This window comes from Nicotiana tomentosiformis, chromosome 1 (assembly GCF_000390325.3).
Source record: "Nicotiana tomentosiformis chromosome 1, ASM39032v3, whole genome shotgun sequence".
Lineage (NCBI taxonomy): Eukaryota > Viridiplantae > Streptophyta > Magnoliopsida > Solanales > Solanaceae > Nicotiana > Nicotiana tomentosiformis.
In genome coordinates, this window is record NC_090812.1 from 40,147,163 (window position 1) to 40,219,251 (window position 72,089).

Here is a 72,089-nt window from a genome sequence, read left to right on the forward strand (position 1 = left end):
CGAAGGCGACGTCGCGACTCCCAGTGAAGATTAGGCCACTTAGGATCTTTTTAAACGTTTTGTCTTTGCCGTTTTGTCCATTGTAAATTTCTCTAATGGCCCTTGTAAAAAGAATTTGGGTAAATATTTATAAGGCTTTCTTTCCCTTTCAGCTTTCGGAATTTTACTTTGTTTTATCATTTATGTTCACAAAGATCGAAATGCCTTAGCATGAAGTAACTTAGGTTATGTTCGAAGGTTCAAACAAACCTCGCCTTTACATTATTCCATTTTAAGGCGTCTTGGGGGGTCGATGTTACCGGAAACTTTTTTCCAAAGTAAGTAATTCGGATTATAGTTTGCTGAGGGTAGCCTCTAGAACCGGTTATGAAAAAATTTTCTTTTTCGAAGGCCTAGTTTTTGTTACGGGTCTCGGACGTCTCCGAGCCTTGTTAATATGGCCGTAGCCTTTTAGTTCGGTAGTCGCCCAGTGGACTTGCTTTCCCGAGTTATCCGGGTTTGCCCAAGATAACAGTCTTCGAGCGGAGGTGGCCGTGGCCTTTAAAATTTGGGGGTTGCCTAATATGTCTTATGCCCCCGAGGTCTAGTAGCTTAGGTCGTCCGAGTTTGTTTCGTACGGCAGTCCCCGAGTGAGAAAGTGATCATTTGAACTCCGGTTATAAGCGGCCCTTGGGCTCGTTACCTTTAAGGGGTCGGAAGTAGGAAATTCTTTAAGGAATGTAAAGAAGAAATTTTAAAATATAAGATGATTGCAGGGAAGAGACTTCTCTTTATTCTTGTGCATAATAAGGATGTATGTGTACATGCTTTATGTCAGGGTTAGAACAGTCTATGTGGGCACAATCCATTTGACCGTTTGGCCCTTACATTGAATCTTATCGATCGAAACCCTTCAATACCGAAATCTCTTTCCATTTTGAGTTGATATCGGAGGGTAATGCCTCCCAGTGTTCGAGGTTGATCTAAGTGAGGCCTCGAATACTGCTCGGTAGCTGTTCCCCGTTCATCGTCGATCACCTGCAAGAGTTAGTCCGAAATATAAATGAAAGAATATGAATGAGGCCGTACATTAGCAGTAATATCGTTTTAGGTAAGTTACGTTCCAATTGCTCGGTAACTGTTCACCGTTCATCATCCCGAGCTTGTAATATCCTTTTCCGGTGATTTCGATGATATGATACGGCCCTTCCCAGTTCAGCCCCAACTTTCCCTCGTTCGGGTTTCGGGTGCTCAACGTGACCTTCCTTAGCACTAAGTCCCCGATATTGAAGTTATCACGACCCAAAATCACATGACCGACACCCGCACACTACCCGACTCGAGCGAACCAAACCACGTGATGTACCCATATCATATGTATGAAAATCAATTTAACTGCGGAAGCTCCTTGAAAATCATATACATTTTCAAGTTAAATGATAAAATATTTTCCAATTCAAAACCACACATGACGTCTTTCATGATAATAACAATGAGACTAAGTAAAATAAATATACTTTCATGTATGTCGTGTACATCCCCGTTATTACAACCTTTCACAACTATCTATGGAGCCTCTATACCAAGAATAGAACCAACGGTTGGAGTAATTCCAACAAAATAAAATAAAAAAGAACATGATAGCTACCACGAAATAAAAGTGGTGCTTCATAATACCTCGGAAAAAGAGTCATCCTAGCCTGACCATGCCACGTATTATACATCATCCTGATACATGTAAAGTAAGTAGGGCCTTGGAGGGCCCCCCTAAGGGCTGAGTACACCACATCGGTACTCAATAAATGTCATAGACTCTCTCTAACTCAAGTTCTTGGGATAAACTTTATAAAAAAACAATACACAATAAGAAATTTTATCAATTCATGACCCTTGTTATTTTAAATTACAACCAAGTGAAATATAACCCACAGTATAAACTTTTTAAAACATTTACGCCAATCCAAGATTTTGGATAAAATCATACAAAATCATTCCATTTGCTTTAAGTCATCGAAATCACTTTCGGCTCCTTAGGCATAAACATAAGAAACTCATCCTTACCTTTCAGTGGGAGTACTATACCATCACCGACATAAGAAGGTCAACTAGGTTAAGTACCTAGCGGCAAGTATCATATACCCTACTTGCTCAGGTCGTCTCATCGTAGTGCCGTACGAATCGACTCAGCCATGCTAATAATAACACAAAATAGTACTCTCTCGAGGGAGAGCACTCTGCCGTAGTCTATACCATAAAGTGACCATTTACGCCTACACAAGCACGTGTAGTTTCATGACAACGAACACACTATATCCGAAGTCAATCTCGGTGAACACAAGTAACTCCCAAAACATTTGATACTTCAAAAATAGATTCATATCATAGTAGCTTCAAATGATCTATTTTTATCAACTCATTGCATTTATAGAAAATCTAAATCATTTGAACAAAAGTTAAATAAACAACCTTTTACATGCTTAAGCCTTTAGCAATTTAACATTAATCTTTAAAAGATACCACACGTACTATTTTGTTCGTCAATTTCCAAAAAAAATACTTCCTACGTAAACTTATCTTTAGCACTCAAATATGTATACTCTTGTCAATACGTAAGTTTTGATTAAAACTCATAACATTTACCTTGAGTGTAATTCTGCCAACAAGCTTTAAAAGTAAAATTTTATAAAATGGCATGACACTACATATGCAACATAATATTCTAGTACATGGAGACATCCGTACTTGTTTTTCCTCACAAGCACGAAAGACATTTGCAAACAACTTAAGTATTAACTTGAAACATGCTTTTAGAGAAAGTCCCTCAAGAAGAATAAGTTTTAATCAACTTACCTCGCTTTCGCTTTATTAATATTCACATGCTTTCAATCCTCCTCCATCATTCGAATGTTGATTAAAATACTCAACATCACCAACAAGTCGATATCTATAATTAGATATCCTAATTACATAAGAATATGACCTAAGATATTGATCTACCTCCATATATGGCTCATAAGTTGGCTACAAGCCTCCAACAACTTAAATCGCCAAATAGTTTTACATGCTAGACCATTCAACTTCATTCTTATGTTTTAATGCCCATTCGAAGTTATTAATGATACTACATCAATTTTCCATTGCCTCCAAGTTATTATTCTTCGTCTTCCATAATCAACATATGCAAAATATACAATTCGGGTGATTACTTAGCTGATCACTTCCATCTTTTGCTAATAAATAATTCCATAGGTTCATTGTATTCATATATTTCATCGCCAAGATTACCATTCATCTTCTCTCTTATTTTCTCAAAAGTACTATTCATGCGATGAACTAGAGTTTTATAATCCAATATTTCAACCATTCAAACTTGTAACAAATGCTTCAAATATTTCTAACTACTCATAATAAACGAGTTTGAAGTATTGAAATTACCTCTAGTAGATAAATCTTGAAAAATCACAACTTTGGTTATTTTAGTGTTCTTGAGGATTTGATGATGAAATCTAGCATTTGGATGCAAGAATGATGTTAGAACTCATGTATATTGAGTAAGAAGCAACCCAAAACATCATTAACAATTTACCTTAGTTGGTTGGACTTGATTTGAGCTCAAAATCGTCCCTTCACTTCAAGAACCCTAACCCCCAAATACTCTCCACCCCCGACATTGTATTTATAGGCCCAGATTTATGGGTTTCGGATGCGGCCCTGGATGCTTCGCATCCGCACTTCACTCCTGTTTGAAGCTCGGATGCGGACCTGGATGCTATGGCAGCACTTCACTGCCAACCTTTCTTTTGGACGCAGCCTCGGATGCTTCACATCCGCAGACTCCTCCGCCAGCCTTTGGTAATTTGGTCATAACTTCTTGTAGGAATGTCCAAATGACAAACAGTTTAAAGCGTTAGAAACTAGACTCGATGATATTTCATTTGATAGGTTTTACATCACATAAATCCTTATATATGTGTAGATATTCTCGTCGAATTTTTGGTCTTGTGCGTACTCATTTGGAACTTTAGTCTGTCATGTAATTTCCAACTTGACTTGGACTTAGGGTTATCCTTAGACCCCACATCACTTATAATATTCCTTGTATACTTATTATCATATCCAATTGATATCCATCATATTAATAGTCCTCGTCTGAATACAAAATAATATAATTAGAGCACATCATCTTCCTTAATAGCGCTTAAGTACTTCAAAAATTTTCGGGGTGCTACATTCTCCCCCACTTAAGAACATTCGCCTTCGAATGTTTTACAAGTAACTTCTAAGAATAGAGTTTCCATCCTTTTACCTCCAACCATTATGCATATGCACTTATGACTACATGGGTCTTATACTTCCTTTCCAAAATCTCAACTTACTTATGGTACTCTAAATTTGGCTATTTTTACAAATTTTTAAAAATTTCGGCAGAGCTTCCCCTATAACTAGGACTATCCAAAAACTTTAACCTGTCCAGAAAAAGCCCCTACATGGGCACCAATAACAATATCGCTCAACAACCAACAATACACAATATAATATACCATCTTGACCCCACTCGGCTGTACATATACCATAAGTGCATCAAATGTAAATCTTTAAAACTTTTAACTTGTAACATATATGAATACCATTCAATATCAATAATTGCTACTATACATAGCTCCCATATCACTATTATACATGCATGCATTTTCTTTAGTCATGCATACGTCAAGTTGTACCTGAAAAGTATCTTCAAATAAATCAAAAATCTCTTTATGATTGGACTTCCTTAATAAACAATAATTTATTTTCATGCCCCTTAATTTCTTAGCTTGCTCAAGGCAATATCTCATAGTTTATGAGTTCAAAGTTATATTTCCCACTTGGTATCTGCAAAACTTGTTTATTCCGACTCGTAGTCTCAAAATTTCCTTATAACGAATACTTTCAAATTAGTCTGTTGTCCTTTATGAATCCTGTTTCAGGAAAAGTCTTCCCACTTAAAACTTTTAATATTCACTAATCATCAAAACTATTTTGGAATGTTCTTTTATTCCTTACAAAGATTAATAAGATATTCGTCTCAGATTTATCCATCATATGATAATGTCATACCCCCACTTTCGCTCATACCTTTAGAGCTCATTTTAGATCCATAACTTGATAACTATTGTTACCAACAAGTTTGCTCTAAAAATAATTCAACTCACTTCATTTGAGTTCATGACACTAGTTTGCCACCTACTCGCGGACATCCGTGTTCTAATTTTATTTCTTAACTTTTACCAATTCCTTGACACCATTGAGTATCTTGTGATATTTTTCTCTTCCAAAAATTTGGGATTGAATTTATTTTCATGATCACCATAGACATGCTACCGTAGCCCGTAAACTTTCAACAGTCAAGAGTCATCATTACCACGATGGTACTTGCACCCTTTTAATATTAGTGCTCTTCTTTGAACCCGTGCTTTTTACTGACATATTTTATTTTTGTATAGAAGTCTCTTTTTATTTAAGAATAAGCATTGCATTAGCTCTTTCTATTTTATTCCACGCAAAGTGTGCACATATTAAAAGGACTCCCTTATTCCATGCAATTCCACGTATAATTCAAAGTACTCCCTCGTTCTCCGCAATACTTGAATTTAATTCAAATCGCACATGCCCCCAAGTTGTAGGAATACATTCAAGTTTCCTATTAAATCCTTGACTATCAGACATAACTTTCAACATCCCTGATGCAGAACATCGTAACTATTGCTCGTAATGAGTTTGTAATTATTGTACAAGCACTTCATGAAAATTATACCCTTCTGATCATAAATGCTATTAATAATACCTAATTCGTCTTGTTTTTAGTAACTATAACCTTTCCTTTTTTTTAATAAACCATCACTTTAAAGGTGACATCTGCTTACTCAGACGCTCCCCCACTTAGGAGCAAATAAAATTTGAAACTCTTACCTACCACTCAAAGAGTTAACTGAAATTTCAGATAAATTTTCTCGAACCATTTACATGCTCACCTGCTTTTACGGGCTATTTATCTCCCAATTAGAAATCTCTATTTTACCGCCTCAATCTTTCATTGTACATTGTCTTTGGTTTTATCATTATACCGATATGCTCATTATTCTGAAAATATGATATATTAGTTATATTTGTAGGAATTTTCTTTGTTCATTTTCATATCCAAGTATCACGTCGCTACTAGCTACAACATATATTGCTAAGGGTCATTATTTTCCGCCCTTGCGACATCTTTATAGTTAGCATTTCACTCTACCGTTGAAATCTCTTCTAATATTTCACCCTTCAATCCATGCTCTAATACAATTCTAGCAAGCACGACTACCTTGCGCCTCTCATCTCATGCTTAAATATGTTGAACAAGTGTGACTCCCTTAGGCTAAATCCACATATTATTATATAACTTTTCACAATATATACCATCTTCACAATGCTACATGTAAGAATTACACATCCTGTCTTTATGCCACCATCATGTTCTCAAGCCACGTGTGTGTGTGTGTGTATATATATATATATATATATATATATATATATATATATATGAGATTCCCTAGTATATATCTCTGAAATTATATTCCTTGCTATTAAGTCCTTTCATAAAACTTTATTTTGATGGTATCCCACTGAGTAGGCTAATACTTATGATAAAGATGTCATGCATGTAGGGTCTTATTACCTCATGTCTTCATCACAATGTGAACTCTTTTGGTCATAGCTAATACCACATATTTATATCAACATGTTTCATACGATAAATATATGCTTGCATATTTTCCCATTATTCATGGTATTCTTGACCTCGTCCATACACATTCATGTAGGGATTTATGACACATTATCATGTAGTCTTAGAATTCTTGTAATTTCTCAATCTCCAAATCAGTACCATAACTATTTTCAATAATTGTTTTGAGCCTTACGTCGTGCACCTTATATGTATAACTTTCCAACAACTTTAACTTAGCCCATGAGCCATTTCTATATTTATTCTTTTTGAATCATAAGGATCCGTTCACTCATAAGTTAACTGCTCTTTCAATATCGGGCACATATAGAGTTGCTTTTAGATCATTCTTGGAAGTTCTCAATTTTTTTTCATCATTTCAACAAAATAAAATAAGACATACCTCGACTAGAAAAATTCAAGATTATCATTCCATGTCATTTTCTTTTTCTTCTCTAACAACCTATATTGTTTCTTATAACCTCCAAGAATATGCCTTTTGTGCATCTCATGCCTTAATATTTTCACGCTTACCCATTTAAGTTCACATACTTTATCCTCGCATACCTTGGTATGCATAATTAGAGATTGACTTTTATTTATATCACATTCATCATCTGGAGGAACTTAAGGTTGTCATGCCCATCTTTTACATATGGCATGCTTCGTCTATCCTCAACTCGTACTTACACGTGATACTTTATTTCTTGTGCGACACTTCTATTACATATGCTACCATCACGACGATAACCTATCATGTTTAGGGGAAACCCGATGCCAAGTACAATTAAGGGTCATCTCTCTCGTCTTGCAACATTCCCTTTTCGAATGATCAAGAAGTCCCTTTTTTTTGGGAAGGTATCTTTGGTAATTATTCACACTGTCTTAACTATGCCAAACTTCTTATGAGTCATACTATGTTTACCACAAACTTGACTAATTCACATTCACTTATCAATTAGATCCATATCACCTCTCTATATCTTGTCATGATAATTTAAGATGCAAGATCTTCATTTACAATATTCTTATTTTTGTACCTTTGATAAACTCGTTAATGGTGATTACCATAGTAAACAGTCCCTCCAACATATTGACCAACGATCTTGAATTGAAATCTAGGGCCTAACATATGTGCCCTTATTCACATCCTATAGTAAAATTCTTTATAAGTGAGGACATCATCCAGACAATACTAGCTGACATCATCACCTTAATTTCTTCCATGATTTCTCAGTATTCGACTGATAATTTTTATTTACCAAAGTCATACGTGTTGATTGTATCAGTCACAATCTATTCTCAACTTATCCTTCCATTTTGAACAAATCTGACACTTTCTGGCTATTAACCCAAACATCTCGTATTATAACTTGAACATTGAGCTTCATTCTCGTCACTTCAATATCTTCCTCAACAGGAAATCAATACGATCAAGAATCCATACTCTCACTTCAGGCACAAACGCACGATATAGAGTATGAAAAATAAAATTCCCTAGATGTCATTGTAGCCTCCCCGATATAAGTGTGGCTGGCAACACACAAAGAGGGACTCTACTTGACACGGCTCCATAGAATTCTTAGGACTCGACTTAGAACCTAGTGCTCTGATACCAAGTTTGTCATGACCGAAAATCACATGACCGACACCCGCACACTACCCGACTCGAGCGAACCAAACCACGTGATGTACCCATATCATATGTATGAAAACCAATTTAACTGCGGAAGCTCCTTGAAAATCATATACATTTTCAAGTTAAATGATAAAATATTTTCCAATTCAAAACCACACATGACGTCTTTCATGATAATAACAATGAGACTAAGTAAAATAAATATACTTTCATGTATGTCATGTACAACCCCGTTATTACAACCTTTCACAACTATCTATGGAGCCTCTATACCAAGAATAGGAGCAACGATTGGAGTAATTCTAACAAAATAAAATAATAAAGAACATGATAGCTACCCCGAGATAAAAGTGGTGCTTCATAATACCTCGGAAAGTGAGTCATCCTAGCCTAACCGCATGCCACGTATTATACATCATCATGAAACATGTAAAGTAAGCAGGGCCTTGGAGGGCCCCCCCTAAGGGCTGAGTACACCACAGCGGTACTCAATAAGTGTCATAAACTCTCTATAACTCAAGTTCTTAGGACAAACTTTATAAAAAAAATAATGCACCAATATTTGATATAAAACAATAAGAAATTTTGTCAATTCATGACCCTTGTTATTTTAAATAACAACCAAGTGAAATATAACCCACAATATAAACTTTTAAAATATTTACGTCAATCCAAGATTTTGGATAAAATCATACAAAATTATTCCATTTGCTTTAAGTCATCGAAATCACTTTCGGCTCCTTAGGCCTAAACATAAGAAAATCATTCTTACCTTTCAGTGTGAGTACTATACCATCACCGACATAAGAAGGTCAACTAGGTTATGTACCTAGCAGTAAGTATCATATACCCTACTTGCTCAGGTCGTCTTATCGTAGTGTCGTACGAATCGACTCAGCCATGCTAATAATAGCACAAAATAGTACTCTCTCGAGGGAGAGCACTCTGCCGTAGTCTATACCACAAAGTGGCCATCTACGCCTACACCGGCACATGTAGTTTCATGACAACGAACACAATATATCCGAAGTCAATCTCGGTGAACACAAGTAACTCCCAAAATATTTGATACTTCAAAAATAGATTCATAGCATAGTAGCTTCAAATGATCTATTTTTATCAACTCGTTGCATTTATAGAAAATCTAAATCATTTGAACAAAAGTTAAATAAACAACCTTTTACATGCTAAAGCCTTTAGCAATTTAACATCAATCTTTAAAAGATACCACATGTGCTATTTTGTTCGTCAATTTCCAAAAGAAATACTTCCCATGAAAACTTATCTTTAGCACTCAAATATGTATACTCTTGTCAATACGTAAGTTTTGATAAAAACTCATAACATTTACCTTGGGTATCATTCTGCCAACAAGCTTTAAAATAAAATTTTATAAAATGGCATGACACTACATATGCAACATAATATTCTAGTACGTGGAGACATCCGTACTTGTTTGTCCCCAGTAGCACGAAAGCACATTTGCAAACAACTTAAGTATTAAATTGAAACATGCTTTTAGAGAAAGTCCCTCAAGAAGAGTAAGTTTTAATCAACCTACCTCGCTTTCGCTTTATTAACATTCACAAACTTTCAATCCTGCTCCATCATTCGAATGTTGATTAAAATGCTCAACATCACCAACAAGTCGATATCTACAATTAGATATCCTAATTATATCAGAATATGACCTAAGATATTGATCAACCTTTATATATGGCTCATAAGTTGGCTACAACCCTCCAATAACTCAAATCGCCAAATAGTTTTACATGCTAGATCATTCAACTTCATTCTTATGTTTTAATACCCATTCGAAGTCATTAATAATACTACATCAATTGTCCATTTCCTCCAAGTTACTATTCATCGTCTTCCATAATCAACACTTGTAAAATATACAATTCGGGTGATTACTTAGTTGATCACTTCTATCTTGTGCTAACAAATAATTCCATAGGTTTATTGTATTTATAAATTTTATCGCCAAGATTACCATTCATCTTCTCTCTTATTTACTCAAAAATACTATTCATGCGATGAACTAGAGTTCAATAATCCAATCTTTCAACCATTAAAACTTGTAAGAAATGCTTCAAATACTTCTAACTACTCATAATAAACGAGTTTGAAGCATTGGAATTACCTCTAGTAGATAAATCTTGAAAAATCACAACTTTGGTGATTTTAGTGTCTTGAGGATTTGATGATGAAATCTAGCATTTGGATGCAAGAATGATGTTAGAACTCATGTATATTGAGTAAGAATCAACCCAAAATATCATTAACATCTTACCTTAGTTGGTTGGACTTGATTTGAGCTCAAAATCGCCGCTTTACCTTAAGAACCCTAACCCCGACCTTGTATTTATAGGCCCAGATTTATGGGTTTCGGATGCGTCCCTGGATGCTTTGCATCCCCACTTTACTCCTCTTTGAAGCTCGGATGCGGACCTGGATGCTATGGCAGCACTTCACTGCCAGCCTTTCTTTCGAGCGCGGCCTCGGATGCTTTGCATCCGCAGACTCCTCCGCCAGCCTTTGGTAATTTGGTCATAACTTCTTGTAGGAATGTCCAAATGACAAACGGTTTGAAGCGTTAGAAACTAGACTCGATGATATTTCATTTTATTGATTTTACATCACATAACGCCTTATATATATATATATATGCAGATATACTCGTTGAAAATTTGGTCTTGTGCGTACTCATTTGGAACTTTAGTCTATCATGTAATTTCCAATTTGACTTGGACTTAGGGCTATCCTCAGACCCAAAATCACTTATAATATGCCTATCACTCTTATTATTATATCCAATTGATATCCATCATATTAATATTCCTCGTCTGCACACAAAATAATATAATTAGCGAACATCAACTTCCTTAATAGCGCTTAAGTACTTCGAAATTTTTCGGAGTGCTACAGAAGTATCGAAGGTTGGCCCTCCCGTTGTAATATCTCTCAATCTGCTGCTTTTGGGCAGCCATCCGAACAAGGGCGGCTTTACACTTTTCATCTAATAGCTCCAGGCTCGTATTCATGGCCTCGTCATTTGATTCCTTTGTTGCATATCGAAATCTGATGCTTGGCTCTCCGACTTCGACCGGTATTAGATCTTCGGCGTCGTAAACCAATGAGAATGTAGTGGCCCCGGTACTGGACTTCGAGATCATACGATATGCCCAAAGAACTTCGGATATGAGTTCCTTCTATTTCCCTTTGGCATTGGTCAACCTCTTTTTAAGGTTCCAGAGTATGGTTTTGTTTGTTGATTCGGCTTGTACGTTCCCACTAGGGTGGTAGGGTGTCAATAGGATCCTTTTGATCTTGTGGTCTTGGAGAAATTTGGTTACCTTTCTACTGATGAATTTCTTCCTGTTATCACACACGATCTCGATCGGTATTCCGAACCGACATATGATATGGTCCCAAATGAAATTGATGATATCCTTCTCCCTGACCTTTTAGTATTCCTGGGCTTCCACTCACTTGGAAAATATTCAGTCATAAATAAAATAAATTGGGCCTTACCCGGTGCCCATGGAAGGGGGCCGACGATGTCCATTCCCCACTTCATGAACAGCCATGGCGATAAACCGAATATAGTAGCTCTCCAGGTTGATATATCATCGGATCATGTCGTCGTCATCCATCACATTTTCGTATGAACTCCTTCGCATCCTTTTCCATGTCGATCTAGTAGTAACCTGCTGAGATCACCTTTCGAACCAATGATTCAGCGCCCAAATGATTTCCACAGGTGCCCTCGTGAATTTCCCTCAGAACGTAATTGGTATCTCCTGGTCCTAGACATATTGCCAGCGGGCCATCGAACATTCTTTTGAATAAGGTTCCATCCTCAGACAAACAAAACTGGGTTGCCTTTGTACGAAGGGCCCTCGATTCTTTTGAATCTGAGGGCAATTTGCCGGTCTTCAGATATTCTACGTATTTGTTTCTCTAATAACAAGTCAGGCTTGTAGAGTTTATCTCGGTATGACATTCATCTACCACCGATCTCATGAGTTGCACCACTGCTCCCGAATTAAGCTCGTTGTCTTCGACCGATGATCCTAAGTAAGCAAGGGCATCGACCTCACTGTTTTGATCCCGAAGGACGTGTTGTAAGGTCCACTCCTTGAACCAGTGTAATGCTACCTGTAACTTATACATGTATCTTTTCATTCGTTCTTCTCTGACCTCGAATGATCCATTAACTTGGTTTACCACGAGGAGGGAGTCACACTTAGCTTTGATCACCTCAGCTACAAGCTTTTGGCTAGTTCGAGACCTGCAATCATGGCCTCATATTCGGCCTCATTGTTAGTCAATTTTACAGTCCTAATAGATTGTCTAACTACATTGCCTGTTGGTGGCTTTAAAATGATGCCGAGTCCGGACCCTTTTGCGTTCGAGGCACCGTCCGTAAAGAGGGTCCAGATTCCCGAGGATGTCCCTGAGTTCGCCAACAACTCTCGTTCGACCTCGAGTATTAGGGCCGGCATAAAGTCGGCCGCGAAATCTGCCAAAATTTGAGATTTGATGGTTGCTTGGTGTCGATACTCAATATTATACCCACTGATTTCAACGGCCCACTTGGCCAATCGTCCCGAAAGCTCTGGTTTGTGCATAATATTTCGCAAAGAGTAAGTTGTTACAACACATATGGGGTGATACTGAAAATAAGGTTTTAGTTTCCTAGAGGCGCTTAGTAAAGCGAGTGCCAGTTTTTCTAGGTGAGGGTGCCTAGTATCGGCCTCTCCTAGGGTCCTGCTAACATAATAAATTGGAAATTGTGTACCTTGCTCTTCTCGAACCAGGACTCCACTTACCGCTATTTCCGATACTGCCAAGTACAAGTACTGTTATTCATATATTTTTGGTGTATGAAGCAATGGTGGGCTCGATAAATATCGTTTAAGCTCCTCCAAGGCTCGTTGACATTCTGGGGTCCATGAAAAGTTGTTCTTCTTTTTGAGCACCGAGAAGAATCAGTGACTCTTAATAGATGACCTTGAGATGAATCGCCCTAGGGCAATTATGCATCCGGTTAATCTTTGCACGACCTTCACGTTGTCCACGACCGTGATATCTTTGATGGCTTTGATTTTGTTGGGGTTGATCTTGATTCTTCGGTTGGATACCATGAACCCAAGGAACTTACCTAATCCGACTCCAAAACGCACACTTCTTCGGGTTCAGCTTCATATTGTACTTCTTCAAAATGCTGAAAGTTTCTTGCAAATGTTTTAAATGGTCCTCTGCTCGCAGGGACTTAACCAACATGTCGTCAATATAAACCTCTATCGATTTTCCTATTTTTCCCTCAAACATCCTGTTTACCAAGCGTTGATAAGTGACATCGACATTTTTTAGTCTGAATGGAATCACGTTATAACAGTACGTGCCATACTTGGTAATGAAGGAGGTTTTCTCCTGATCATCCGGGTCCATCAGTATTTGGTTGTACCCAGAATAAGCATCGAGAAAGCTACGGATCTCGTGGCCAGCCGTGGCATCGATCATGCGATCGATGTTGGGCAGAGGGAAGGAGTCCTTCGGGCAGACTTTGTTCAAATCTTTATAGTCTACACACATTCTTAGTTTGTTCCCCTCTTTAGGGACTACCACTACATTTGCTAACAAATCTGGGTACTTAACCTCCCGAATGGATCCTATTTTAAGGAGTTTAGATACCTCGTCCTTGATGAAAACGTGTTTAACCTCGGACTGAGGCCTCATTTTATGCTTGACCGGAGGGAATTTTGGGTCCAGGCTTAGTTTGTAGGTGGTTACCTCCGGGGGAATCCCTGTCATGTCAAGATGGGACAACGCGAAACAATCCATGTTAGCTATAAGAAATTGAATGAGTTTTTTTCTGAGCTCGGGAGTTAGCCCCGTGCCCAGGTATACCTTTCGATCGGGTAGATGTTCGATCAATACGACCTGCTCCAGCTCTTCGACAATTGATTTGGTAGCGTCAGAATCATCGGGGACTATAAAGGATCAGGGAACCCCGTAATTATCGTCTTCGTCAGTCCCCTACTTGTCTGGTTGGGTCGAGGCTGGCATCGGTGATTGCTATTTGGCCTCTTGTTTTGCTTCCGACCTTGGCTCCTTTGATGTTGCAACTGTTGATATCAGAATTACTTCATCGACTGCAAACATCTCTTTTGTGGTTGGTTGCTCTCCGTAGGTTGTCTTTATCCCTCTGGGCGTCGGGAATTTTAACACCTGGTGAAGGGTCGAAGGCACTGCCCTCATGTTGTGGATCCATGGCCTCCCGAACAGGGTGTTGTATCTCATGTCACATTCGATCACATAAAACATGGCCTCCTGGATGGTCCCGACGACATTGACTGGTAATGTTATTTTCCCTTTAGTGGTTTCACATGCCATGTTGAATCCATTTAGGACTCAGACTGCGGGTACGATTTGATCTTGTAGACCGAGCTGCTCCACGACCCTTGATCGAATGATGTTGGCCGAGCTACCTAGATCAATTAACACACATTTAATCAGAATTTTATTCACGAGTACAAATATTACCAGTGCATCATTATGGGGATGTACGATCCCTTCTGCGTCCTCGTCGTTAAAAGATAAAGTTCCTTCTGGTACGTAGTCTCGTGTTCGTTTTTCCCTAGTGATGGATACTTTGGTGCGTTTCAACATCGGCCCTTGTGGGATATCAACCCCGCTGATGATCATGTTGATGACGTGCTGAGGTTCTTCTTGTTCTGCATGTTTGTTAGAATCCTTGTTCCTGAAGTGATTCTTGGCTCGGTCGCTCAAGAATTCTCGAAGGTGTCCATTGTTGAATAGACGAGCTACTTCCTCTCTCAGTTGTCGACAATATTTAATTCTGTGACCGCGAGTGCCATGATATTTGCACATCTTGTTAGGATCCCTTTGGGTTGGATCGGTCTGTAGAGGTTGAGGCCATTTGGTATCTTTGATGTGCCCGATAGCTGATACAATGGCGGAAGCATCGACATTAAAGTTGTATTCCGATAGCCTTGGTGCGTCTTTGGGCCCGATGGACCTGTCGAAGCCATTTTTGGTCATAAGTCCCCTGTTGCTCTGACCTCGGTCATTTCTCCTTCCATTTCTCATGGAGTTTCGCCCGGACCCGTTGCCTTTACGATCCCGGTTATATGACTGATACCGATCTTTGTTCGACCTCGGTTCCTGGTCAATATCTCTCTTGATTCTGTCGAAGGATCTGATAGGATAAACGGACCTGGAAGGAGCCCTAAGCTGATTGTCTCGACCCTGATTTTTGATTGGTACTGATTATGCACATCGACCCAAGTAACAGCTAAGTACTCTATCAGATTCCGTTTTAACTGTTGTGAAGCCACCGAGCTTCGAACATTGAGCCCTTGGGTAAAGGCTTGAACGGCCCAATCATCAGCGACCGATGGTAGGTCCATCCGTTCCATTTGGAATCGAGACATGAATTCTCTGGGCATTTCATTGTCCTTCTGCCTTACCTTGAAGAGGTCTGACTTCCTGGTCTCGACCTTGATGGCCCCGACGTGTGCCTTTATGAAAGAATTTGCAAGCATAGTAAAATAGTCAATAGAATTAGGTGGTAAATTGTGATACCATATCATGGCTCCCTTTGACAGGGTCTCTCCGAATTTGTTTAATAAGATGGATTCAATTTCATCATCCTCTAGATCATTCCCTTTGATGGCACATGTGTAAGAGGTGACATGCTCGTTCGGGTCGGTCGTTCCATTGTACTTAGGAATCTCAGGCATGCGGAACTTCTTGGGGATTGGCTTAGGAGCCGCGCTCGGGGGAAAAGGTTTTTGCACGAACTTCTTGGAATCCAGGCCTTTCAATATCGGCGGTGCTCCTGGTATTTGATCTACCCTGGAATTGTAGGTTTCCACCTTTTTGTCGTTGGCCTCGATCTTATTCTCCCCTGATTCTATATGTTTCGTCAATTCCTCGAGCTTCTTTATAATCTCGGGGTTAGCCCCCGATTCATTTTCGTTCGATCTTTCTATGACCGGTTGATCCCTGCGGGTGACTTCCCGGGGAGGATCAGGCTCAACCTTGCTCGGTGCATGATATTGGTTTTGTAACTGAGCTATTGTTGCCTGTTGTGCCTGTAACATTTCGAAGATCACTCGTAGACTGATCCCGTCCCCTTCAACATTTTGTGTGTTTCGAGTTGCCGGTCGGGCTCTACCACGAATGCTATTTTCGGGGTCAGTAGGCAAGTTTGCATCGATAGCCATATGTGAAATAGCATCAATCAGATATGCGATCGGAATTTCATCGGGATCAGCAGGTGGTATCTCGTTACCGGGTGCTATGTTGTTATTTTCATCTTGGTGATCGGACTCGTTGTCAACGTGCAAAGGCGCTAATTTAGAATTGACATTTTTTATTTTAGCCTGGAATCAAAGACACTTTAAAGAGCAAGAGTAAAGCAGTGTATGTTATGGAGATTTGTATCAAATAATCACTATTATCCTTAGCCTCATGGTGGGCGCCAAACGTTTACCCTAAAATCGGATAATAATTGAATTTATGCGCGGTTTTAAGGATACGTGATATAACTTGATACAAATTGAAAGAACAAATAAATATTGAAATTAATGATAAGAAAATAAATGCAAACAATACAAATTGAACAGCCTTAGCCTTGAAGGTTGGTCACCCTCGAGTCAAGAAGTGCCTCAATCGATGTCGGAATAGAATGACAAGATAATAAGAACTAGAAATAACAGTGTATTGCTTTGGATGCGTTTCTTGATGGCTGTTACAAATGATCAGACCCCCTTTATATAGTAGGAGAGTCCTACTCTTGATACAGTTCTATAAAAGGTAAAAAAAAACCCTCATAATTTTCTAATTAATCGGCCTCTCCTTGTTACATACGATTTTCGCCGTGATATCTAACCAATTGCGGATATTTTGACCTTTCGTTATTTGGCCCGATAAAGTTTCCTCGATCTGGTTCGGTTCCGGAGTCACGAGCTCGATGATTTAACTTCGCGCCTTAGTTCGATATAATTCGGGGTCGAGCTTCAACCTGTCACGTTTCAGTCCCGACTTGTCATACAATAGACGAGCCCGATTTCGACCGTATACACCCTACTTAAACCCAAAAGTTTGTGTGGGATAACTCTTACCCCGTGTAATGAAGGTGTTGTTTTACTCCTTCCTCTTTCTCTCAAGCTACCACATGCCTTACAACTAGGTTTTTTAACAAGTAGAATTTTCATTTGGAAGTCTTAAATAAATATATTTTGAAATTGTCTCATGCATGCTTGTTAAATTTTTTGATGTAGTAATTTATCTTAATTAATCGTTACTTAGCCATTGAAGTTGGGAATAAATGTTTATCCCAATTTATTTCGGGTAAAATCAAATATATTGAACCCCATATGTTCTATTTTTATTTCAGTAAACCATACTAATAAAAATATATTCATTAAATTAAGTTTCCCAACCAAATAACCAGTCTATAAACAAAGCCATCAATAATTCCGTGTCATACTTCTCTTCTACGGGGGTCCAGAGATATACCTTTTGTACTTGTTGGAGCTGTTGTCTCAATTGCTTTTGTTTGCTTTGTTATAGGAGTAATTATTTTTTATTCATTGAAGGCGACCCGCACCTACCTTGTGGCCGCAAAACCAAGTTTTCTAGCAGTCGCTATGAGTGATTGCCAAGCTTTGAATTTTTAGTTCATGTACCAAAGTTGTTTATAAAATCTTGAAATAAGTCCAAAATAAGTATCATTCTTTTAATAAACTAAACAAGCGTTTGCAATTTTTTTACAAGTTAACCATTCCTCTAATAATTGATTGGTACAATTTTCTAAATAGTTCAATAATCATTTTAAGGGTATACAAATATTTCTTTTAACGAATATATCAAAACGAAGTTAATTTTAGCATTTAAATATTAAAGTAAAATTAAATACATATCAATTAACCATTATTAAGTGATAAATTTGTATGTGTAACACATGTTTTGCATTTATTGTTATGGTATAAATATTTGGTGCGGATAAGTAATTTTAAATATAATTAAAATGAATTGGAAGTAGCATACTTGCAAAATATAAAGGTGGCTATATATATAGTGGTGCATGAGAGACGAAGAAAATAACTTTGCTTCTTCAAATGGCGGGCGAATTAGAGGGAGTTAAGGAGAAGCTGGTGAATAAGAAAGAGTACTACGAGAATTGCCCGGGTTGTAAAGTGGATCTGCACAAAGCAGGGCAACGTGGCTTGCCCATTAAGGAGCTTTTCACTATATGGATTGTGATCCTTGGCACAGGTACGTAATTAATGGATCCATTAGTTTTAGCGGATAGTATATGTTACAAATATTGAAAAAGATCAAAAGAAATAACCTACCTTCCCTTACCATGTTTTGCGGTGAACGGAAAAGGAAGAAAATGATACTATATTTTAATATTTATAATAAACCAATAAATACAAGATAATGTAGTTTGCATACCTATATTTTGAGTGAGAGTCATGAGTGATATTTCTCACTTTACTCTTTAAATGTTAAGCATAAATTATTTGATTTGAAATACATACAGGAGTAAGGTTTTATCGTATGGTATTGGGTGCTTTATGTTTTCCCATTCTTTGTTTTGCTGGGAATTTGGGTTTTGTGTGGTCGAGAACGAGAAAGCAAGCAAAAGTTTACCATTTCAAAGTGTACTTCGTTTTCATGCGGACAAAAAAATTATTCCTTACGTACTACTCCATTATCTAGTTAATAAAACTTTTATTATATGCCCTAAATGCTTCTATAATGTTTTCCTATCATCACTTTTCATCTTATTTTTAATCTCTGTTTTAACTCATTATTAAAACGGAAAATGGCCAAATATATCCCCTACTTTTGTTTATTGTTCAATCATATCCTTCCTTATACTTTTCGTTCATATATACCCATGCCATCCAACAAAGTTCTATAACGGACATGACATGTGGCACCGTCTAAGTGAAGGAACCAATCCCAAAACAAAACAAAAATCCCAAACCGGTCTAAAATATGACCCATCCGACCCGGATCCCCTTTTTAAAACGGCAAAAGGCCAAATATTCTTCTCCTTTCGAAAATGATCTAAGAATACCCCTCGTTATACTATTGGGTTATCTATACCCCTGCAGTCATACTTTATGTTCAAATATACTCCTCATTTAAACGGAGGGACACGTGTCATCGTCTTGTTGGCCAATTCTAAATATCTCATAATTAATTAGAAAGATCCATTACCCATACCTTAAAAGTAATTTTCTAAAGCAATTTTTTTTTTTGTAAAAACTGAAAAAAACTGAATTTCTTTTTTACTAAAAATTGAAAAAAACAAAAATATTTTTTTTCCAGTTTTTACAAAAAAACTGCTTTAAAAAAAACTGAAAAATATTTTCTAAAATAATGTTTTTGTAAAAACTTGAAAAAAAAAACTGAAAAGCAATTTTCTAAAACAATATTTTTTTGTAAAAACCGGAAAAAACTGATTTTTTTTTACTAAAAACTGAAAAAAACGAAAATATTTGTTTTCCTGTTTTTACAAAAATAATTGCTTTAAAAAAATTGAAAAATATTTTCTAAAATAATGTTTTTGTAAAAACTGAAAAAAAAACTGAAAAATAATTTTCTAAAGCATTGTTTTTGTAAAAACTAAAAAAACAAATATTTTATTTTCCAGTTTTTAGTTAAAAACATTTTAGTTTTTTTCAGTTTTAAATTTCTTTAGAAAATTACTTTTCAGTTTTGTTTTTCAGTTTTTACAAAAACATTATTTTAGAAAATATTTTTTAGTTTTTTTTAAAAGGTTTTTTTTAGTAAAAACTGAAAAAAAAAATATTTTCGTTTTTTTCAGTTTTTAGAAAAAAGAATTCAATTTATTCCAATTTTTACAAAAAAAATTGCTTTTCGGATATGGGTAATGAGTATTTTTAATTAATTAGGAGATGTTTAGAATTGACTAACAAGACGATGACACGTGTCCCTCCGTTTAAATAAGGGGTATATTTAAACCCAAAATATGATTATAGGGGTATAGATAATCCAATAGTATAACGAGGGGTATTCTTAGATCATTTTAAAAAATAAAAAAGTATATTCGACCCTATGCCGCTTTTAAAATTTTACCTACCCCACCCACCCAAACATCATTACAATGAGCTGCAATCTTTAAAAAAAGAAGGCATGAGATCGAAACTGTAATTTCCAATAAGTAAACATAAGCCATCAGATTTGGCGAGTAAAGAAGGATCAAACACGTAATACATACTAATCTTCTAATTTTTTAAATAAATTAATATAAAGCATGAACTAAAAAGCTAAATCAAAATCTAGCAAAGAGATATTGAAAGAAGGAAACAACCCAATTCAACAATTAAGTCAAAAACTTTACATAAAATAGACAAACCCCATTCAAGAGTATTAAGAGCAGTAGCAGCGCCTATTCGTCCAGTGAAATCTCGATGTTTACGGGGCTCTAAAATTGGACCGTCAGTGGAGGAAGATTAGCCCATTGAGAGTGTAAAAACGATGTCGTATTGTGCGTCCATCGTTTCATCTATCTCTTTTCCGACAGTTAACTGGTCGGGAAACGACCACTATTACTGAAAAAGCCACAGATCCTCCATCATTTCTGGTTAATAACCGACCCTGTCTAGCCCCAATCTCTCTTCTACTGCCCTTCACAGCCCCCAAAACCTCACAAGATGAAGGAAACGACTATCACTAGTCATCGGAGAAATCTCAGAGCATAAGTGTCCAACACTTTTGTCTTTTTCTTTTTTTTTCCGGGTCAAAGAATTTTTTAATGTGGTACTTTGGTCGTGGGTTTTAAGTGGGTATGGGTTTTTTAAGTTGTGGGTCGGGTCTTGTGTCATGTCCGTTATAATAAGGGTAAATATAATATTTTGTTGAACGGCAGAGTATATGTAAACAGAAAGTATAACATAGGATATGATTGAACAATAAATAAAAGTAAAGGGATATATTTGGCCATTTTTCGTTATTAAAATCATTATTGTTATCATAATTATGAACGCTTTCTAAATGGAAGCTTTAGTCTTATCTGATAGGTATCACTTCTCAAGTCAAAATTCATTCTCTTGAGTGCGAAAATTTACAATTGCTACTTCTAACTGTTTTTCTCCGTTAAAGTTACAGAAAGAAGATTGCTGAATATAAAAGGGATTAACATCCAAAACAAGAATTACGAATATGTTCAGATAAATTCTTAACGAAGATTAAAAGTACAAAAGTTATAAGTATTTATCTAAATAAATCTATTTATATGTCAATTTGGATTATTTTTTGTTTAAATATTCAAAACCTAATCAACCAATTATACGTCAACATTACCTTTTAGAAATATTTCCAGAAAGCCTTTTTAATTTTTTGTGTGGGGTTATTTTGCTAAGACAGAGCCTTTGAAGCATTTCAGACCCCATTTTATCTTTGAATAGACTTCCCCTTTTGACAAAGTACATATTGGCAACTCGGCCTTACAGTTATTTTCTTATTCCTGTTTATTTTTTTACTGCCATAAGTTAAAAATAAGGAAAATCGTAAGTTAAATTTTAGAAAAGGAGCAGGTGAAAACCAATATAGGACGAACGAGTAGCTTTTCCCGGAGACTGCAAACATTTTCATAAAAATTATGTGAAAAATGATGTTGAGTTTTGACACTATAACACGTTTGGAAATTTCTTTTTTCTATGGTTCAAAATTCCAAATTTTGGATCATTTTTAAACTGCCTTTCTTTTAACCTTTTCGACTGTTTAATAGGGAGTTGTAAGCTGTAAATACTTGTAATATTCTTTTTTTTTGGGGGGTTGGGGGGTAGTAAAGAATGATTTATGCAAGGATTTAACTTATATTAAGTGACAATGTAGATGGGTGTAATTTAACTTGTTGTAAAAGATTATTTGTCTTGTTTTAATTGCCTTTTAAGTGACGTGAAAAACTATAAGCTCTCATGGACCATTTAGTGTGAAGTATAAGAAATTTAATTTCCATATAAATTTCCGTATTACATCTATATAATATCTGGTACCTGATATAAATTTTTTGCATAGCTAATATAATCCCCGTATAAATAATATATCATCTGGTTTCTAGTATTAAACTTTGCATAAGTTATGTGGAGTTCGATACCAAATATGAAGCATTGTATTGCTAAATCCAGTATAGCTTATACAGGAATTTTATGACTTATTTCATACAATATAGAGTATGGGATAAAAGAATATTACGTGCCCTTAAATTATACAATCCTTACATGTCAATCCATGCTATTACGGCAAAACAATCCTGCATTTTCTTGATAAACAGTTTATGCTATATAGTTCATAATCCCAGCATAAACCCTTGTGCAAACAGTAGGGCAAACTCCAATAGCAAAATACTAGTACTAGTTTGGAGTACTATGTCTATCCCAGTAGCAAAATTGTTTAAAACTCTGGCAATTGCTCTGATTATCCAAAGGTTCTAATAATTTTTACTTCCCATGATGTAATTTACACCAATGCACTTGTCTTTATTTGTCTCTACTTTTTACTATATCCTGCTTGGAGATGATAACTGCAAACAGAATGGTTTGATCAAAGTTCTGATTTATTCATGGTTTAATTTCTTGTACTAGATGCCATGTTAGTGTTTTATATCACAGTTACTTCGTCGAAAGTCTGATACTATTAGGAATCAGAATTTGAGTTCATGTTCTGGAAAATTCAACATATATGTGGTGAATTAAAGGGAGATTCGAATTGAATAAGCAGGATATCCTTACATTTTGAGGAAGAATAGTCTGATTACCACAGAACATAACTTTCCAGAATAGGATATCCTACATTTTACCAAATTAAGTTGAATGCAGTTTTATGAGTGTACAAATAGTCTCATCAAATATTGATTGTTATATTATATGAAAGAATATGAACATCAAGCTCACAACCTTAAGGCAATAACAGTGGTAGTTTCTTAACTAGTATAATACATTTTGAAATAACAGTGGTAGTTTCATACTAATATTAAGAAAGAATTTTTAGTCTATTTTGATGGTAGTCTGCCGCTAATATTCAGCTGTCCCTTGGAAGCGCTGGTGAAAAGCCTATATTGCCTTTTCAAAGTGTTTTGTTGTATGCAAAAATTCTAGGTTAGCTTCTTAGAGCTTTTCTTTGTATGTTCATATATTAGCTAGCAAGTTTGCTTCATTGCTGTACTTGAAGACAAGTTTTCGATAGTTATTTCTAAAAGCCTCCTTTGGGGATCCTTCCTTTGATTTTATCTGTTGATATTCCGACTGATTTTGTTTTTTTCTGTTTCATGGGATTCAACACTTCAGCACTTCCAATATCATCTCTCTTTCCATTTCTTTATTTCATGGTAAGATCAATCAACTTTTTTGGTCTGTCGTTGAGTTCAAGTTTTCTTGAATACATAGAACTAAGTGAAACAAGATATCTTTATTTAAGAAGCAGAATTGCAATTGGTCCCCTTTGTTATTTTCTTGATTGCATAAAACTACTAATTTTCGCTTTCCTTACAGATAAGGGACTTTCACATTGCAAAGAGAGAGGAAGATATTAGTTACTATGCAGGTTATGTAGGTAAGCTTATTTCATGCCATAATTTGTTTGTTGATATGTAATCATACAGAGGTCTGTCGAAAAACTGCTTATCAATTTCCTGAAATATTGAAGGTTCTTCATATATGCTTGGAAGAGCTTTGACATCTGTCTTTTGGGGACTAGTGGCTGATCGATATGGCCGAAAACCAGTTATAATCTTCGGCACTTTTGTAGTGTACGACTAATCTTTATAGAAATGCTCTTTTTTAGATTTCATTCACTTAAATTTCAGTGAGTTTACATATTTTTAGCTGTAATTGTGCTTCAGGGTTATTTTCAATACTCTCTTTGGTCTTAGTGTCAACTTTTGGATGGCAATCATTACGCGATTTCTTCTCGGTTCTTTAAATGGTTTGATTGGACCAATAAAGGTATTCTATCTGTTTAATACCATCATACAATTCTGGACTGCATCCTCAGCCATTCTCTTAAGATACTTACCTTCTTAGGCATATGCTGCTGAAATTTTTCGTGAAGAATATCAAGCACTGGGAATGTCTACGGTAATATGCCCTTAATTTTCAGTTATTCAAATGATTTCTAACAAATGAGAGGATTGCAGACAACTTTAGAGAGACAAGAAATGGCAAGAATGCAATTCTGAGTGACCATTTAGACAGTGAATTTTATGGAATTTTGTTTTATTTTTCTTGTATGTTTGAATTGTTTCAGATTAGTACTGCATGGGGAATCGGATTGATTATTGGCCCAGCTTTAGGAGGCTTCCTTGCCCAGGTACTTTCTTTTCCTTAGCTATTTCCTTTTTGTATTCCTTCCTCCTGTTGAGGAAAGAGAGTTTAGTTGTTTTATGATCAATTGTAAGAGAGATTTCATAGCCTAAAATTCTCTGTGTTTCTACTTGTAAGTTTCTCTGCAAATCTTAGCATATATACATGTTCTCTAAATGTCCTTTTTACCAAAGCCTGCAGAGAAATATCCGTCAATATTCTCTAAGGATTCTATATTTGGGAGGTATTGTGCTTCTTTCTTTTCATAATTGTATAACTTCTTTTGCTGCTTGAATTGCTCCTTGACTCCAAAATATGATATTTTTCTGCAGATTTCCCTACTTCTTGCCTTGCTTAATCATATCACTGTTTTCCTTGGTCGTGGCTATTGCTTCATTTTGGCTGCCGGTAAATCTACATGATTACGTTAATAATTTCTGTGTCTATGGCACATATTGTTTAATCTTGTTTGCATTAGTATTTCACCTCTGAACTAACTTGGATTTTGCATAAACTCTTAATGGACAATCATCACACATCATTTCAGATAACCATATTACTTTATTTTCCAGTGTTGCTGAGAATGAGAATCGTCTAGCCATCTGTTTCCTTTTAATATTTCGAGTTATTTTTGGCTTCTGTACATTCGTGAGGTGGGTGGGGAAGGGCTTGTTCTAGTTGCAATTCCATTTCTGATTTAAACTTACCCCGAGACAGATCGAGGTTTGCCTTAGTTCTTTTTCTTGTTGGTGCTGGGAGTCTACAACATGTTGAAACTTGAAAGAGAGGAAACTCAGGTTTAGCTGGTGAAGTGGAGGAATGAGTCGGGAGTTTCATTTTCCGCCTCTACATATGTGGCATTGTGTTGTGTAGGGTAAGGAGTTGCTGTAATAGGGTGTATTTCTGGTGTTTCAATGATGAGAAGCTCTTTAATCATAAATCATAATGGAACATTTCTTCATCTTACCTATGTATATAGGTTTCTGAATTTCTCGAACCACATTAATCTGTGTGTGTCTCTCTCTCTTTTCTTTTTCCTATTACTTTGTTCAGTATCTTTTCTGGTTTTCCCAGTTTTAGTTGAACTGTGTTAAATCATAGAATTTCATCCCTAATGCTCATGGATTGCAGGAAACATTGCACATTCATGAATCAAGCATGCCGGTGCACGATTCATACGAGGCTCTGGAGGCTGCATCTGATACAAAAGAAGGAAATGAATCAACCCCAAAAGAAAACCTATTTAAGAATTGGCCGTTGATGTCATCCATCATATTATACTGCGTCTTCTCTCTTCATGATATGGCTTATACAGAGGTATACTGTATCTTCTCACCCAAACTATGTCACTGTAGGATATAATCATTGCATCATCAGATTATGGTAGGCATCTTCTTTTATAAGAAAGATAAAGCTATGCATATCTCTGGTATGAAAGCCAATTGATTGCATGTTGTCATGCAATGACTTTATTGGAAACACATTGTACTTTCATCCTTAGGCAATGCATTAGATATTCCTAAGGGACAATATTGGTTTATGTTATACATAACAATCATCCAAACAAGCTGTTATGCTGATCTGGTGGGCTGTATCATAGAACCCTCCAACGGTACTGACCAGGGTTTGGTTGTTCGGATGCGCAAATTGTTCTTCAAATTGATACACATATTAGCCGACCCCAACTTGTTTGGGATTGAGGCGTACTTGTTATTTATGTGCCAATTTCTTTCTGCTGCACAGTATACTATGAAAGTAAAGGGTTTCTCTTTTTGACGACAAAAGAACTGTCTCTTTTAAAATTCTGCAGCTCTGTCTTCTGCGTAGAAAGCCTAGGCTCATTAGCTTTCAGAAGCTTAATAAACGTTCTACTTACTACTCATTCTGAGGATAGGTGAGCAACAGCAATGGGCAATGTTCCATTACCAATACTCTACCAGTATAAAGTTTTCGGCCCCAGCATTCCACTGTAAACCTTTTTAGTAGTGTTTTTTCTGTATCTATGAAGATATTATGAGTGCTGAGTTCTGACGTTCAACTTTTAATCTGTTGAAGATTGCAAATTCCTGGTGCTGTGTAGTCATTGTTTTGTTCATTGATTTTAGTATGTGCATGCTATTTGCAACTCTAGGGGTATATGACGAAAGAAAACAACAAATTGGTCATATCAAGAGGATTTACGACTTCTAAGAACGTCTTTGTGTATCATTTATCATGAGTTGCAAAATACAAATAGATCCTCTTCAATTTGTTTGTACGATTTTGAAATTCCCACCAGGGTAAACATAATTAATACGTTTATCATGATTGTTCTTTCAATCTTCTGGCACCAGGGAAATTGCATAATAATACATTACATCATCCCAAACCTATTTTCTTCTGCAGATTTTCTCATTATGGGCTGTGAGCCCCAGAAAGTTTGGGGGCTTGAGTTATTCAACTGCTGATGTTGGTGAAGTACTATCAATCTCAGGTACATCCCAATTTTCTAGTAATTTATATTCTTTTACTGATATATGAACCTTACTTGCTGTTAATAGTAAGGAAAGAGTAAAGGAGGTCTGGAATTTGATGTATGAAGCAATAACCAGTGAATTTAATGTAAAACTTAATAAAATTGTATGAATAGCCTCTGTGGTTTACTAACATCAGGCACACAAGCTGATGGTGTCAACGGCTATTGCCTTCAACTCTCATCCCACATTCACCCCTATATACGTTGTAACCGCTAAAATTATTTGTTTATGCTTGTCACATCTAATCAAAAGTTTAAGAGAAATGAGTTTATATTATGTATTTCACCAAAGTAACATTTGGTCAATCAAATGTGTCTAACATAGATTGGTAAGAATTCAGAAGCACTCTTACTAATTCTTTTAGGTTTATGTCTACTTTTTCCAAATCATTTATGAATGTAGCTAGTCAAATTCTATGATAGTAGTTCAAAATAACTTGTTAGTTCCTCTCTCTTTAAGCCTCCTGTTGGAAGATATTGTCTATATCAAGGTCTATTCACTTAATTGAGAACTAATTCAATGTTGGCTGTGATTGCAGTACAGATGATAATTCTTCATAGTTATCAGTTATTTATGCTAACATTTCCGTTCTTGAGAAGAATACTAGACCACAATTGTGTTTCCATAACATTAGTATACTGTTATCATTCTCTAGGAGGGATTTTATATTGGTAATCTATTGAAGAATTAGCTCAGGCAGAAAGTTATTTTGAAAGCATCTGAATTGTCTGCTACCTTGTTTGACATAGACAGAACTGCAGTAAATATATTTCATTTCATATAATATGATACTGGATACTGAAATCATGGTGGTGTTTCAGGGTTTGGCCTTCTAGTTTTCCAACTAACTCTATATCCATTGGTTGAGAGGTATGTTGGCCCTGTTGTCACTGCTCGAGTTGCAGGAGTAAGCTCTTGACTTGTACAATATGATAAACTGTGTGAGTTCTGTCCAAACTTCCACAGAATCTTGAAAGGTTAATTTAATTTCCCTGATATGATTAGGTTTTGTCGATTCCCTTGTTGACAAGTTACCCTTATATCGCTATGCTGTCTGGGATCGCCCTGTCTGTGGCAATAAATTTTGCATCCGTAATGAAGAATGCTTTGTCTGTAAGTGATTTTTCTGGTTTCTTTAATTTACTTTGTGCAAGACTAAAAATGAGGAGATGAATGAAATATGGAAGTGAATGTGATATTCTTAGAGAAGTAGACCTCTCTATTATCACGAGTATATGGTACACCACTCATATGGAAGCAAAATTACTATACTTGAACTATATTCTACATCCTAGTATTGAAATTCATAATCTCAAGTTCTAACATTGACTTTGAATTGTCTCCAGATCTCTATCATAACAGGATTGTTCATATTGCAAAACAAAGCAGTGGTAAATTCTTCTTTGCTCCCTCCTTTTAAAGATAATTTGTCAATTGCAGAAGCATTATGTCATAATGCGATATGCTTTGCTTGGTGTCGGTCTGATGCTAAATGATTAACAACCACAGAACCAGCGACAACGGGGAGCTGCTAATGGAATTGCCATGACAGCAATGTCAATTTTCAAAGCTCTCGGTCCTGCAGGGGGAGGAGCACTGTGAGTTCACTTGTTTTATCATTCAGCATTTATTTCTGCTAATTATAAATTGTATTTTTTCTGATTGATTATAGAAAAAAAATCTCCTATTATTTCTGATGTGGATAAAAAGATGCTTTTCTATTTTAGTCTTGGTAAAGACATTAATAAAGATGAAACCCTTTCTAAACGGTGTTAATACATACTGTAGCATATGGTTGAGGATGCGACAAACTCTTTTTACTACAAAATTATTCTCCAGATCTACTATGGTTTTAGTAACCATTTAACTAGGAGAACCATATTAATGCAATATCCCAATTTAGCGGTTAACCTTAAAATTTGTATATGAACATGTCAAAGGCTGCAACCTGGGATCATCACAAGTGCTAGTGGCCAATATTTTCAAAGCATCTGTACCAAAAAAACTGTCTCTCTTCCAACTAAATCATAGCAACCACCTGGTTTTATTTCCGTTGTTGTAAGATCATGAAGATTTGGAATCTATTGTATATGAACTTGTTCGTATGATCTACATGGTAAAAGTAAATATACAAGAAGAAAAAGCACTTCTAAGATTCCACCTAGATAGGCTGAAAGCAGTGGAAGGTTTACTGAACAGTGCACAAGCACTAGAAGAATTCTTTTGAAATGCAGTTTCTGTCCTTTCAGTTGTCAGGGAATAATGATTTTCATGGGGTTAAAACTACAGATGATCTTGGTTTTTCCCATTTACTTGCACGAGTGTCTGTGATGGCCTGCCAGCCTTAGACAGAAAAAGGCGGTGATTTGTTAGTTTGAACTTACAGCAAGTTCTATCTAATCAGGCTTATGAGACACATGGATCAATTAACGGAACTAGTCTTTCTATATAACTACACAATGCGCCTAATTTTCCCCGTAGACATTTTACCAGTTAGAGTTGTTTTTCTTTGAGCAGCTCAAAGCTATATACTATACCTGTAATTCTGTAGAATTCTTTTAAGTAGAGAATAGTGCATTGGCTCTCTGACAATTTAGTCATACATCAGATGACATAGGTCCAAGATTGCCTTAGTGTCAATAGAATCTTTTGATTTTGATCCTCGAAGACACAGCTATGACATTTAAGAAATGAGAGGCAAATTGGACCAGTATCTTCCAAATTGAATCTTGAACTTGAGAACGTAGAATAGTGATAGATCTTGTTGTCTAAGACAGACTATCTTCTTTTTCGGGTGATAATACCGGGGTGGAAAATCGGAATATGTTTTTACTTCTATGCTTTAAAAACTTTCAGATTACATCCCCATCTATTTTCTAACAGCTAAAATTGTCTCTTTTTCTGGATTTGTGCAGCTTTTCTTGGGCGCAAAAAAGGCTTGACGCTTCCATTCTTCCAGGTAATGACTCGTTGCTAAAATCATATTTCTACAATACCTAGATTTTTTGCCTCTGTGTGGTGGAATGAGGTGGTGGCTTTTGATAGAGCCTAGAAGCATAAAACTGTCATGGGTGGATAATTTTACACACTGCAGATCAGCAATGCCGTGAGCTGTCTGAGTATAGCTTTGGATATTTCAAGATCTTTATCCAATTTTCTATTCAAAAAGCATATCTTTTAACTGTTGGAATCTTTTTTATGTTCTATCTATCGCCGAGGTCAGGATCTTTTACCTCTGAATCCTGGAACCTTTGTCCTGTCACCTTTCAGCGATGAAGAGATACAAAGAAAGACATTTCCTAAGGTGACACTAGTGGTTTTGCGCTAGCTGCAAAATGCTAATTCTGTCACTTCTCTTGCCCCTTCTTAATTCCATATTAATCCAAGAAAATTGAAACTTTTCTTGTTCATGGTTCAAGAGTCTGAAATACATTTATGAAAGCTAAGTTTGCAGCTAAACCATTTGAGAACTTGTTCATCTTCTTTGCTTCATCCAATTTTATATGACAACTTTTGTGCTCCTCTTGATGTATTTGCTGTTCCGACAAACAAATGCCTAAACTTTATAAGGTATCTGAGGAAGTTACATAAGACAGATAGTTTATACTGCACATAGTAATTTATTCAGCTTCATGTCAAAGAATTCTGAAGATTATATTGCCAAGTTTTCGCTTTCAAGTTCTTTGCTCTCTCCTTTATTTATGTTCTACTCTATATAAGTAAATTTGTGTCATCTCAAATGCAGGTGATCAGGTGGTTTTCTTTGTGCTGAATGTGATTGAGGCAATTGGTGTGCTGATGACATTCAAACCATTCCTAGTTGAAACACAAAATACATAGTAGAGAGCTTATGGTCTTTTTCATTAATTAGTTCACCTCTGTTCTCTTTGTATCTTTTTAATATATATCATTTTTTTCTGCTGGCAATAGTTTTGAGGTTAGAGGCTCTTTTTATGCTTGTGCAGGATGTGTATTTTTTTTTTTGAAAAGGTAACATATTTATATATAAATAAAAGACTACACAAAAGCTGTGAAGTCACCCATAATTACAAGGAGGCCTAATAAGAAAAGACACTCCTAATCCTTTGTCTTCTCATAAGGATTCTAAAACATCAAAAATAGATTCATGATCTTCTAAGTATTCTCCTTTACACTAAAAGTAAAAAAGAACTAAACATTTCATTTTCATCTTTTGAATGTTACTGTATCTATCTTCAAAGCATCTTTGATTTCTTTCTTCCCAGATTGTCCACCAAATGCAAGCTGGGACAATCTTCCATCTCTTTTTATTACTGGATAGGTTGCCTTCTCTGTTCCAACATGTTAAAACTTCAGGTATTCTTCTTGGCATAACCCACAATATTCCCCTCAAATTGATTAATATCCTCCATAATTGTAAAGTCACTCTACAGTGCAAAAAGAGATGATTGATTGTCTCTGCCTCCTCTCCATATAAGTAACATCTAGAACATAGTTGAAATCCTCTCTTGATCAAATTATCCTGAGTTAGAATTGCCTCATTTGCCAACAACCATGTAAAGCATGCTACTTTATAAGGAATTTTAACCTTCCAAATCAATTTACGCGGCCAACAACCAATCTGATTGTTTGAGATGTTGAACTCCTTATATGTTGCTTTAACTGAGAACTTCCCTTTGCTATTCCCTTGCCATGTGACATTGTCTTCTGCAATAGAGGTCCCTTTGAATCGTTCCAAATTCTTATAGAATTCTGTAAATCTATTAATCTCCCAATCATTTAATAGTCTTCTGAAGGTCAGAGTCCATCCTTGATTTGTCCAAACCTCTGCTACTGTTGCTTCCTGTTGTTGATTCAGTAAATAAATATCAGGAAAGAGATATTTTAGTAATCCTTGACCTAACCAATTATCATCCCAGAAAGATACCTTCAAACCATTTCAAATTCTGAAGTTTGACTTGTTAATGAGCTTGGGCCACAGATTTCTAATAGACTTCCACAAACTGACCTCATATGGATTTCTCACAAGCTTGCTTATCCATTTTCCTTCCATGCCATACTTTTGTCTGAATACCTCCTTCCATAAATATTGTTCTTCTGAAGCAAATCTCCATAACCACTTCATCAACAAACTTTGATTCTGGATCTTCAAGTTCTTGATTCCCAATCCCCCTTCCTTCTTGTTAACTGTGAGAGAGGTCCATCTAACTAAGTGAATTTTTTTCTTGTCATTGTTTCCTTCCCATAAGAAATTTCTTCTCAAAGCATCTATTCTATTCACCACATTCGTTGGTATTGGGAATAGAGACATCATATATGTGGGCATAACATCAAGAACTGAGTTTATCAGGATCAATCTTCCTCCCATGGACAGGTATTGGCTCTTTTAATTAGCTAGCTTCTTCTCGCATTTCTCTAAGACCCCATTTCATATCCTTTTTAACTTTCTTTTGGCCCCAAAGGCATTCCCAAATACACTCTAGGCAGGTTGCCTATTTTACCACCAAGTTTTGGAGCCCCATTACCTCATTAACTAGATAAACAAAACTTTTATCCCAGTTAATGTGTAAGCCAGAAATGGCTTCAAACAGGATAAAAATGACCCTCAACACCTGAAGGTGACCTCTATCAGCTTCACAAAATACAAGAGTGCCATCCACATATTGTAGATGGGAGATCTCTAGTTGACTACCTGCCCTAGAACTTACCCTGAAACCTCTTATCCAATTGTTTATCTGAGCTGTCTTTAACATGTCATTCAAACCTTCTATGGCAATGATGAATAAAAAGAGAGATAGGGGATCACCTTGTCTCAAGCCCCTCTAGGAAGAAAAGAAACCAACTGGTGAACCATTAATCAAAATTGAGAGTCTCATTGTACTAATGCAGAATTTGATCCAATTGACCCATCTTCCACTAAACCCCATCTTTCTTAAAGTCTTTAGCAAAAAGTTCCAATTCAAATGATCATAGGCCTTCTCAATATCCAACTTGTATAAAATAACAGGCTTTTTGCTTAGTATCATTGCATTCACATATTCATTAGCAATTAATATGGCATCCATTATCTGTCTGCCTTTAATGAAGGCCATCTGATGAACTTCCACCAACTTATTCACCACCTTCTTGAGTCTCTCCGTCAACAACTTGGAGACGATTTTGTAGATGATGTCTACCAAGATAATAGGTATGAAGTCTTTCAGTTCCTTGTCTACAACCTTCTTAGGAATTAAAGCCACAAAAGTGGCACTAAAACTTTTCTCGAAGATACCCTGGTAATAGAAGTTCTGAACATCAGTTACCATTTCCTTATTCACCACTTCCCAGCAATATATGAAGAAGGCCATTGAATACCCATCAGGGCCAGGTGCTTTATCCCTGGCACATGCCTTCACACTATCCCATATCTCCTGAACACTAAAAGGACTTTGAAGCATTTGATTGTTCTCAGTAGTAATCCAAGAAAAATTTTTAAAACTACCTTGTGGTCTCCATTCCTCTTCTTCATAATATAGATTTTGATAGAAAGTGACAATCTCTTTCTTGATAACTTCAGGATTCTGTACAAATATCCCTTATACTACCAGTTCCTCAATGTGGTTGTATCTCATGTGTGTATTTGCAGTTCTGTGAACAAATTTAGTATTTTTATCCCCTTCCTTCAACCACAAGGCGCTGGATCTTTATATCCATGCCACCTCCTCATGTTTTGCAATTTCCTCAAATTCCATTGCTAGGGCAGTTTTGGCATAAATTTCCTCTTCATTCAAAGGCCACTGGTCATTAATCTCCTCCAATTCTGCAAGCTGGTTAAGTACACTTGTCTTCTGCAATTCCATATTTCTTTGTAAAGTTCCGCTCCATTCTCTGGGTTTTTCCTTCAGGGCTTTCAGTTTGAAAGCCGTAAAGGAATTCCACCAAACTTTGATCCTGTCTATAAAGCCATCAGTTTGTAGCCACCAGTTTTCAAACTTGAAATAAGATTTAATTGGCTCATTGTAGCATCAGAGGTGAATGATCTGAAGTTACTCTGTGGAGCATTAATTGTTTAATATTTCTAAACCCATCATTCCAGTCAACAAATACCAAAAATATGTCCAGTGTAGCAGCTATGAAATGTCTGTCACCTTTTCTCCACGTGAAATCACCACCTGCTAATTATAAATCTACTAATTCCATATCTTCAATGAATTCTGAGAAGTCCTTCATGGCTCTAGTGATTCTGTTGTAATTTTTCTTCTCTGAAGGAAACCTCACAGTATTGAAATCTCTACACACCACCCATGGCCCCTTAAATAAACCTCTGGCCCCAGCCAATTCCCACCAAATATCTTCCCTTTCTACTCTATCATTAGGGGCATATACACTAGACAAATGCCAGATAAGTTCCTTAGTTTTACCAGTGCAGGTAATGCAGTATGATCCCAAGCTGCTAATTTCCCCATCCCATATTCTTTTGTCCCACAGCACTACAATACCTTCTCTAGTCCCAGTAGCTTCTAATTTTACAAATTTCCCCCACCTATTAGCCCATAAATCTTTTACAATCTCAGTAATATCCCCCTCTAGCTTGGATTCTTGGAAGCAAAAAATATTTGCCTTCCAGCTGTTCATTAGACTTTTGTTAGCACAAATAATGGAGATAATTTGTATGGAGCAAATGATTTGAAGAAGATGACCGAAGAACAAAGCAAATCTAGAGAAGCTACAAAGTTGTCTTCGACATAAATAAAGTAAAGAAGTGAAGATATTTAGTCTTCAGACATTTGGACTAAAAAGCTACATATGGAGGCCTAATTAGCATTGGATTATGATAAGAAAAAAATATCATGCATAAGTTGAGTTGGAATCTAATTTTTAATACTAATATTTTTTCTTTCTTTGCAGGAAATAATTAAACTAATAAGAAAAAGGAACAATGAGAAGAAAAAGTTCACTTTCCAAATTTGCAAAGAAGAACTATAACGTTGAAAATTCAAAAGTAAAGTGGTGTATGCAACTTTGCAAATGATGAAAGTATTTGTGCACATGAAAAAATTCAAGCAAATGACCCACTTGCCGATTTGGAGGATTACATTTCAGCAAACTTTACAACTACAAGCACATGTGTAATGACCCAACCAGTCATTTTGACTTTTAGAACCCCGTACCCTAAAATAAAACTTTTCGTATGTGCTTTTAATAATTTATGACTTGCGGGGATGGTTGGTTCGGGATTTGGAATTGCGCCCCAAAAATCACCCGTGGGGCCCACATCTCGAAATCCGATAAAAATTATAAAATCCGAACCCCCATTCAACCACGAGTCCAACCATACCAAAATTGCTCAAATCTGACCACAACTCGGCCTTCAAATCCTCAATTTAAACTAAGAGGGTTTTCAAACTTTTCCAACTTAATTCACCAATTAAATGATAAAAATAACCATAGATTCGGGTAATTTAACTAATATTGAGTTAACAACACTTACCCCATTGTTTCCTCTGAAAATCGCCCAAAACACGCCTCAATCCGAGCTCCAAATCGTTAAAAATGGAAAATGAGTTTCTGAACTTAAACTTTCTGTCCATGCCTCTCTTCTTCGCGAACGCGAAAGGTCCCTCGCGTTCGTGAAGCACAACTCGACTGCCCACAAATTTAACTCTCCGCGAACGCGATCGTGGCTTCGCGAACGTGAAGCTTTGCAAATCTTACCCTTCGCGAACACGACCACGGCTTCGCGAACACGACCACGGCTTCGCGAACGTGAAACTTTACCAGCTCGGACCTTCGCGAACGCGTATAACAAGAACCCGGGGTCCCCAATCGCCTCACTCCTTTTCACGAACGTGACACCTTCCACGTGTTCGCGATGCACACATAGACCATACCTTCGCGTTCGCGTCTTCCCCTTCGCGAAGGCGAAGAACAAAACCTCACACTCAGAAAACACTCTTCGCGAACACGAAAGAGAAAATAAAAAAAATGCAGCAACATATATCAGCAATCTCACCAAAGCCAAAAATGATCCGTTAACCCCCCGGAATTCACCTGAGCCCCTCGGGACCTCAACCAAATATACCGACAAGTCCTAAAATATCATACAGACTTAGTCGAACCCTCAAATCACCTCAAACAACGCTAAACCCATGAATTACACCCCAATTCAAGCCTAATGAACTTTGAAATTTCTATTTTTTACAAATGACTCCGGAACCTATCAATTCATGTCCGATTGACCTCAAATTTTGCACACAAGTCATAAATGACATAACAGAGGTATTCAAATTTTCAGAATCGGATTCCGACCCCGATATCAAAAAGTCAACCCCCCGGTTAAACTTCCCAAAAATTCAACTTTCGGCATTTCAAGCCTAATTCCACTACGGACCTCCAAATAATTTTCCAGACACGCTCCTAAGTCCAAAATCACCATACGGAGCTATTGGAATTATCAGAATTAAATTCCGAGGTCGTTTACACATAAGTCAATATCTGGTCAACTATTTCAACTTAAGCTTTAAACCTTAGAACTAAGTGTTCCAATTCATTCCAAAATCTCACCGAACTCGAACCAATTGCCCCGGCAAGTCACACAACAACTGTAAAGCCCAATTTGAGCAGTAAATGGGTAAACGGGATTGTAATACTCAAAATGACTGGCCGGGTCGTTACAAAAGGCCTTCTAGTGGATTAAATTGGAGCAAATTAAGGAAAGTCTCTTGCCTAATCTTGTGAAGGGGAAATTACCCCATAGGTAATTAAAGCAATAATTGTTGCTAATTGTGGGAGCTACGTACGCACGAGGTGTCGAGTGTCCGTGCGTAGCTACTATAAATGTTAAAGTCAGGGTAGTTTAGGACTCAAAGCATGAATTACTTGTGCAAATTGTATTCTTTGTTTAATTAATATTATTTGATCTACACTTGCTACACTTTTTGTGCAGGATCTGAGACAAATACTAGTGGAGGACTTATCATTGCACATCCTCGCTATCCAGTGGCGTAGTGGTGAGCTGCTTTTCTGAGCCGTCCTGCAGCTACCAGTGCCTCTTCTTGTATTTTTAATTATGTCTATTTTCATTTCAGACAGTATTTGAAGTTTTGTATAATCTACTAGATGCTCATACACTTGTGACACCAGGTCTTGCAACACACATTGGTAGAATTTGGTGTCTTATTATTTTTTTTGGATTTAAATTTTATCGATATATGTTTAATTTATTAGTTGGCTTGCCTAGCTGTAGTGTTGGGCGCCATCACGACATATAGGTGAATTTGGGTCGTGACAACATGCAAGTTGCCAACTTGGAAAAATATATGTGAGAAATCAATGTACATGATATATTTTTCCATCTATAAATAACACTGCATTGAGCTTCTCATAACACACAGAAAATTAGGAGGAGAGCTTCTTCTTTTCCTTGCTTCTTTCAGTACTTTCTTTTCTTATTTTAGCTATTACAGTGTTTTTATTTCTAGTTCTGAATAAATTATAATGTCGGAAATTACTCTAGTACCTATTTTTTATTAAATAGGGGGAATCATTCTCTTGAATATTTCTTTCTCTTTTCTTATTTAATAGGCAAGAATATTTTCGTTGTCAGTACCAACTCTATTATGGAGTAATTTTTCTTGTGTTGGGAGAATGACGGATCTTAATATTTCTATATAATAGTAGATATTATCCCTTAATTTCACATGTTTGAGCTGAAGTTTTTTTTATTTAAATTTTATCTGCTTTATAATTATGTGTTATTTAATTTGTTAACATCTATCTATTTCGTACTACATATTAACTTCTTACTAATTCTGTAATCGAAAGAGGCAGAAGAGTAATATAGTTAATTTTGGTATTGATAGATATTAACTTTTATTTTGTGACATCTAACTCTTATATGTTAAAATTGATTCTACACTTATTTGTAATCGAAAGAGGCGAATATTATAGTAATCAGTTATAACAAGTAGGGTAACCGAAAGGGACTTACTGAAAAGAGCAAGTTTTAGTTTAAGCATATATTTCTGGCTCTTTAATATTACTATTTTGACGATTAATTTGTATAACCGAGAGGATTGTAAAAATTATTCAACTTAAGTAATAATATATAAATGTAATCGTCAGAGGCATTTATACATTTGTGAGAAATAAAAATTGAAGGATAATTTTATCTATTATATAATAGAAATATTAAGTGAAGTTATGATCTCAACACCCTTTTATTATATTTGTGAAAAACATAATATTTTCTATTGCTCTATTCATTCATTTTTAGTTAGTTAATTCACAACTCAACTCTTCCTGATTTTCTCAAATAGTAATGAAAACAAGAAAACGCCTGTAGAATAGATAAATCAATCTCTGTGGGTTCGACATCTTTCTATACTATAATTTGATAGAGTATGTGTTTAAATTTTATACACGCTAGACACTCGTCAAATATTTGGCGCCGTTTCCGGGGATTGGCAACATCTACTTCAAATTAATTATTTCATTATTAATTTGAGTATTTTTTTTATTGTTATCTTTGTTTTTTTACTACTGTAACTATTGTTACTAGTAATGTCTTTCTAGTTTTCTCTTATTAACAATATTACTACTTACTGTTTTCATATTGTTTACTTTCTTCATCTTTTTACTCTACAATATCGTACATTGTTTCTAGGATCAGCTAGCTCTTTTCATTTAAAAAAAATTACTGTAAGGATTTCAGGTAGTTTATGACCCACTCTTCTACAAAAGAATCAACGAATTACGACCCAGAAATTGAAAAATCTCTTTGATTACGCAGGAAAGGACAAACATCATCCCCTCAAGGCATAGCTTGTGAAGAAATGGAGAACGAAGAACTTAACAACAACCAACTTCCGCCACATTAAGTAGAAGAACAGTTTGATGAGGTAGCTCCATGACGTGATAGAATACTCAGAGATTATGCAAGGCCAGATCATTTTGAAGGAGAATCAAGTGTGAGAAGTGTCACGATCCAAAAACCTAACATGTCGTGATGGAACCTATCGTGGAACTAGGCAAGCCGACTCATTCCAAAACAAACCGATATTTTCATTTCAAGGCTATATAGCATAAAAACCCTCGTAAAGGAGTTCAAATCAAAACAAAAATGCGGAAATGAAAAGCCCGACATCGGGGTGTCACTAGTCATGAGCATCTACTACAATCTGTCTAACAATATCAAGACTAACATAGTTTGGAAAATAGCTAATACAACTAAAGGAAGATAGGAGGGAGAAGAGCAGGGCTGCGATCGCCAGACAGCTACCTTGCTATCCCCGAGAAAGATTTGCAGCTAGAATAATTAACAATGGCTACCGTATCCAGCTACACCTGGATCTGCACACAAGGTGCAGGAAGTAACGTGAGTATGCCAACTCAGTAAGTAACGACAATAAATAAGGATTGAGCAGTAGTGACGAGCAATAAAGCATAAAATGTTCATATCATGAAATCTCAATAAAATACCACATGCTTAAAAATCAGGATTTGAATCAAAACATCTTGTTTAAACCTAGTTCCAGTAAAATCATATAAAGATATTTTTCAATAGTTTTCAAACAGAGGCTAAATGAAAAGGTGATAAAAATGATGAAATTATAAATAACAGCCCCTCGGGCATACCTCACAATCACTCGTATACAGCCCCTAGAGCAAACCTCACAGTCACTCATGCCTCTCGGGCATACCTCACAATCACTCATGCCACTCGGGCATACCTCACAATTACTCATGCCTCCTAGTCACTCAGTACTCGGCACTCCGCACTCGCGCTCAGTAGGTACCTGCACTCACTAGGGGTGTGTACAAACTCCGGAAGGGATCCTTTAGCCCAAGTGCTATATCAAGCCAAATCATGGCATAAATCACTCAGGCCCTCGGCCTATATCGAACATGTTGCGGCGTGCAGACTGATCCCATAAATATCCTCACAAATTAGGCCCTCGGCCTCACTCACTCATAAACCTCTCAAGCCTCTCGGGTATTTCAGTAAAAACATGGTACTCAGCCCAAAACAACATTTATATGCATCAAAATAGAGTAAGGAAAACTGAGTTATGCAGTAAAACCATGACTGAGTATAAACTTTCAATCGAAAATAGTGAGGGGATAGTAAGGAAAGGCCCCTAAGGGTCCAAACAACATCAGCATAAGGCCCAAACATAGCATTCAGCCCAATTTACATAACTCTTTCTAAAACATATAAGTATCATGTAATTTCAACAAAATATGCAACTTTACAGTTGCTACGGGACGGACAAAGTCACAATCCCCAATAGTGTACACCCACACGCCCGTCACCTAGCATGTGCGTCACCTCAAAATAGTAGAATGATACGAAATTCGGGATTTCATACCCTCAGGACTAGATTTACAATCGTTACTTACCTCAAACCGTGTAATTCTTTATTCTGCTATGCCCTTACCACAAGAATTTGACTTCAAAAGCCTCGTATCTAGCCACAATTAGTTTGATTCAGTCAATACCAATTATTGTAATTAATTCCAAAAGGAAATACTAATTTTTCCAATAAAATCCGAAATTAACTCAAATATTGCCTGTGGGGGCCACACCTCGGAACCCGACAAAAGTTACAAAGTATGAACGCTCATCCAACCACGAGTCCAACCGTACAAATTTCACCAAATTCCGATATCAACTCGACCCTCAAATCTTTAATTAAAGTCTATGAAGATTTCTACCATTTTCAACCCAATCTTTACCCATTTGAACTTAACAATCTTTCCACAACCTTATTGGTATGTATACATTATACTCTTACACCCAAGAATCATACTATTATTCACCCATCTTTACTCCAAACCCGAAATTGAAGAATTAGGGAAAGAAATTCTTACCTCTTTGAAGCTGTCACGACCCAAACTAACCCCTGTCATGATGGCGCCTATCGTGGAACTAGGCAAGCTGACTCATTTCCAAAACAAATCGATATTTTCATTTCAAAGATAATTTCAATGTTATTTAACATAAAATAACCTTCATAAAGGAGTTCCAATCAAAAGAAAAGTGCGAAATGAAAAGTCCGACATCGGGGTGTCACTAGTCATGAGCATCTACTACAAACTGTCTAACAATATCAAGGCTAACTCAGCCTGGAAAATAACTAAATACAACTAGAGGAAGATAAGAGGGAGAAGAGTAGGGGCTGCAATCGCCAAACAGCTACCTTGCTATCTCCAAGAAAATCTGCAACCAGAACACTCGATAACCACTACCGTGTCCAACTACACCTGAATCTGCACACAAGGTGCAGGGAGTAACGTGAGTACGCCAACTCAATAAGTAACAATAATAAATAAAGACTGAGCAGTAGTGACGAGCAATAAAGCATATAACATTTATATCGGGAAATCTCAGTAAAATACCACATGCTTTTAAAATCAGGATTTGAATCAAAATATCTCATTTAACCCAGTTCTAGTAAAAATCATTTAATGATATTTTTCAACAGTTTTCAGACAGAGAAAAAATGCAAAAGTGAGCAAAAATGATGAAATCATAAACAACCCATCGGGAAAAACATCACTCATATACAGCCCCTCGGGAAAACCTCACAGTCACTCGTGCCACTCGGGCATACCTCACAATCACTCTTGCCACTCGGGCATACCTCACAATCACTCATACCTCCTAGTCACTCAGCACTCGGCACTCGCACTCAGTAGGCACGTGCACTCACTGGGGGTGTGTACAGACTCCGGAGGGGCTTCTTCAGCCCAAGCACTATAATCTGCACGGACAACTCACGTGCTATAATAATAAAGTATGCTGCAGGCGGGCAGCCCCGATCCACACTCATCCTCACAAATCAGTCCCTCGGCCTCACACAGTCATAAACCTCTCAAGCCACTCGGGCATTTCAGTAAAACAGGGCATTCGGCCCAAAACATTTATATGCATCAAAATAGAGTCATAAAACTGAGTTATGCGGTAAACAAGTATAAACATGACTGAGTATAGATTTTCAATCGAAAACAATGAGAGGATGGTGAGAAACAGCCCCTAAGGGTCCAAACAGCATTGGCACAAGGCCAAAATTGGCATTCAGCCCAATTTACAGAAATTCTTTCTAAAACATATAAGTATCATATGGTTTCAACAAAGTATGCAACTTTACAGTTGCTACGGGACGGACCAAGTCACAATTCCTAACAATGTACGCCCACATTCCCGTCGCCTAGCATGTGCGTCACTAAAAATAGTAGAATGATACAAAATCCGGGGTTTCGTACCCTCAGGACTAGATTTACAATCGTTACTTACCTCAAACCGTGAAATTCTTATTCTGCAATGTCCTTTCCTCGTGAATTGGTCTCCAAATGCCTCGAATCTGGTCATAAATAATTCATTTCAGTCAATAAAATTCATTGGAATTAATCCCATAAGAAAATAATAATTTTCCATAAAAATCCGAAAATTAGCTCAAAAATCGCCCGTGGGGCCCACGTCTCGGAACTCGACAAAAGCTACAAAATCCAGAAACCCATTCAACCACGATTCTAACCATACCAATTTTACCAAAATCCGACCCTAACTCAACCCTCAAATCTTCAATTTAAACCAAGAGGGTTTTCAAATTTTCTCAACTCAATTCACCAATTAAATGATAAAAACAACCATGGATTCGGGTAATTTAACCAATATTGAGTTAAGAACACTTACCCCGTTGTTTCCTCTGAAAATCACTCAAAATCGCCTCAAATCCGAGCTCCAAATCGTCAAAAACTGAAAATGGGACAAAGTCCCATTTTCAGAACTTAAACTCACTGCCCAGACTTTTCTTCTTCGTGAACGCGGTCAGTGCCTCGCGTTCGCGAAGCACAAAATAACTCCCGTCCAAATTCCTCCTTCGCGAACGCGACATCACCCTCGCGTTCGAGAATCACAAAATTCCTCTGCCTCAATGTCTTCTACGCGAACGTGTTCAACCCATCGCGAACGCGATGCTTCGTTCCCCCTCACTACGCGAAAGCGACACCCCCCTACGCGAACGCGTAGACCAATTGCCTGGGGTCTTCGGCTGCTTCCTCTCTTCTTCGCGAACGCGTAACACCTCTCATGTTCGCGATGCACACCCAGTACACCCTTCGCGAATGCGTGCTTCTCTTCGTGAACGCGAAGAGCAAATATTGCCAGCCTCCCAGTTCCTCTTCGCGAACGCGATGAAGGAAACCAGATGGTGCATTAGAAAAAATTCCAGTAGAGTTCCAAGTCCAAAATCCAACCCGTTAACCATCCGAAACTCACCCGAGCACCTCAGGACCTCAACCAAATATACCAACAAGTCCTAAAACATCATACGGACTTAGTCGAACCCTCAAATCACCTCAAACAACGCTAAAACCATGAATTACTCCCCAATTCAAGCCTAATGAGCTTTGAAATTTCTAATTTCTACAAACGACTCCGGAATCTATCAAATCACGTCCAATTGAACTAAAATTTTGCACACTAGTCATAAATGACATAACAGAGGTATTCCATTTTTCAGAATCGGATTCCGAACCCGATATAAAAAAGTCAACCCCCGGTCAAACTTCTCAAAAATTAAACTTTCGGCATTTCAAGCCTAATTCCTCTACGGTCCTCGAAATAATACTCCGAACACGCTCCTAAGCCCAAAATCACCATACAGAGCTATTGGAAGTATCAGAATTCGAATCCGAGATTGTTTACACATAGGTCCATATCCGGTCCACTTTTCTAACTCAATTTTTCAATTTTGAGACTAAGTGTCTCATTATACTCCGAGTTCCTTCCGGACCCAAACCAACTAACCCGATATAACATAATATAGTTGAATAACACAAAAAGAAGTAGAAATGGGGAAAACGGGGCTATAACTCTCGAAATGACCGGCCGGGTCGTTACATCCTCCCCCTCTTAAACATCCGTTCGTCCTCGAACAGGTCTAGAAACATACCTGGAGTCTCGAATAGACGTGGATATCTGCTCTGCATCTCCCGCTTGGTCTCCCAGGTGGCCTCCTCTACAGGCTGACCTCTCCATTACACCTTCACTGAAGCTATATCCTTTGACCTCAACCTTCGAACCTGTCGATCCAAAATATCCACCAACTCCACATCATAAGTCATATAACCCTCCAACTGAACCGTGCTGAAATCCAAAACATGGGACAAATCTCCAATATACTTCCGGATCATGGAAACATGAAACACTGGATGCACACTCGACAAGCTGGGTGGAAAGGCAAGCTTATAAGCCACCTCCCCTATTCTCTGAAGCACTTCAAAAGGCCCAATGAACCGGGGGCTAAACTTGCCCCTCTTCCCAAACCTCATAACACCCTTCATGGGTGATACCTTCAGCAAAACCTTCTCCCCAACCATAAAAGACACATCACGGACCTTCCTATCTATGTAGCTCTTCTGCCTAGACTGCGCCGTGAGAAGCTGCTCTTGAATCAATTTCACCTTATCTAATGCGTCCTGGATCAAGTCTGTACCTAAGAGCCTAGCCTCACCCAACTCAAACCATCCAACCAGAGATCTACAGCTCCTCCCATACAAAGTCTCGAACGGAGCCATCTGAATACTCAACTGATAACTGTTGTTATATGCAAACACCGCGAGTGGCAGAAACTGGTCCCATGAACCCCTAAAGTCAATGACACAAGCATGCAACATGTCCTCCAATATCTGAATAGTGCGCTCGGACTGCCCGTCCGTCTGAGGGTGAAAAGCTGTGCTCAACTCAACTTGAGTACCCAACTCTCGCTGCACGGCCCTCCAAAACTGTGATGTGAACTAAGTACCCCTATCTGAAATGATGGAAACTGGGACACCATACAGGCGAACGATCTCTCGGATGTAAATCTTAGCCAACCGCTTTGAAGAGTAAGTAGTACCAACTAGAATGAAGTGCGCGGACTTGGTCAGCCGATCCACAATAACCCAAATAGCATCGAAATTCCTCGAAGTCCATGGGAGCCCAACTACAAAGTCCATGGTGATCCGCTCCCACTTCCACTCTGGGATCTCTAATCTCTGAAGCAAGCCACGCGGTCTCTAATGCTCATACTTAACTCGCTAACAGTTGAGACACCGAGCCACAAACCCAGTAGTGCTGCCTCAAATCCTGGTACATCTTCGCGGCACCCGGATGGATGGAATACCGCGAGCTGTGGGCCTCCTCAAGAATCAACTCTCGAAGCCCATCTACATTAGGCGCACATATCCGGCCCTGCATTCTCAGCACGTCGCCGTCACCAATATTCACATCCCTAGAATCACCTCTCCAAACCCTATCCTGAAGAACGAGAAAGTGGGGGTCATCATACTGACGCTCCCTGATACGGTCATAAAGAGAAGACCTGGAGACCACACAAGACAAGGCTCTGAAATATCCAATCTGATAAGCTGCCCCGCTAAGGCCTGAGCATCCAATTCCAAAGGTCTCTCTACTGCTGGAAGATATGCTAAACTCCCCAAACTCTTTGCCCGGCGACTCAAAGCATCAGCCACCACATTAGCCTTCCCCGGATGGTACAAAATAGTGATATCATAGTCCTTAAAAAGCTCCAACCATCTCCGCTGACGCAAATTAAGATCCTTCTGCTTTAACAGATACTGCAAACTTCGATGATCAGTATAGATCTCACAATGAACCCCATACAAATAATGACGCCAAATCTTCAAGGCGTGAACAATGGCTACTAACTCAAGATCATGGACAAGATAGTTCTTCTCATGGGTCTTCAACTGGCGTGAGACATAGGCGATCACCCTACCCTCCTGCATCAAAACACAACCAATGCCTATCCTCGAGGCATCACAATACACGGTGTAAGAATCTGAAACTGATGGCAGAATTAAACACTGGAGTTGTGGTCAAAGCAGTCTTGAGCTTCTGAAAGCTCTCCTCACACTCATCCGACCACCTGAATGGAGCACCCTTTTGGGTCAATTTGGTCAAGGGCGATGCAATAGATGAAAATCCCTCCACAAAGCGATGATAGTAACCTGCCAAACCAAGAAAGCTCCTAATCTCCGTGGCTGAGGACGGTCTAGGCCAACTCTGCACCGCCTCTATCTTCTTCGGATCCACCTGAATACCCTCGCTGGACACCACATGTCCCAAGAATGCTACTGAACTGAGCCAAAACTCACACTTGGAGAACTTTGCATAAAGCTTCTCCTCCCTCAATCTCTGTAATACAATCCTCAAATGCTAAGCGTGCTCCTCCTAGCTACGAGAGTACACCAGAATGTCATCAATGAATACAACGATGAATGAGTCCAAATAGGGATGGAATACACTGTTCATCAAATGCATGAATGCTATTGGGGCATTGGTCAGCCCAAAAGACATCACCAAGAACTCATAATGGCCATATCGGGTCCTGAAAGCTGTCTTAAGAATATCTGAATCTCGAATCTTCAGCTGGTGATAACCGGACCTCAAATCAATCTTGGAGAACACCCTCACTCCCTGAAGTTGGTCGAATAAATCATCAATACGAGGCAAATGATACTTGTTCTTGACTTTGACCTTGTTCAACTACCTATAATCAATACACATTCTCATGGAACCATCCTTATTTTTCACAAATAGAACCGGTGCACCCTAATGTGACACACTAGGCCGAATAAAACCCATTATCAAGGAGTTCCTGAAGCTGTTCTTTCAATTCCTTCAACTCCGCCGGTGCCATACGATACGGTGTAATAGAAATGGGCTGAGTGCCTGGCACCAAATCAGAACCAAAGTCATTATCCCTGTCAGGCGGCATGCCCGGTAGGTCTGCAAGAAACACATCCGGAAAATCACGTACCACCGGAATAGAATCAATGACATGAGTCTTTGCACCAACATCCCTCACAAAAGCCAAATAAGATAGGCAACCCTTCTCAACCATGCGCTGAGCCTTTAAATATGAAATCACCTTACTTGGTACATAATCTACAAAACCGCTCCACTCAAACCTCGGAATTCCCGGCATAGCCAACATCACCATCTTAGCGTGACAATCTAGAACAGCATGACATGGAGATAACCAATCCATACCCAATATCTCATCAAAGTCAATCATACTGAGTAATAATAGATCCACTCGGGTCTCCAGACCCCCAATAGTCACCACACATGACTGATATACGCGGTCCACAATAATAGTATAACCCACAACAATAGATACATGTACAGATGAAACTAAAGACTCATAAGGTATATCCGGAAAATGGGTGAAATACGAGGAAACATATGAATACGTGGAACCAGGGTCAAATAATACTAAGGCATCTCTGTGGAAAACTAAGACAATACCTGTAATCATAACATCTGAAGCAATAACATCTGGTCTGGCAGGGAGGGCATAGAAACAGGCCTGACCACCCCTTGATCTGCCTCCCCCTCTAGGGCGACCCCTAGCTGACTGACCTCCACCCCGAACTGACTGGGCGGGTGGTGAGGTAACTGGTGCTGTAGTCGGAGGCTGACTCCTCTTCTGAGATAGACCTCCATGATGATGAGGACACTGCCTCCACATATGCCCAAGCTCCCCACACTCAAAATAACTCTCCGGTGCTGGTGGCAGAAACTGAAGGGAACCCCTAACACCGGGATAACAGGTAGAAGAACCTGGCATGGAAGAGCCCTGAACAGGTGGAGCATGGGACGAACTCTGAACTGGAAGGGCACTAAGTGATGAGTGGCCCTGATGAGAACTATGAGAACCATGGCCAGAGGATGCACCACGGTGAAATGGCCGAGTTGACTGAGCCTGTCTGAAATGACAACCTCTACCGTGCTGGAACTGACCCCCAAAAGGAGCACTGCTGAATCCACCCTGACCATGAGGCCTCTTGGCCTCCCTCTCAACCCTCTCTTGACCATGAACCATCTCAATCTACCAAGAAATGTCGACAACCTCATCAAAGGTAGCACCCGAAACACGCTCCCTGGTCATGAGCAACTGTAGCTGATAAGTGAGGCCATCAATAAACCTCATGATCCTCTCTCTGTCCGTGGGAACCAACCATATAGCATGACGGGACAACTCATAGAGTCACATCTCATACTGTATCACAGACATATCACCCTGGCAAAGCCGCTCAAACTGTCTACACAACTTCTCTCTGCGGGATCGAGGCACAAACTTCTCCAAAAAGACCACGGAGAACTGCTGCCAAGTAAGGGGTGCTGCGCCAAGAGGCCTACGCCTCTCGTAAGTCTCCCACCATCTGAGTGCAGCCCCAGAAAACTGAAAGATAGTGAATGAGACCCCACAAGTCTCCAAAATACCAGCAGTATGGAGTATCCTCTGACACCTGTCCAAAAAGTCCTGAGCATCCTCTCTCTTTGCCACTGAAAGGTGGTGGCTGAAGTCTCCAAAACTCTCCAACCTACGCTGATCATCCTCAGGCATAGCAGGAACCACATAATCCTGAGCAACAGCAACCGGCTGGGTTGGTGGTGCCTCCTGTGTCTAAAGTCCCTGAATAACCTGCTCAGGTGTGCTAGCGACGGGAGTCTGAGTGCCTCCTCTGGCCTGAGAAGTAGCTTCGGCCATCAAAATAGAGACCGCCTGAGCAAGGCCGGTACATGCTGTCAGAATCTGAGCTAGGGCCTCCTGAAGGACTAGAATCACAATAGGCACAGGTGGTGCCTGAGCTGGTGCATCAACAACTGGAACGTGGTCGTGAAATGGGACAACTGGTGGATCTGCAGGTACTGCCCTAGCTGTTGTACGGGCTGCACCTCTACCCCTATCACGGCCTCTACCGCGGCCTCGGCCTCTCACGGCCCTGGCTGGTGGTACTGGTGGCTGGCCCTTCTAACCGGTAGTACGAGTCCTCACCATCTGTGAGAGAATGAAACAACATATGTTTAGTTACTAGAATCAACAGATTCGCATGACAAGAATTAAAGAATGTGGAAATTTTTCCTAAAGATTCTGCAGCCTCTCGAAGATAAGTACAGACGTCTCCATACTGATCCGCAAGACTCTACTAAACCCGCTCATGACTCGTGAGACCTATGTAACCTAGGCTTTGATACCAATCTATCACGACCCAAACTAACCCCTGTCGTGATGGCACCTATCGTGGAACTAGGCAAGCCGACTCATTTCCAAAACAAACCGATATTTTCATTTCAAAGTTAATTTCAATGTTATTTAACATAAAAAAAACCTTCGTAAAAGAGTTCCAATCAAAATAAAAGTGCGGAATGAAAATCCCGACATCGGGGTGTCACTAGTCATGAGCATCTACTACAAACTGTCTAACAATATCAAGGCTAACTCAACTAAATACAAATAGAGGAAGATAAGAGGGAGAAGAGCAGGGGCTGCGATCGCCAAATAGCTACCTTGCTATCTCCAAGAAAATCTGTAACCAGAACACTCAATAACCGCTACCATGTCCAGCTACACCTGAATCTGCACACAAGGTGCAGGGAGTAACGTGAGTACGCCAACTCAGTAAGTAACAACAATAAATAAAGACTGAGCAGCAGTGACGAGCAATAAAGCATATAACATTCATATCGGGAAATCTCAGTAAAATACCACATGCTTTTAAAATCAGGATTTGAATCAAAACATCTCGTTTAACCCAATTCCAGTTAAACTCATTTAAAGATATTTTTAAACATTTTTCAGACAGAGGAAAAATGCAAAGGTGAGCAAAAATGATGAAATCATAAATAGCCCCTCGGGGAAAACATCACTCATATACATCCCCTCGGGCAAACCTCACAGTCACTCGTGCCACTCGGGCATACCTCACAATAACTCTTACTACTCGGGCATACCTCACAATCACTCATACCTCCCAGTCACTCAGCACTCGGCACTCGCACTCAGTAGGTACCTGCGCTCACTGGGGGTGTGTACAGACTCCGGAGGGGCTCCTTCAGCCCAAGCGCTATAATCTACACGGACAACTCACGTGCTATAATAATAAAGTATGCTGCAGGCGGGCAACCCCGATCCACTCAGAATAGAGTCATAAAACCTCTCAAGCCACTCGGGCATTTAAGTAAAGTAGGGCATTCGGCCCAGAACATTTATATGCATCAAAATAGAGTCATAAAACTGAGTTATGCGGTAAACAAGTATAAACATGACTGAGTATAGATTTTCAATCGAAAACAATGAGAGGATGGTAAGAAACAACCCCTAAGGGTCCAAACAACATTGGCGCAAGGCCCAAATTGGCATTCAGCCCAATTTACAGAAATTCTTTCTAAAACATGTAAGTATCATATGGTTTCAACAAAGTATGCAACTTTATAGTTGCTACGGGACGAACCAAGTCACAACTCCCAACAGTGCATGCCCACACGTCCGTCACCTAGCATGTGCGTCACTAAAAATAGTAGAATGATACAATATCCGGGGTTTCGTACCCTCAGGACTAGATTTACAATCGTTACTTACCTCAAGCCGTGAAATTGTTATTCTGCAATGTCCTTTCCTCGTGAATTGGTCTCCAAAAGCCTCGAATCTGGTCATAAATAATTCTTTTCAGTCAATTAAATTAATTGGAATTAATCCCATAAGAAAATAATAATTTTCCATAAAAATCCGAAAATTAGCTCAAAAATCACTCATGGGGACCACATCTTAGAACTCTACAAAAGTTATAAAATCCGGAAACCCATTCAACCACGAGTATAACCATACCAATTTTACCAAAATCCGACCCCAACTCGACCCTCAAATCTTCAATTTAAACCAAGAGGGTTTTCAAATTTTCCCAACTCAATTCACCAATTAAATATTAAAAACAACCATGGATTCGGGTAATTTAACCAATATTGAGTTAAGAACACTTACCCCGTTGTTTTCTCTGAAAATCACCCAAAATCGCCTCAAATCCGAGCTCCAAAATGTCAAAAATTGAAAATGGGATGAAGTCCTATTTTCAGAACTTAAACTCACTGCCCAGATTTTTCTTCTTCGCGAACGCGACATCACCCTCGCGTTCGCGAAGCACAAAATGCCTCTGCCTTAATGCCTTCTACACGAATGCGTTCAACCCATCGTGAACGCGATGCTTCTTTCCCCCTCACTGCGCGAACATGACACCCCCCTACGCGAATGCGTAGACCAATTGCCTGGGGTCTTCGGCTACTTTCTCTCTTCTTCACGCACGCGTAACACCTCTCGTGTTCGCGATGCACACCCAGTCCACCCTTCGCGAACGAGTGCTTCTCTTCGTGAACGCGAAGAGCAAATGTTGCCAGCCTCCTAGTTCCTCTTCTTGAGCGCGAGGCTCCACTCGCGAACGCGATGAAGGAAACCAGATGGTGCATTAGAAAAAATTCCAGCAGAGTTCCAAGTCCAAAATCCAACTCGTTAACCATTTGAAACTCACCCGAGCCCCTCGGGACCTCAACCAAATATACCAACAAGTCCTAAAACATCATACGAACTTAGTTGAACCCTCAAATCACCTCAAACAACGCTAAAACTATGAATTACACCCCAATTCAAGCATAATGAACTTTGAAATTTCTAATTTCTACAAACGACTCCGGAATCTATCAAATCACGTCTGATTGACCTCAAATTTTGCACACAAGTCATAAATGACATAACAGAGGTATTCTAATTTATAGAATCGGATTACGACCCCGATATCAAAAAGTCAATCCCCCGGTCAAACTTCTCAAAAATTAAACTTTCGGCATTTTAAGCCTAATTCCTCTACGGACCTCCAAATAATATTCCGAACACGCTCCTAAGTCCAAAATCACCATACGGAGCTATTGGAATTATCAAAATTTGAATCCAAGATCGTTTACACATAGGTCCATATCCGATCCACTTTTCTAACTCAAATTTTCAATTATGAAACTAAGTGACTCATTTCACTCCAAGTTTCTTCCGGACCCGAACCAACTAACCAGATATAATATAATATATCTGAATAACATAAAAAGAAGTAGAAATGGGGAAAATGGGGCTATAACTCTCGAACTGACCGACCGGGTCGTTACAGAAGCCCTAGCAAGATCCTTGTGAAATCTTCAAACCTTGAACAAGAATTGATGGATAAATGACTAAGTCTTCGCTTTCTCTCTCTAAAATTCTCTCATCTCTCTCTAAAATGTCAAATTTTGGCTAAAAAATGAGCTTCAAGGGCTATAAATCGAAGTTGGGTTGGGTCAAAATTTAGTAAGAATGGAAGCTCCGACGCAATTATGCGATCACATAACAGGTATGCGGTCCGCATACCGGCCGCATAATTTGACCTCCAAAAGCTCGGTGTTACTGACACGGTATGCGGTCCTTATGCGGCCCGCATACTTATTTTGCGGTCGCATAATGCACCGCAAAACAGGTCTGCGGTCGCATATTGCACCGCAGATTTTCCTCAAATCTTGCCCCTCTCTTGATCCACTTTGCGACCATTATGCGGTCCGTAGAGTGATTTTGCGACCGCATAGTGGTCGCAGAAATTACCTTTTTTCTGACAAAATGTTCCTTTACACATCGGTGCATTGTTCAAGCCAAAAAGTCCGAGTCGTGGCTCGCAAGCTCGCCGCGAGAAATTTCTTTAATCTTTGTATTAATTGATCTACCTCAGCACCACCAAACCTTAATTTCCTTAGCAAAATTTCTCCGGGGTCGTTACACATAAGTCAACATCCGGTCAACATTTTCAACTTAGATTCTAAACCTTGGAACTAAGTGCTCCAAATTATTTCAAAACCTCACCGGACCCAAACCAATTACCCTGGCAAGCTAAATAACAACTGTAATTCATAATTTGATTAGTAAATGGGGGAACGAGATTGCAATAGTCAAAATGACCGGTCGGATCGTTACAAGAATACCGCCAATTGCATCAAACAACTTTGAAATTCGCACAGGGTTGATTCAAACCATTCAACATTCATGTCAGTTTACTGGTGATGCAAGTGAAGATCCTCACACCCATTTAATTGATTTTATTGAATTAGTTTAAACTTGCAGGTATAATGGAGTCATAACAGACGCTATGAGGTTGCAGCTTTTTCCTTTTTCATTAATAGGTGAAGCCAAAATATGGTTGCAAAGTCTGCCGAGAGGTTCAATCACTAATAAATATTTTTCACTTGCAAAAACATTTAAAATGAAGCAAGAAATAAATAATTTTGTGCAGACAGATACTGAATCTGTATATCAAGCATGGGTACGATTAAAAGCAATGTTAAGAAAATGTCCACCTCATGGTATCCAAGATCCTGACATCTTATATATTTTTTATCATGGTCTTAAACCCTCTGCTAGAAATGTTATTGATGCAGTATCAGGAGGATCCATAATGAGCAAAACCACTACATAAGCCATGCAATTGCTCAATGAAATTTCAGAAAATGTTGTTCAATGGCCCTCAGACAGAATGATTGTTAAGAAAGCAGTGGGAGTCAATCAAGTTGAAGCTTAGAATTCATTAGCATAACAAATTGTAACTCTAACACAAAAAGTTGAGGCTTTTCAGGTAAATACTCAATCATCATCTCAACATGAGAGTTGTGACGTTTGTAGAGGTAATCATCCCAATCATTAGTATCAAGCTTCAACGCAAAATGAAGAACAAGCAAATGCTATTGGTTATAGAACCAGTTACCCATTTGGTAGTCCCATGGCACAAAAACACTTGGGATTCCAATGGAGTAACCCAAACGGTGCTGAAAATCCACAAAGATTTTTAATCAAAAGCAGCAGGTGCATGGACCACCTGGTTTTCAAAATCAAAACAGAGGGCAACAAGATTTTTAGCAATATCAACAACAACCCCAAAGATCTCATCAACAAAGCCTTGAAGATATGATGTACAAATTCATTAAGGCTACAGACAAGAAAGTTGAAAGTCAAAATTCAGCCATCAAGAATTTGGAAATCCAGATGAGCCAATTAGCAACCCTCATGTCTGGGCAAATAAAAGGTACTCTACCAAGTAACACCGAGAAAAATCCAAAGGAACACCTCAAAGATATCTCTCCGTGGTCAGGTAAAACTCTTGATGATCCATATGCAGATAGACAAGGAAAGCCACAAGAAGTGGAATATGTAAATGAAGGTGAGAATAAAAGAGACTCTGAACTTCTAAAATAACAAAAATATAAAGGAAAACAGATACAAGAAAATGAATTGATGTCAAATCCTTACTCTGTACCCCTCCCCTTTCCCCAAAAGCTAAAAAGAGAAAAGCTTGACAAACAGTTCTCAAAGTTTCTAGAAAATTTTAAACAGCTCTACATTAACATACCTTTTACAGATGCTTTGAAGCAAATGCCGGCATATGCTAAATTTCTTAAAGAAATTTTGTCAAGTAAAAGAAAATTGGAAGAAGTTTCAGTAGTTAAGCTTACAGAAAAATGTAGTGTTATACTTCAAAATAAGCTTCCACAGAAACTTGGTGATCCATGCAGTTTTACAATTCCTTGTACTTTGGGAGGTGCTCACTTTGAAAAAGCATTATGTGATTCAGGTGCTTCAATAAATTGTCTCGATCCAAAATCTCACCTGTCGTGATGACGCCTATCTCAATACTAGGCAAGCCGACAATCTCAATAAACCACCATATTTTTTAAGTTTGAAAATATAATATTTAAATTAAGCGGAAGAAATCTTACAATTACATATATAAACACTCCCAAAACCCGGTGTCACTGAGTACATGACCATCTAATATGAATACAAAGTTTGATTGACAAAACACTTTCTAAAAGTATAGAACAGTACAATAACTGAAAGAAAGGGAGTCAAGGTCAGCGGTCTCTAGACAACTACCTTGATAGTCTCCAACTGGTAGCACTCTAAGATATAACGGTCGCCGTGTCCGAAAGCACCTGGATCTGCACACGAGGTGTATAGTGTAGTATGAGTACAACCAACTCAATAAGTAACAAGACTAACCTTTGGGCTGAAAGTACTGACGAGATCCGCAGGTACAGTCCAGTATAAATAATAACAATACAGAAATGTAGGCATGCTTTCAAGTTCAACAGTTGCTTTCAGTACAAATAAAACAGATCAATTCTGAACAATACGAGGAATATGACATTTATGTATCTACATGCCAATGTACATACTGTAGGTGATGCACCTTAGTGAAAACTTCGTGTACTCACAATCTAAAATACTCAATCATTTAGTATTGTATATGGCCAATCCTGTCCAGGGAAGATCCGTCCCAAATATATATGTATATCCATCAACTGATAGTCAGTCACTCAGTACAGTATAAGGCCAATCTAGCCCAAGGGAAGATCCATCCCCAAATATCAATGATTAGGACAAGATCCATGTCCAGGAAAAATCCATCCCTCAATATAAATGCTTCGGGCAAGATCCATCCCTCAATATAAATGCTTCGAGCAAGATCCATACCCAGGGAAGATCCATCCCTCAATATAAATCCACCGCGCTCACTGGGGGTGTGTGCAGACTCCGGAGGGGCTCCTTCAACCCAAGCGCTATAAATCAACCGCGCTCACCGAGTGTGTGTGCAGACTCTGGATGGGCTCCTTCAGCCCAAGCGCTATATAAAGCCGATATGGCCTACTGCGGCGTGCAGTCCTATCCCATAATAATAATAAAGCCTATAAGGCCTGCTGCTGGCGAGCAGCCTCGATCCATATAATAATCATAATAATATATATAAAGCCAATATGGCATGTTGTGGTGCACAACTCGATCCCATAAATATCCTCACTCAGTCATCAATCTCTCCAGTCTCTTGGGCTCAAAATGTCATGAAAATCAGCCCAAAATGATAATATGATGTATCAATAAATAGCAACATAGACTGAGATATGATATGAAATGAATGAACATGACTAAGTATGAAATTATAATTTAGCAGCATCAGGAGGATCCATAATGAGCAAAACCACTACATAAGCCATGCAATTGCTCAATGAAATTTCAGAAAATGTTGTTCAATGGCCCTCAGACAGAATGATTGTTAAGAAAGCAGTGGGAGTCAATCAAGTTGAAGCTTGGAATTCATTAGCATAACAAATTGTAACTCTAACACAAAAAGTTGGGGCTTTTCAGGTAAATACTCAATCATCATCTCAACATGAGAATTGTGACGTTTGTAGAGGTAATCATCCCAATCATTAGTATCAAGCTTCAACGCAAAATGAAGAACAAGAAAATGCTATTGGTTATAGAACCAGTTACCCATTTGGTAGTCCCATGGCACAAAAACACTTGGGATTCCAATGGAGTAACCCAAACGGTGCTGAAAATCCACAAAGATTTTTTAATCAAAAGCAGCAGGTGCATGGACCACCAGGTTTTCAAAATCAAAACAGAGGGCAACAAGATTTTTAGCAATATCAACAACAACCCCAAATATCTCATCAACAAAGCCTTGAAGATATGATGTACAAATTCATTAAGGCTACAGACAAGAAAGTTGAAAGTCAAAATTCAGCCATCAAGAATTTGGAAATCTAGATGAGCCAATTAGCAACCCTCATGTCTGGGCAAATAAAAGGTACTCTACCAAGTAACACTGAGAAAAATCCAAAGGAACACCCTAGCGAAGCCACTCAAACTATCTGCGCAGCTCCTCTCTGCGGGATCGAGGCACGAACTTCTCCAAAAAGACCACGGAGAACTGTTGCCAAGTAAGGGGTGCTGCACCAATAGGCCTACACCTCTCGTAAGTCTCCCACCATCTGAGTGCAGCCCCAGAAAACTGAAAGGTAGTGAATAAGACCCCACAAGTCTCCAAAATACTAGCAGTACGGAGTATCCTCTGACACCTGTCCAAAAAGTCCTGATCATCCTCTCTCTCTATGCCACTGAAAAATGGTGACTAGAGTCTCCCAAACCTCTCCAAGCTATGCTGATCATCCTCAGGCATAGCAAGAACCACATAATCCTGAGCAACTGCAACCGGCTGGGTTGGTGGTGCCTCCGGTGTCTGAAGTCCCTAAATAACCTGCTCGGGTGTGCGAGCGGTGGGAGTCTGAGTGCCTCCCCTGGCCTGAGAAGTGGTTGTGGCCGTCGAAATAGAGACCGCCTGAGCAAGGCTAGTACACGCTGTCAGAATCTGAGCTAGGGCCTCCTGAAGGCCTGGAATCACAATAGGCACAGGTGGTGCCTGAGCTGGTGCATCTGAGCTGGTGCATCAACAACTGGAACTTGGTCCTGATCTGGGACAATCGGTGGATCTGCAGGTACTGCCCCAGCTGTTGTAAGGGTTGCACCTCTGCACGAGTCCTCACCATCTGTGAGAGAAGGAAACAATAGATGTTTAGTTATTAAAACTAACAGATTCGCACGACAAGAATTCAAGAATGTGGAGTTTCCTAAAGGTTCAGTAGCCTCTCGAAGATAAGTACAGACGTCTCTGTACCGATCCGCAAGACTCTACTAAACCTGCTCATGACTCGTGAGACCTATGTAACCTAGGCTCTGATACCAATCTATCAAGACCCAAACTAACCCCTATTGTGATGGCGCCTATCGTGGAACTAGGCAAGCCGACTCATTTCCAAAACAAACCAATTTTTTCATTTCAAAGATAATTTCAATGTTATTTAAAAACCTTCATAAAGGAGTTCCCAATCAAAAATAAAAGTGCAGAAGGAAAAGCCCGACATCGGGGTGTCACTAGTCATGAGTATCTACTACAATCTGTCTAACAATATCAAGGCTAACTCAGCCTGGAAAATAGCTAAATACAACTAGAGGAAGACAAGAGGGAGAAGAGCAGGGGCTGCGATCGCCAAACAACTACCTTGCTATCTCCAAGAAAATCTGCAACCAGAACAATCAATAACTGATGTCGTGTCCAGCTACACCTGAATCTGCACACAAGGTGCAGGGAGTAACGTGAGTACGCCAAATCAGTAAGTAACAACAATAAATAAAGACTGAGCAGTAGTGACGAGCAATAAAGCATATAACGTTCATATCATGAAATCTCAGTAAAGTACAACATGCTTTAAAAATCAGTGTTTGAATCAAATCATCTCGTTTAAACCCGGTTCCAGTAAAAATCATTTAAAGATATTTTTCCAACAGAGTATCAAACAAAGGCAAAATGCAAAGGTGAGCAAAAATGATGAAATCATAAATAGCCCATCGAGCAAACCTCACAGCCATTTGTGCCACTCGGGCATACCTCACAATCACTCTTGCCACTCGGGCATACCTCACAATCATGCATGCCTCCCAGTCACTCAGCACTCATCACTCGGCACTCGGCACTCGCACTCAGTAGATACCTACGCTCACTTAGGATGTGTACAGACTCCGGAGGTGCTCCTTCAGCCCAAGCGCTATAATCTACAGGGACAACTCACGTGCTGCACGGACAACTCACGTGCTATAATAATAAAGTATGCTATAGGCGGGCAGCTCCGATCCACACTCATCCTCACAAATCAGGCCCCCGGCCTCACTCAGTCATAAACCTCTCAAGCCACTCGGGCTTTTCAGTAAAACAGGGCATTCGACCCAAAACATTTATATGCATCAAAATAGAGTCATAAAATAGAGTTGTGCGGTGAACAAGTATAAACATGACTGAGTATAGGTTTTCAATCGAAAAAAATGAGAGGATAGTAAGAATAAGCCCCTAAGGGTCCAAAGAGCACTGGCGCAAGGCCCAAACATGGCATTCGACCCAATTTATAGAAACTCTTTCTAAAACATATAAGTATCATATAGTTTTAACAAAATATGCAACTGTACAGTTGCTATGGGACGGACCAAGTCACAAATCCCCAATAGTGCATGCCCACACGCCCGTCACCTAGCATGTGTGTCACCTCAAAATAGTAGAATGATACAAACTACGGGGTTTCGTACCCTCAGGACTAGATTTACAATCGTTACTTACCTAAAACCGGTCAAATCTCTACCTCGCAATGCTCTTGCCTCTGGACTCGGCCTCCAAATGCTCCAAATCTATTCACAATCAGTACAATACCATCAATATACACTAATGGAATGAATTCCACAAGAAAAGCTTCAAAATTAGACCAAAACCCGAAATTGGCTCAAACCCGGCCCCCGGGCCCACGTCTCGAAATTTGACAAAATTCACAAAACTAGAAAGCTCATTCACTCACGAGTCTAACCATACCAAATTCATCAAAATCCGACATCGTTTGGCCCTTCAAATCCTTAAATTACTCTCCAAAATTCCAAGCACTAACTCCTCATTTTTGCTAATTACAATGATTAAACAACGGCAAAATCACCATATATACGAGTATTAGGCTCAAGTAACTTATCTCAGTGAAAACCCCCTTGATTCCCTCTTCAAAACTCTCCAGAAAGCTCCAAATCCGAATAGAAATCGTGAAGAATGCCCAAAAATTCGCAAAGTGTGCAATATGTACCCTCTGCCCAGGCTTCTCACACCTGCGGCCATTTTCTCGCACCTGCGGTCCAAGGAGCCGCACCTGCACAATTTACTTACGCACCTAGAATCCGCATCTGCGGCAAACCCGTCACACCTGCGAAGGCGCATCTACGCATTTCCTCTGCTTCTGCGAAGCCTGCCCAGCATTGCCCTTTCCGCATCTGCGCCCCAGGTTTTGCACCTGCGGGGTCGCAGATGCGACCTCCCACTCGCACCTGCACAACCTGCCTAGCCCAGCATTGCTCACACCTGCGCACTCCCCACGCTCACCAGCGGCCTCGCACCTGCAACTCTTCCTCGACTCTTCCTTCCGCAGGTGCGAAAATAGCAGAAGCAGCAGCTCCAGGTGCAAATTCAAACTTCGACAAATCCGTTATCCACCCAGAATCACCCCGAGGCCCTCAGGACCTCAACCAAAAATACCAACAAGTCATATATCAACATAAAAACTTAGTCGAACCTTCGAATCACTCAAAACAACATCCAAACACCAAATTACCCTCGGATTAAAGCCTAAGAACTTCTAAATTTCCAAATTCGGCAACCGATTCCGAAACCAACCAAACCACGTTCGAATGACCTCAAATTTTGCACACACGTCACAAATGACACTACAAACCTACTCCAACTTCCGGAATTCCATTCCGACCCTGATATCAATTTTTTCACTGCCGACCAAAATCGCCAAATTTCCAATTTCGCCAATTCAAGCTTAATTCTACCGCGGACCTCAAAATCACATTCCGGATGAACTCCGAAGTCTAAAATCACCTAACAGAGCTAACAGAACCATCAGAATTCAAATTCGAGATCGTTTACACATAGGTCAACATCCAGTTGACTTTTTCCAACTTAAGTTTCTACTTAAGAGACTAAGTGTCTCAATTCACTCTGAAACTACTCCGGTCCCAAACCAACTAACCCGCTATAACATAATATAGCTGCATAACACAAAAAGAAGTAGAAATGGGGAAAACGAGGCTATAACTGTCAAAACGATCGGCCGGGTCGTTACAACAAACCTACATTTCTGTATTGTTATTATTTATACTAGACTATACCTGCGGATCTCGTCACTACTTTCAGCCCAAAGGTTAGTCCTTTTACTTATTGAGTTGGTTGTACTCATACTACACTATGCACCTCGTGTGCAGATCCAGGTGCTTTCGGACACGGCGACCGTTAGATCTCAGAGTGCTATCAGTTGGAGACTATTAAGGTAGCTGTCTGGAGTCCGCTAACCTTGACTCCCCTTCTTTTAGTTATTGTATTGTTCTATACTTTCAGATAGTGTTTTGTCAATCAGACTTTGTATTCATATTAGATGCTCATGTACTCAGTGACACCGGGTTTTGGGAGTGTTTATATATGTAATTGTAAGATTTCTTCCGCTGAATTTAAATATTATATTTTCAAACTTAAAAAATATGGTGGTTTATTGAGATTGTTGTCTTTCCTAGTATTGAGATAGGCGCCATCACGATAGGTGAGATTTTGGGTCGTGACAAGTTGGTATCAGAGCTCTAGGTTACATAGGTCTCACGAGTCATGAGCAGGTTTAGTAGAGTCTTGCGGATCGGTACAGAGACGTCTGTACTTATCTTCGAGAGGTTGTTGAACCCTTAGGAAAATTTCACTTTCTGGTATTCTGTCGTGTGAATTTGTTGATTTCGAAAACTAAAATTTTGTTATTCTATTGTCTCACAGATGGTGAGGACACGTACTACTAGATCAGACGGTCTGCCATCACTTAGGGCTGCGAGAGGTCGGGGCCGTGGTAGAGGCCGGGGCCGAGGTAGAGGTCGAGGTATAACTCATGCAACAGTTGGAGCAGCACCTGTAGTACCACCAGTTGCTCCAACTCAGGAGAAGATTCCAAATATAGTTGAGCCGGCGGGACAAGCTCAAGCACCAGCTGTGCCTATTCTGATTCCAGGCCTTCAGGAGACTTTGGCCTAGATATTGATAGTTTGCACTGGTCTTGCTCAGGTGGTTTTGGCTCATGCCGCACCTGCCACTTCTCAGGCCGGGGGAGGTACTCATACCCCTGTTACCCGTACTCCAGATCAGGTAGTGCAAGGACTTCAAATACCGGGGGCACTACCAGCCCAGCCGGCTGTAGCTGCTTAGGCCCCGGTAGTTCCTGTTATGGAAGATGATGAGTAGAGAAGACTTGAGAGATTTGGGAGGCTTCAACCTCTATCATTTAGCGGTGCTGAGTCAGAGGATGCTCAGGGTTTTCTGGATAAATGTCAGCGGATGCTTCGGACAATGGGTATTCTGGAGACCGGTGGGGTCTCGATCACTACTTTTCAGTTTTCTGGAGCTGCCTTCAGTTGGTGGGAGGCTTATTAGAGGCACATGTCGATTGGTGCAGTACCACTTACATGGAATGAGTTCTTCGTTCTATTTTTGGAGAAGTTTTTGCCGCAGTCTTGCAGAGAGGAACTATGCAGGCAGTTTGAGCAGTTACGTCAGGATGACATGTATGTGACGCAGTACAAGATGAGATTTTTTGAGCTGCCTTGTTATGCAGTTTGGTTGGTTCCCACTGATAGGGAAAGGATTAGGAGGTTCATTTATGGCCTCACATATCAGTTGCGGTTACTTATGACTAGGGAGAGGGTATCTAGTGCCACCTTTAAAGAGGTGGTTGACATTGCTCAATAGATAGAGGTGGTTCGTAACCAGGAGCATGTTGAGAGAGAGGCCAAGAGGCCTCGAGGTTTGGGAGGTTCTGGTGGGGTACCTTCTGGAGGACAGTCCTACTACAACAGGGGTTGTCCTTACAGACACGCTCAAGAGAGTCATCCAGTTCACCGTGGTGCATCATCCAGCCATGGTTCATACAGTTCTCATCAGGGTCAATCATCTCTCAGTGCACTTCCAGCCCAGAGTACGCCTTATTCTCCCTCCGTTCAGGGATCATCTGTACCAGGTTCTTCTGGTAGTTATTCTGGTTCTCGAGGTCCGCCTCAGAACTTACCAGCCTTTTCAGAGAGGGGGTGCTTTGAGTGTGGAGACTTGGGCCAAATAAAGAGACATTGTCCCCGCCTTATGCGAGGTCCAGTTCAGCAGAGGAGTCATGTTATGACTTCTGCACCAGTTGCTCCACCACCTACCCAACCAGCTCGGGATGAGGCTCAGTCAGCTAGGGGTCGCCCAAGAGGGGGAGGCCGATTAGGTGGTGGTCAGGCCCGATTTTGTGCTTTTCCTGCCAGGCCAGATGTTGTTGCCTCAGATATTGTGATCACAGGTATTGTTTCAGTGTGCCACAAAGAGGCTTCTATATTATTTGACCCTGGTTCCACATATTTGTATGTTTCATCATATTTTGTTCATTATCTGAATATGCCTTGTGAGTCCTTAGTTTCACATGTTCATATATCTATGCTAAATTATGGACCGTGTGTATCAGTCGTATGTAGTAATTATTGGGGGATAGAGACCAGAGTTAATCTTTTATTACTTAGTATGGTCGATTTCGATGTTAATTTGGGTATGATGAGTTATCAAATATTTTGTTATTTGGCTTTGAGCCAAGTGGGGGAGCGTGCTGTTGATGATTTGATTTCATGGTTATGTGTTGTACTGGTTTCGGTTTGAGGCATACATGTGAATCGGTTATGACTTGCAGAGATTGAGGTCGGGGATGACTTGAGTAAGAAAATTTCTTGAATGCGGGTTATATTTCACTTTATGAGAAATCATGAAGTGATTAAATTGTTATTTTGAAGGATGTAGTGCGCACGAAGTACGAATTTGATTGGTGGCGTTAAGGCAGGGTTACTTCTTTGGGGGCCATTTTGCTAATGGAACTTGTGTCTTTCGGCATGTTTGGGTAGTTAATATCTCTGCGTTAACTTGCCGATTTGAGTAGTGATAGCACACCTTGCATATGCCTACTCCATGGCATGTTATGTTTACCAGTCCAAGAGCATGAGAATCATAATTCATTTATCATATACATGTGTACTTATTTGATCGCTCATGTATGATATGCTTGGACTGGAGGCCAATGACCATGCCAGGAAGATTATATTATTGGCACATGAGTTGTCCGTGCAGATCCGTATACTGATATTATTGGCACGTGAGTTGTTCGTGCGGGTCCAGATATTGATACTATAGCACGTGAGTTGTCCGTGCGGTTGATATTAATATGAGCTCTAGAAGAGTTGGTTACCGTTGTTAGATTCGTGTGTCTTGGTTCTACTATATATGATGAGCTTATAGCATTGCAGTTGTGGTGGTGCTTGTTGAACTTGCAATACAGTTCTCTTCTTTGAGACATTTTCCATTTTTGGGTACACGAATTGCGTAGTTGTGGCTTGAGTTATATTGGTTTGGCATGAAATGAGGCAAGAAAATGTTATTATAAGCGTATTCCCAAAACAAAATACTTTTGCAAACCAAAATAATGTGCTCTAGTAAGAAGCACGAGGTCAGAAAAGAAAAAGAGACTAAATGGTGCAAGTATTATCCTAATAGCATTGTCACTTGGGAGTTGGAAGCCTATAATCAATGGTAATAATCCTATGGTAGGCATAATAACAAATACAATATGAATCTATGGAAGATAAATATCACAAAGGACATGGTGGTATCTATGAGTTGGTTAAGGATAAGAAAATAGAAATATGTACAGTGATGCTCGAGAATGAATGAAAACTTATGCAATGAAAAGGGAATGAAGTGGATTGAACAATTCTCATATAGCGGAATTGTTAGCAACTGTATCCAACAATTAGAGATCTAAAGGAAACTCAAAAGTTACAATGTAAGTGGAGGAATAAATCACCCACGTGAATGGATCTAAGTAAGACAAATATCTTATTGGTATTCAGATGGAATAAAAGAGTATTATGGAAGGAGTTGGCAACTAGAGAATCAAGGGTCCTATGAGTACAAACTATGCTTAGAAGTAATTTTATATTTATGAGAAAGTATTCGAATGGGAGAAATAGAATTTTAATATTGGCAAGAAATGCTCTTTCACGTGTGACTTGGTGTACACATAATAAAGAGAGAATACATATATGTGTGGTAGTAATATGTATTGCAATATAGGGTAACCGGTGTTGGAATGAGAGAGGTATAGATATGCAACTGTTTAAAATAATAAAGAATTATTTGATGCAATTTTGGTATATGCACAGCCATGTGAGACTTAGATATTTTGTTGTTTTACGTTGATGACGTATGTGTGGTCGTGCGGGTCCTAAATAGTTTGTTGTTGTACATTGAGCATATATGTGCGGTCGTGTGGGGTCTAGACATCATATTATGTAAAGATATTTGGTTGTTGAATTATGTTGAAATTGGTGCCTGTGTGGGGGCTTGTTCTGGACAGGTTGAAGTTTTGGGATAGTCTCAATTGCAGGGGATACTCTGCCGAAAATTTTAAGAATTTAGAGAGTTAGCCAAAATTTTGGGGCCTTAAGAAAGTCGAAATTTTGGAAGAATATCTAAGACCCATATGAAGTCAGGAATGATTAAGAATGATGGTTAAGGTGAAAGGAGGATAATGATGTTCTAATAATGACTTGCAAAATATTCGAGGATGAATGTTCTTAAGTGGGGAAGAATGTAACACCCCGAAAATTTTTGAAGAGTTTTAAGACCATTAAGAAGATTGGTGGGGTGCTAATTATATTAATTCGAGTATGAACAAGACTAATAATTTGAATGATATCAATTGATCATGATAATATATATATGAGGTGCATTAAGAATGGTTTATGGTCTAAGAAGAGCCCTAAGGCTAAGTCAAGTTGAAAATTATATGATGGGATAAAGTTTCAAGTGAGTTCGCACAAGACCTAACTTCAAACGATCATACCTCTCAAGATATGAAGGGTTATATGGTCTATAACCTATCAAAAGAAAGGTCTATGAGTCTAGTTTCTACTGCTTCAAACCGTTTGTCATTTGGAGATTCCTAAAGTTATGACCTTTTACTAAAGGGTGGCAGAACAGCTACGCGAGTCTTATGTAGCCTACGCAGAATAGCAGCGTAGCCTACGCACCATTGCGTAGGCAAATCTAGCAGCTTCAAGGATCATTTTAAGGAGCTGAAAATGTGGGTTTAGAGAGAGAATGTGTTAGTTCTTCATCTTGGAAGGTATTTCTAGTGAGAAGGAGGAGCTCTTCCACCATGGTCACACTTCAAGGTAATTTATTATGGTACAAGGATGATTATATAACATCATTTAGTGATAACACTAATATTATTATGGATCAAATCCATAGGAAATGGGTTGAATCTTCAAGAACACCAAAAAGAGGAGAAGTTAGATTCTTCCACCAAGAGGTAATCCCTTCATTTGAGCTTCATATATATGTCATATTGGAGTATGGGTAGCATGTTTATGAGTTAGATTCTTCCACCAAGAGGTAATCCATTCACTTGAGCTTCATATATATATGTCATATTGGAGTATGGGTAGCATGTTTATGAGTTTTATTTGAGGTTGTAATGGGATATTGTATGAACCCTAAGGGAGGGTCTTGAAAATGATATTTTGGGCAAAGAAAAAGATGAATAGTGATGAATTGATATAAAAGGAATTGTTTTGAGTTTCTAATGATTCCAATAGACTTGATAACTTAATTGATGAATGAATTGAATAAGGGAATCATCATTTGGACAAGATACAACACTAGTTCTTGAAATGGGTGTTCTTGAACATAGGGTTTTGTTGGAGAAGACAATGAATAGTGACTTAATGATGTTGGGTAATTAACATAGTATTATTAATGACTCCAAATGAGTATTAAATGATAAGAATAGAATTTAATAGGCTAATGGGTGAGCCCATTGGATAATTTGTGATGGTTGAAGGCTTGTTGCCGAATTGTAAAAAACTACATGGATATTTATAAATCTTTTCGTATTTATTTTGATGTAGTTGGGATATCTAATGGTAGGTATTGAATTGTGGGTGATATTTGGACATTTTAATCAATTGGAGCATTGTAGTATTTTTGGAGCTTGAAGGTTGAGGTAAGTAACACTTCTAAACTTGGTTTTGAGGGTATGAATCCCCGAATTGGGTGTTATATAAATTGCTTGGAGGTGACACACACGATAGTTAACGAGCGTGTGGACGTGCACCATAGAAATTGTGACTTGAATAAATTCTATGGAGTTGAAAAATTAAAGAATCATGTTACTATCCGTGTATCCTCCACGTGTTAGAGAAATTTAGCTGAGGCTCCTATTAAAGATCATGTTTCGGCTACGTGCCGATATTTTGGGACACATGGGGTCGAGTTGTTGTTGAATTGATTGTTTTAAATTATAATTCCATACTTAGTCATGTTCATTCATTTCATATCATATCTCAGTCTATGTTGCTATTTATTGATACATCATATTATCATTTTGGGCTGATTTTCATGACATTTTGAGCCCAAGAGACTGGAGAGATTGATGACTGAGTGAGGATATTTATGGGATCGAGTTGTGCACCACAACATGCCATATTGGCTTTATATATATTATTATGATTATTATATGGATCGAGGCTGCTCGCCAGCAGCAGGCCTTATAGGCTTTATTATTATTATGGGATAGGACTGCACGCCGCAGTAGGCCATATCGGCTTTATATAGCGCTTGGGCTGAAGGAGCCCATCCAGAGTCTGCACACACACTCGGTGAGCGCGGTTGATTTATAGCGCTTGGGTTGAAGGAGCCCCTCCGGAGTCTGCACACACCCCCAGTGAGCGCGGTGGATTTATATTGAGGGATGGATCTTTCCTGGGTATGGATCTTGCTCGAAGCATTTATATTGAGGGATGGATCTTGCCCGAAGCATTTATATTGAGGGATGGATTTTTTCTGGACATGGATCTTGTCCTAATCATTGATATTTGGGGATGGATCTTCCCTTGGGCTAGATTGGCCTTATACTGTACTGAGTGACTGACTATCAGTTGATGGATATACATATATATTTGGGACGGATCTTCCCTGGACAGGATTGGCCATATACAATACTAAATGATTGAGTATTTTAGATTGTGAGTACACGAAGTTTTCACTAAGGTGCATCACCTACAGTATGTACATTGGCATGTAGATACATAAATGTCATATTCCTCGTATTGTTCAGAATTGATCTGTTTTATTTGTACTGAAAGCAACTGTTGAACTTGAAAGCATGCCTACATTTCTGTATTGTTATTATTTATACTGGACTGTACCTGCGGATCTCGTCAGTACTTTCAGCCCAAAGGTTAGTCTTGTTACTTATTGAGTTGGTTGTACTCATACTACACTATACACCTCGTGTGCAGATCCAGGTGCTTTCGGACACGGCGACCGTTATATCTTAGAGTGCTACCAGTTGGAGACTATCAAGGTAGTTGTCTAGAGACCGCTGACCTTGACTCCCTTTCTTTCAGTTATTGTACTGTTCTATACTTTTAGAAAGTGTTTTGTCAATCAAACTTTGTATTCATATTAGATGGTCATGTACTCAGTGACACCGGGTTTTGGGAGTGTTTATATATGTAATTGTAAGATTTCTTCCGCTTAATTTAAATATTATATTTTCAAACTTAAAAAATATGGTGGTTTATTGAGATTGTCGGCTTGCCTAGTATTGAGATAGGCGTCATCACGACATGTGAGATTTTGGATCGAGATAATTTATTGAAGCACCTGAATCACATAATGCTTTTTCAAAGTGAGCACCTCCCAAAGTACAAGGAATTGTAAAACTGCCTGGATTACCAAGTTTCTGTGGAAGCTTATTTTGAAGTATAACACTACATTTTTCTGTAAGCTTAACTACTGAAACTTCTTCCAATTTTCTTTTACTTGACAAAATTTCTTTAAGAAATTTAGCATATGTCGGCATTTTCTTCAAAGCATCTGTAAAAGGTATGTTAATGTAGAGCTGTTTAAAATTTTCTAGAAACTTTGAGAACTGTTTGTCAAGCTTTTCTCTTTTTAGCTTTTGGGGAAAGGGGAGGGGTACAGAGTAAGGATTTGACATCAATTCATTTTCTTGTATCTGTTTTCCTTTATATTTTTGTTATTTTAGAAGTTCAGAGTCTGTTTTATTCTCACCTTCATTTACATATTCCACTTCTTGTGGCTTTCCTTGTCTATCTGCATATGGATCATCAAGAGTTTTACCTGACCACGGAGAGATATCTTTGAGGTGTTCCTTTGGATTTTTCTCGGTGTTACTTGGTAGAGTACCTTTTATTTGCCCAGACATGAGGGTTGCTAATTGGCTCATCTGGATTTCCAAATTCTTGATGGCTAAATTTTGACTTTCAACTTTCTTGTCTGTAGCCTTAATGAATTTGTACATCATATCTTCAAGGCTTTGTTGATGAGATCTTTGGGGTTGTTGTTGATATTGCTAAAAATCTTGTTGCCCTCTGTTTTGATTTTGAAAACCAGGTGGTCCATGCACCTGCTGCTTTTGATTAAAAATCTTTGTGGATTTTCAGCACTGTTTGGGTTACTCCATTGGAATCCCAAGTGTTTTTGTGCCATGGGACTACCAAATGGGTAACTGGTTCTATAACCAATAGCATTTGCTTGTTCTTCATTTTGCATTGAAGCTTGATACTAATGATTGGGATGATTACCTCTACAAACGTCACAACTCTCATGTTGAGATGATGATTGAGTATTTACCTGAAAAGCCTCAACTTTTTGTGTTAGAGTTACAATTTGTTATGCTAATGAATTCCAAGCTTCAACTTGATTGACTCCCACTGCTTTCTTAACAATCATTCTGTCTGAGGGCCATTGAACAACATTTTCTGAAATTTCATTGAGCAATTGCATGGCTTATGTAGTGGTTTTGCTCATTATGGATCCTCCTGATACTGCATCAATAACATTTCTAGCAGAGGGTTTAAGACCATGATAAAAAATATAAAAGATGTCATGATCTTGGATACCATGAGGTGGACATTTTCTTAACATTGCTTTTAATCGTACCCATGCTTGATATACAGATTCAGTATCTGTCTGCACAAAATTATTTATTTCTTGCTTCATTTTAAATGTTTTTGCAAGTGAAAAATATTTATTAGTGATTGAACCTCTCGGCAGACTTTGCAACCATATTTTGGCTTCTCCTATTAATGAAAAAGGAAAAAGCTGCAACCTAATAGCATCTGTTGTGACTCCATTATACCTGCAAGTTTAAACTAATTCAATAAAATCAATTAAATGGGTGTGGGGATCTTCACTTGCATGACCAGTAAACTGACATGAATGTTGAATGGTTTGAATCAACCCTGTGCGAATTTCAAAGTTGTTTGATGCAATTGGCGGTCTTCTTGTAATGATCCGACCGGTCGTTTTGACTATTGCAATCTCGTTCCCCCATTTACTAATCAAATTATGAATTACAGTTGTTATTTAGCTTGCCGGGGTAATTGGTTTGGGTCCGATGAGGTTTTGAAATGATTTGGAGCACTTAGTTCCAAGGTTTAGAATCTAAGTTGAAAAGGTTGACCGGATGTTGACTTATGTGTAACGACCCCGGAGAAATTTTGCTAAGGAAATTAAGGTTTGGTGGTGCTGAGGTAGATCAATTAGTACAAAGATTAAAGAAATTTCTCGCGGCGAGCTTGCGAGCCACGACTCGGACTTTTTGGCTTGAACAATGCATCGATGTGTAAAGGAAAATTTTGTCGGAAAAAAGGTAATTTCTGCGACTACTATGCGGTCGCAAAATCACTCTACGGACCGCATAATGGTCGCAAAGTGGATCAAGAGAGGGGCAAGATTTGAGGAAAATCTGCGGTGCAATATGCGACCGCAGACCTGTTTTGCGGTGCATTATGCGACCGCAAAACAAGTATGCGGGCCGCATAATGATCGCATACCGTGTCAGTAACACCGAGCTTTTAGAGGTCAAATTATGCGGCCGGTATGCGGACCGCATACCTGTTATGTGATCGCATAATTGCGTCGGAGCTTCCATTCTTACTAAATTTTGACCCAACCCAACTTCGATTTATAGCCCTTGAAGCTCATTTTTAAGCCAAAATTTGACATTTTAGAGAGAGGTGAGAGAATTTTAGAGAGAGAAAGTGAAGACTTAGTCATTTATCCATCAATTCTTGTTCAAGGTTTGAAGATTTCACAAGGATCTTGCTAGGGCTTCTATAACGACCCGGTCGGTCGTTTCGAGAGTTATAGCCCCGTTTTCCCCATTTCTACTTCTTTTTATGTTATTCAGATATATTATATTATATCTGGTTAGTTGGTTTGGGTCCGGAAGGAACTCGGAGTGAAATGAGTCACTTAGTTTCATAATTAAAAATTTGAGTTAGAAAAGTGGACCGGATATGGACCTATGTGTAAACGATCTCGGATTCAAATTCTGATAATTCCAATAGCTCCGTATGGTGATTTTGGACTTAGGAGCGTGTCCGGAATATTATTTGGAGGTCCGTAGAGGAATTAGGCTTGAAATACCGAAAGTTTAATTTTTGAGAAGTTTGACCGGGGGTTGACTTTTTGATATCGGGGTCGGAATCCGATTCTGTAAATTAGAATACCTCTGTTATGTCATTTATGACTTGTGTGCAAAATTTGAGGTCAATCGGACGTGATTTGATAGATTCCGGAGTCGTTTGTAGAAATTAGAAATTTCAAAGTTCATTATGCTTGAATTGGGGTGTAATTCATAGTTTTAGCGTTGTTTGAGGTGATTTGAGGGTTCAACTAAGTTCGTATGATGTTTTAGGACTTGTTGGTATATTTGGTTGAGGTCCCGAGGGGCTCGGGTGAGTTTCAAATGGTTAACGGGTTGGATTTTGGACTTGGAACTCTGCTGGAATTTTTCTAATGCACCATCTGGTTTCCTTCATCGCGTTCGCAGGTGGAGCCTCGCGCTCAAGAAGAGGAACTAGGAGGCTGGCAATATTTTCTCTTCGCGTTCACGAAGAGAAGCACGCGTTCGCGAAGGGTGGACAGGGTGTGCATCGCGAACACGAGAGGTGTTACGCGTGCGTGAAGAAGAGAGAAAGTAGCCGAAGACCCCAGGCAATTGGTCTACGCGTTCGCGTAGGGGGGTGTCATGTTCGCGCAGTGAGGGGGAAAGAAGCATCGCGTTCGCGATGGGTTGAACGCATTCGTGTAGAAGGCATTGAGGCAGAGGCATTTTGTGCTTCGCGAACGCGAGGGTGATGTCGCGTTCGCGAAGGAGGAATTTGGACGGGAGTTATTTTGTGCTTCGCGAACGCGAGGCACTGACCGCGTTCGCGAAGAAGAAAAATCTGGGCAGTGAGTTTAAGTTCTGAAAATGGGACGAATTTTTGACGTTTTGGAGCTCGGATTTGAGGCGATTTTGGGTGATTTTCAGAGGAAACAACGGGGTAAGTGTTCTTAACTCAATATTGGTTAAATTACCCGAATCCATGGTTGTTTTAACATTTAATTGGTGAATTGAGTTGGGAAAATTTGAAAACCCTCTTTGTTTAAATTGAAGATTTGAG

The 72,089-nt window shown here is 38.9% G+C and overlaps 2 protein-coding genes and 2 non-coding genes across 4 annotated transcripts; 3 read left to right on the forward strand and 1 right to left on the reverse strand.

Annotated features, from left to right (window-relative positions):
- Positions 1-18,479: 18,479 nt before the first annotated feature.
- On the forward strand, positions 18,480-31,185 carry LOC104102714 (protein ZINC INDUCED FACILITATOR-LIKE 1-like). Its single transcript, XM_009610509.4, has 17 exons — positions 18,480-18,677; positions 23,729-23,769; positions 23,933-23,993; positions 24,087-24,189; positions 24,283-24,385; positions 24,464-24,517; positions 24,687-24,749; positions 24,937-24,986; positions 25,075-25,150; positions 25,874-26,059; positions 27,128-27,215; positions 28,080-28,165; positions 28,264-28,371; positions 28,605-28,649; positions 28,768-28,856; positions 30,174-30,217; positions 31,004-31,185. Exons 1-17 carry the CDS (start codon positions 18,521-18,523, stop codon positions 31,096-31,098), a joined length of 1,449 nt encoding a protein of 482 aa, XP_009608804.1. The 5' UTR covers positions 18,480-18,520; the 3' UTR covers positions 31,099-31,185.
- A 22,149-nt stretch (positions 31,186-53,334) lies between these two features.
- Positions 53,335-53,441, reverse strand: LOC117277668 (small nucleolar RNA R71). Its single transcript, XR_004507981.1, has one exon. It is a non-coding gene; the product is annotated as a small nucleolar RNA R71 (small nucleolar RNA).
- Positions 53,442-61,965: 8,524 nt separating this feature from the next.
- Positions 61,966-64,509, forward strand: LOC138906040 (uncharacterized). Its single transcript, XM_070194560.1, has 3 exons — positions 61,966-62,229; positions 62,275-62,750; positions 64,452-64,509. The coding sequence occupies exons 1-3, from the start codon at positions 61,966-61,968 to the stop codon at positions 64,507-64,509; spliced, it is 798 nt and encodes a 265-aa protein (XP_070050661.1).
- Positions 64,510-69,532: 5,023 nt separating this feature from the next.
- Positions 69,533-69,639, forward strand: LOC138904175 (small nucleolar RNA R71). Its single transcript, XR_011413396.1, has one exon. It is a non-coding gene; the product is annotated as a small nucleolar RNA R71 (small nucleolar RNA).
- The last annotated feature ends 2,450 nt before the right edge of the window (positions 69,640-72,089 follow it).

What these genes read in the sequence shown, in the direction of transcription:
- LOC104102714 (XM_009610509.4), top strand. Translation starts at nt 18,521, where the DNA reads ATGGCGGGCGAATTAGAGGGAGTTAAGGAGAAGCTGGTGAATAAGAAA. An exon ending in TTACTATGCAGGTTATGTAG is followed by an intron (nt 23,994 to 24,086) that starts GTAAGCTTATTT and finishes GAAATATTGAAG; the next exon opens with GTTCTTCATATATGCTTGGA. An exon ending in GTTTGATTGGACCAATAAAG is followed by an intron (nt 24,386 to 24,463) that starts GTATTCTATCTG and finishes TTACCTTCTTAG; the next exon opens with GCATATGCTGCTGAAATTTT.
- LOC138906040 (XM_070194560.1), top strand. Translation starts at nt 61,966, where the DNA reads ATGTCGATTGGTGCAGTACCACTTACATGGAATGAGTTCTTCGTTCTA. An exon ending in TACTTATGACTAGGGAGAGG is followed by an intron (nt 62,230 to 62,274) that starts GTATCTAGTGCC and finishes ATTGCTCAATAG; the next exon opens with ATAGAGGTGGTTCGTAACCA. An exon ending in CCAGCTCGGGATGAGGCTCA is followed by an intron (nt 62,751 to 64,451) that starts GTCAGCTAGGGG and finishes ATTGGTATTCAG; the next exon opens with ATGGAATAAAAGAGTATTAT.